The 72,089-nt window shown below is 31.1% G+C and overlaps 5 protein-coding genes, 1 non-coding gene and 1 pseudogene across 6 annotated transcripts; 3 read left to right on the forward strand and 4 right to left on the reverse strand.

Moving 5' to 3' along the window:
- The first annotated feature begins 10,670 nt into the window (after window positions 1-10,670).
- On the forward strand, window positions 10,671-11,389 carry LOC114190814 (nuclear transcription factor Y subunit B-5-like). The gene has a single exon (XM_028079861.1). The coding sequence runs from the start codon at window positions 10,731-10,733 to the stop codon at window positions 11,178-11,180; it is 450 nt and encodes a 149-aa protein (XP_027935662.1). The 5' UTR covers window positions 10,671-10,730; the 3' UTR covers window positions 11,181-11,389.
- A 6,310-nt stretch (window positions 11,390-17,699) lies between these two features.
- On the reverse strand, window positions 17,700-21,196 carry LOC114191293 (annotated as a pseudogene).
- Window positions 21,197-27,741: 6,545 nt separating this feature from the next.
- LOC114192472 (glutathione S-transferase F13) lies at window positions 27,742-29,133 on the forward strand. Its single transcript, XM_028082205.1, has 3 exons — window positions 27,742-27,952; window positions 28,027-28,075; window positions 28,487-29,133. Exons 1-3 carry the CDS (start codon window positions 27,806-27,808, stop codon window positions 28,948-28,950), a joined length of 660 nt encoding a protein of 219 aa, XP_027938006.1. The 5' UTR covers window positions 27,742-27,805; the 3' UTR covers window positions 28,951-29,133.
- A 2,287-nt stretch (window positions 29,134-31,420) lies between these two features.
- Window positions 31,421-32,312, forward strand: LOC114189734 (glutathione S-transferase-like). Its single transcript, XM_028078400.1, has 3 exons — window positions 31,421-31,567; window positions 31,661-31,709; window positions 31,855-32,312. Exons 1-3 carry the CDS (start codon window positions 31,421-31,423, stop codon window positions 32,310-32,312), a joined length of 654 nt encoding a protein of 217 aa, XP_027934201.1.
- Window positions 32,313-36,858: 4,546 nt separating this feature from the next.
- Window positions 36,859-36,929, reverse strand: TRNAG-CCC. Its single transcript has one exon. It is a non-coding gene; the product is annotated as a tRNA-Gly (tRNA).
- Window positions 36,930-53,413: 16,484 nt separating this feature from the next.
- LOC114191294 lies at window positions 53,414-54,919 on the reverse strand. Its single transcript, XM_028080464.1, has 2 exons — window positions 54,278-54,919; window positions 53,414-53,791 (listed from the first exon to the last, which is right to left on the reverse strand). Exons 1-2 carry the CDS (start codon window positions 54,917-54,919, stop codon window positions 53,414-53,416), a joined length of 1,020 nt encoding a protein of 339 aa, XP_027936265.1.
- An 11,964-nt stretch (window positions 54,920-66,883) lies between these two features.
- Window positions 66,884-67,951, reverse strand: LOC114192777 (probable indole-3-acetic acid-amido synthetase GH3.11). The gene has a single exon (XM_028082593.1). The coding sequence runs from the start codon at window positions 67,821-67,823 to the stop codon at window positions 67,455-67,457; it is 369 nt and encodes a 122-aa protein (XP_027938394.1). The 5' UTR covers window positions 67,824-67,951; the 3' UTR covers window positions 66,884-67,454.
- Between the last annotated feature and the right edge of the window lie 4,138 nt (window positions 67,952-72,089).

A 72,089-nucleotide genomic window follows, 5' to 3' on the forward strand; every position in this document is an offset into this window, starting at 1 on the left:
CGTTACCCGGTAGGATGAGGATGAGACAAAAGTTTGATACCCGTTAGGTTTGGATAGGGGGATATGGATGAATTTTTTTCTATGGAAATGTGTATGGATAGCGAAACCCGTCCCCGTCCCGCCCCATTGCCATTCCTACTCACCTTCCTCTTCCTTTTCTACATCAAAGAGGGAAACACTACAAATTCTGATAGAGCTTGATGGTTATGTGTATGCCTCTTTAGACACTGAAAAAAGAAGAAGAAGATGAAGAAGATAAAAACGTAAAGATGATAAACACATGCATATCTTCACATTTCTCTTCATGCATTGAGGGAAGCCTTTCTCCCATTTCTCTTCATATATATATATATATATATATATATATATATATATATATATATATATATATATGAATATTTTAAGTACAATTTTGCCTTTAAATTTTATAAGTATATTGTGGAAAATAATAATAATAATAATAATAATTAAATAATTAGAAAAACATTTATCGTCACAAGGCTCGCCTGACCCGTTTTGGTCGTTGGGCCCACCTGACCCGTTTGGATCATCGGGCCCACTTGATCCGTCTAGGTCGTCGGGCCTGCTCGACCTGTTTGTGTTGTCAGGTCGGTCCAATCCGTTCTGGATCGTCTGGCCAGCCCAACCTGTCATGGTTGTTAGGTTTGCCGAGTCCATTTGGGGTTGAGTCCAGAGTGTGAGGTTAAGTGAGAAGAATTTTAAATTCCACCTTTTTTGAATGTATTTGAATTTCTTCTAATTTAGCTAATTGAAATACTTCAAAAAAATGCATGTATTTTAAATGCTTTTTAATTTCTCTATCCAAACAAAGCATTTCATTGCAAAGAATTTTAAATTCTCTAAATAAGTGAATCACCCTCTTGAATTGCCTGGTCCAAACACACCACAAAAGAAATGATGACCGAAGACAAACTCTAAAAGCTTGAAAAAGAGATAACATAACATAATTTAAGAAAAACAATATTGTATAAATAAAAAGAATTAAAATGTTAAAAAATTGTAATAAACTTTGGGAAAAAAACTTTGATTGTGAATAGTAATTGAAATAGTCACTGTATAATATAGTTGTAAATTAGTGATCGAAATAGTCATTATACATTCATTTATATAATGACCACAAATTTTTGAACATTAAATGTAATGTTTTAGTTACTGAATTAGTAACCAAAATAATATTATGTTTGTTACCAAAATTTTTTTGGTTGCTAAAATATGTTGAATTTGGTAATTAGCTATCAAAAGTGTTTGATCGCTAAATGTTGTGTTTTAACCATCGATAGAGGCTGAATGGAATATTGTATTAGTCATAAAAATTATTTGATAACTAAAATTTGTTTAGACAAAAAAGTTTTAGTCGCTAAATATAACATTTTAACCACTATATCAACGATAAAAATGTTTGGTCGCTAAATGTAATGTTTAACCCACTAAATTAACAACAAAAAATGTTTTGTTGTTAAATGCACATAACATTTTTATTTTTATTTTTTATAAACATGTATTTATCATTATAGTTGATTATCTTCAATTTTTTCTTGACATATTTTTATTTAAATTATATGACTAATAATATTAAATGTTATTGACTTCTAACAAATTTAATAAAATTTTATTTAAAAAATAAAAAAAACTAATATTTAGTTAAATTGACAAAATAATAAATTTTAGATTAATATTTAATATAAATTATAATGAACTAAATTATTTATATTTATAATTCGTTGTTGGTTACTTGTTATTTAAAAAATAAAAACTATTTAATTAGCTTAAATTAATCGATGATAAATGTTAGATTAGTATTTACTAACAAGAGATAAAATTATCCACAACAATTCTAACAAAAGAAATAGATGATACATCACTATGGTATCGAGAAGATGACGATTGCTACACTATTCAAGACGCGTACAAGAAATTGAATGACAAAGATAATGGTGAAGAAACTATGATTTATAAAAAACTATGGGCCATAAAAGTAATACCATCAACTCAATGCCTAGCATGGAGGGTCATGCTAAATAAAATATTTGTTAAGGAACAACTAAAAAGAAGAGGATGCAGATTTGAGAATGAACTGCTCGTTGTGTGGGGAGAGTGAGGAAACAACCAAACATCTATTTTTTGGATGTAGGATAACAAGTATAGTAAATGTGTGATATTTGGATAGATGTTAGTAATGTACACCATAATGAGGTAAGTAAGAATTTCAATCATTTGGAGTATATGGAATCAAAGAAATAATGTTGTGTTTAGAAAAATAAAGGTAGATGAAGAAGAAATTCTATGTTTGGCCCGATTGAGGATTTGGGCATGGATAAGAAGCAAAAATAAAGTACTCTTATGGGTATTTATGTCATGTGCATTGCATTAAAATTTTGCAATAATACACATATACGTGCAGTTACATATAAATCATTATGGGACTTATATTCAATGACAATGGGACATTATGTAGCTAACAGAACTCAGACAGTATAGTCTAGAGAATATTTTTTCAGGGAAATGATTTGCAACAAAAGGTTGACAATGTGAAATATATGATAAATTATTATGAAACAAAAAGAGACCAATCTTAAAGGAAGAACACAAAATCACGGGAAGAAGATTTGTCCTTATGTGACAATTGAAGATTCCCAAGAGTTAGACTGAAATATGAATGGTGGTGTGAAGATATTAACGACTTTCAATGGACTAACAATATAGTACTAGATATGGGATGAAGCTTATGGCTAAGCACGTACAACGAACCCAACACATCATATTCACTTTAAATTAATTGTTGTGTTGTGGTGTCTCTATCTTTTTGTTGAAGGCACATATAGGCAATCAAATACTTGGTCCAAATTATTTGAAATGTTCACATACACGTACATTTGTAATAACAATCTTGTTATTGAAATGGAAAATAGAGAAGGACACAATAATAAGATGTAGAAATTAACTCCTAGTAAAATATCAATATAGCAGGGATAAAGTATTTCAGAAACAATGTACATAAATTGTGTATAAGGATTGAAGTATCCCAAGTACTCCTATTTAAATACATATTTATAATTGCAGATTAAAAAAAATAAAAATTAGTATTTAATATAAATTATAATTATTTAAATTAGTTAATATTACATGTTAGATTAGCATTTGATATTTATTGTTAACTAAAGGTTAAGCATGTAATCTTGGACATGTCCCCTAGCCACGCCTACTTAAGCAAGGGTGCCTTAATCATTAAATTGTTTTATGAAATTCAAATTCTGTGCCGGACATTAAGCGCCCTTTTGTTTTACCTTTTAACTCGTTTACAGCACATCTTTTTAATATAGTTTATTGCACTTTTTAACAATGAAACAAGAGAAAAAGTTGTTTGTTAAAAACGGTTTTAACTTTACTCCAATAAGTATACGAGACATTAACATTTATTAATGGCATGTAAAGAAGTGTTTTCTTTATTATGAGATTCCCTTAAGCTTATAAAGAAAAGCACAAAAATAACTTTGAAGATGACTCTATTCTCTTTGTTTTTCGTAATTTCTATTCTAGAAAAAAAAATGTAAAAATAAATTATTCAAATATATTTATTATTTTATTTAAAACTTTTTTTAATTAGAAACAAAGAAGACGAAAATGTATTTTAAAAGTATTAAACCTTAATAAAAATTATTAATCGTTTTATAAATCAGACAATAAATAAGATAACATTATTTTTAATAAATTGAGTTGTGAAAGTTCATAATAATATCATGAGTTTATTTGAATGGTTACAAACTTATAAACAATATTGAAGATAAAAAATATGTTTGAGATCGAAAGACATGTTCTAAATAGGATTTTAAAAAAATAATTTATATTAGTTTATCTCATTTTTATGTACATGTGTTCTTGTTTCTAGAAGTTTTTCTAAGTTTCATCTGTTTCTTTAAGTAAATGTTTTTAATATGCATACTCTGTTATAAACGCCAACATTTCACCTGGGTTACACCTCTGTGACACAATTATGTGCATATTAAAATTAAGGTTAAATTAATTTTTTTCCTTTATTTGTTAAGTAATATCAGTTTGGTTTTTAAATTTTTTGTTGTCTTAATTTGGTCTTCATTTCTTTAAAAATGATTCAATTTGGTCATTGCCGTTAGTTTTGACCTAACAGTATTAAAGTCAATGTCACGTGTCAATTTATGATTTTTTTGATTTTTTTTAATTTTTTTACACGTGTCACTCATAGCTGTGTCACGTGTCAAAATGACTCAATTTGGTCTCTATATTTGTTTTTAGTTTCAATTTAGTTCTATTTCTTGTAAAAATGAAACAATATTCACTACAAGAAAATGCTTATTACCAACGGTCAAAATTCGTCGGTAATGTCATAAATTTGTTGGTAATGATGTTTTACCGACGGACTTTCGACGGCAAAAAATTTGTTGTTAAACACATCGTCGATAATGTATTATCGATGGATTCTAAAAGTCTGCCGATAATTTCTGACGGACACATCCGTCGGTCATTACCAACGGACATCTCCGTCGAAAAATCATTCATTCATCCACTGCCATTACCGACGGATCCATCTGTCGGTAATGACAGCGGATGAACGAATAATTTTTTCGACGGATGTGACCGTTGATAATCCGTCGGTAAGTGCTTAAATTTTGTTTGAGTTTATTTGTTAGTTTAATATTCCACAATACCTGCATATAGAAATTTCCAACACAAACAATCCAGCATTCCAACACAGACAATCCAACATTTCATTGTATCAAATTTTGTATCATTATCAAACTCCATCACAATATATATCACATGACACATTTTTATAAAACATAGAAAATAATATGTAGCATAGGAATATGTTTGCCAAATATTACATAAGCACGATCAATACCAAGTAAGCATAATTGTACACAAGTTTATTAAGTACATACTGAAGAAAGTATTTCTTAAGGACATGAAGAGCTAATAATCTTCATAATCAGGAGAAGATTCTTCATTTACATGATCGTCCTCTTCATTATTTGGTTGCTGAGAATGGGGTTGAGGGATTTTAGAGTTCTGTTGAGTAGGGTTTGGTTGTGGTGGTTGTGGCTGTTGAAGACGAGCTTGAGCATCACAAGGGAGATAGTGCAGGACTAGTGATTGAAAGGATCGAAACTCGGACCTTAATTGTTCATTTTCCTCCAGGCTGCGTGAAAGTTGCTACCTAATATTATTGAGGTCCTCAGTATTAGAAGCGGAAGAAGCTGGTAGTTGGTTGCTTTCATTTGAACCCGTATATTTTGAAACAAGTTGACCAGCCCCATAAAGTCTTCCTTTCTTTTTTTCCTCCTATTGTCTCAATCCAACACCTAGTCCTGATATTCTCATCCTGTGTAGGATCAGTAGAGGACTAGTCTTGTGTTCCATCAGCACATGAGGAAACCTCATATCTAACTTGAGAAAGCCTAGTCTAAAATTCTTCCTGTAAGTAAAAAATGAACAATTATTATGTGGTGGGATACATATATAAGTTTAAGAGTAAATAATATTGAAAAGTAAAAGAGACTTACATTTGTCTTCCTAAATCTCTCATCCACATACTCGCCAGTACCCTTCCGTATATGTGTCTGCTGAAAGACTTCATCAAGAAACACATGTCGTCCCAACTCACATGCCTGCAACAAAATATGTTATAATGTTAGATTTGATCTGATTTCAAACTCTAAAAATGTAGTTCAAATGTGACAAATACAAAAAGTTAATGTGTATACCATACGAATGCAAATGGTTGTATGAGACATGAACACAACATCAATCAACTTAACAACTTAATGGAATCCAGAACAAAACGAAGTAATCAATTTGGGCTCAAACCTAGCAATCAATTCAGAAATAAAATGGTTTTAAAAGTACCTCCTGTTGATGAGTCTCTATAAACTCCAATTGCCACTCCAAATTGGATTGTGTCTCGACTACCTTTGCCACTTCAATCTAAATTATAACATTATAAATAAGCTAGAGTGGTAATTGCCAAAATTTAACTTTTTTGAAGGTAAAAAATACTCACCTAGCAATGAGCGTGGTATTTGGCAAACGCCCCACACCAAAACAGCGACAACACGAGAATCCAACGACTGCCCCTACCAATCACATAATCACAATGAGAAATTTAGTGGAAGGACAAACAATAATAGAACTAGAGTGACCATTGCCGGTGAGACTTACCTGATGTGACCCCAACAAGCCCAGGCTCAAGTGCATCAACAAGCCCAAGCCCACATCAAGGCCCAATCACTAGAAACATGATGAGAAAGATTCACATGGGCCTTTCACAAGATGATCAAGTCAATCATGGGTTTTTTACATTATTCACATGGGCTAAAGAAATCTCTAAAATATGAGATGGCTTTTTACATTATTCACATGGGCTAAAGAAATCTCTAAAATATGAGATGATGCATGAAGGAAGTAGTATAGATTTAAATTGGGCCATTGTTTAGGCCTTGTTTTTCTAGAATAATAAGTCAAACAATGTGTAGTTGAATTGATAAAATTGGGCTTGACTAAGCCCAATAGGAGATTTGGCCATGAGCTACCAAAGGTTAAAGGTGGACTAAGTGGAAGTCAACATTCCTTCCTACACCTCATGGATCATGCATCCCATGGAGCCAAGTCCACACTCCACCCATGTGCCTCCTTCATCCAAGGGCTAAGAGAGTGTCTTCTTTTCCAAGTCTTCATCCAAAGGCTAGGAAGATGTCTCCTTCTCCAAGCCACCATCCAAGGGTGATGATTAAAGCTTCTCCTCCAAGCTTGATCTAAGGGCCAAGAATTAGTCTAGCTTTTAGGCTCACATATAAAAGCCAAAAGTAGACCATTTGTACATTTTAACTCTTGAAATTTCTAATAGAATGTTTGTGTTGAGATCACTCCACTCTTCTATTATTTTGAGAGCATACATGGCTAACCTTCTCCTTCATCTCCTCTAGCCACCTTCCATACCATAGCTCTACTTCTACTCTTCATCTTCACCAAAAACCTCCATTTCCTAGAGCTCTTCTTGATTTTATCTTCATTTCCGCTGCATTTCATCTTCTTTTTGGTGTCTTCCATGGATCTCCTTCCTCTCCTACACCAAGGACGTCCATCATTACCACAACCACCGTGAGATGGTCGGAGAACGCACCCAAGACCTACACAGAGCACTGTGTTCCCTCAACCCACGAACACGACGACGGTGGACGACACAGTCGATGGCAACGACAACGTCAACGCACTGGCAAGGTGAAATTGTGGCAGGGTGGCCAACGATGTTGGATCGATTCAGGGTCACAAGGTTCGCGCTCGCGTTCGCGTTTTCGGGGTAAAATGAAATTAGGGGAGGAAGAAAGTGAAATTGGATTATGATATTAGTTATTTATTTACCGAAGGATTTGATCCGTCGGTAATGGCACACTATCCATCTGTAAATGACAGACCAATTTAATATGGACATTACCGACGGATTATTCTGTCGGTCCGTGCTTGTCAATTCTTTCCTTGGCATTACCGACATATATATCCGTCGATATGTCATCAATTCATTGTTCGTCGGTATTGATAATTTATCGACAGATCACAATCCGTCGAAACTTATTCGTCGATAATTCATATTTTTCTTGTAGTGATTGTCCCTCCTTAGACACTCAAATCAATTTTTGTATACAACTTATGATGATATTCTTAATAAAATTGACATTTTTATTAAATATTTGTAGAAATATTTTTAAACAAGTTTTTTTTTTTTTTACGTTTATTATTAAACAAAGTTAAATCTCAAACTTAATTTCAAAAATTAACAATTTTGTCATCATATATAAAGGCATTAAGTGTATTATATTATACAAATTTAATGAAGATTAAAAATTAAATAACTTGTCACACATAAGTTTAGGAATTAAATTTCAAATTCAAAACAACCAAAGTCTAATGTTTTGTATAGAATTTAAAGTTAATTTAAAATATTTAATAAAAACGTTAATTTTAGTAAGAATATCACCATAAGATTTATAAAAAAGTAAATTGAGTGTCAATTTAAGGAGGAACAATTACAAAATTGGAATTAAATTGAAACTAAAAACAAATATAGGAACCAAATTGAGTCGTTTTGACACATGATACAACGGTGAAGTGACACGTGTAAAAAATAAAATAAAAATTAAAAAAAAATTAAAAAAAAAAAACTAGAAATTGACACATTGAATTTAACATTGTTTGGTCAAACTAACAGTAAGGACTAAATTGAATATTTTTAAAAAAATGATGACCAAATTGAGACAACGAAAAATTTGAGGACCAAACTGATATTACTTGACAAATAAAGGGACTAAAAGAATAATTTAACCTAAAATTAACTGAAAGAAAAATAAAATACAAGCATCATAGAAGTACCATTCGAACTATTCAATGTGCTACAAATATGGGTGCACATAGTTTAAGTCCTAGTTCTTTAAATACACACAAAATTTAAAGTATATGGAGCACAAGATAACTATTATTACAGGATTTTACCCATTCTGTTTTGATCAAGCAGATGTATGGTATTTATACTTATACTTCGAAGTATCCGTTAACTACTTGTAGCGCCATATTCTTAGTCTGTTTTAGAGAAAAAAGTGTCTCCTAAAACATTAAATATCATAATAAATAAAGTCTTTCATAAAGTGGAATTGATAAAATTAAATATTTCTTACCAATCTAAAGATTGATGGTTAGACGTATATATATTAGTTTTGAGTGCACTTTCATATAAGTATTTTATAAAGATGATATAAAATAAGAAAAACTAAAATAACATTTATCATAAATTAAGTTAACTCATATAGTATAAGGAAATAAATTATCGGATAAAAGTTTGTCTTAACAAGTAAAAGTCGACACTCATTAACTGGTAGTAAAAGTCGACAATAATGAAATACTAATACATTTTACTTAAAAGAAAAAAATAATTTTAAATTCTAGAGCTTATTTTTTAAATAATTAACCTTTTTTTATTATAAGAAAATTGTGTATTACTGAAAAACATAAAATAATAAAAATAATGTCATTTATTTAAGTTTATAAGTGGTAAAAATTTCTTTGATAAAAATGGTCGTCGATAAATTTTATCGATAGATTACAAAATTCATCAATAATTACCGACGACTCAAATTTGTCAACGGATTCTTCTTCCTCCTTTTTCTTTTTTTTTTCTTTTTCATCCTCATTTTCTTCTTTCTCCTCCTCGTCATGTCTCCACCGATGTTGCCTCCGTTGTGTTCGCTATGTCGCCTTCTAGTCTCCTATCTTCCCTTAATGTATAAAAATATCTCATCAAACTTTGCAGAAAAATTCTCGCTCATTTTATCGTGACAAGAAAAATATGTTGGTAATAGAAATTATAAATTACTGACAAAATTGATCATTTGATACATTATTAACAAAAGTTTTTGAGGAAATTGACTGTAAAATACATTAGGAATGAAAATATTATTGGCAATATAATTTTTAATTTATTGACAGATATTAATAATGAATTTTACTGATAGATTTATTTTGTCTAGAATCTTTTGACAAAATTCATAAGGAAAATTTGTTGATAATTACAAAAGTTATTATAGTATGAATAACCGACTTTAATAGCATTACAAGTTGACTTATTCTAATATTTGGAAGTTAATTTTATATTTTCTTGTAATAGTGTGTTCAAGTTTGTAGAAATTTTCTTATCAAACTTTCCCAAATATTTTTAAAATTATACATAAATTAGTTTAAAAACTTACAAATAGTCCTAGTTTATTCTTTTCCAAGTAGTTAGTAAAAAATTATCTAAACATATCAAATTTATTGTTTCCTTATTAAATAAGCAATGATAATTATGGAGTGGATTGACCTGGACCTAGGCACATTGTGCAGACTAAACTCATTATAGTTAAAAAGAAAAAAAGTGATTCTTATATAAACCTAATAAGCAACAGGTACCCAACATGTTATTAGTTTAACTAGAAATAGATTTGATTTCTTCAAGGTCTTTTAAATTTTATGATAGGTGAGCGAGTAGTTAAATTTTTGAGTGAAGACTAATATACATAAAAGTTGTAGATATATGTGTACTGTGCAGAAGAAAAAAATAGTAAGTAATCCAAGAGAGTTGATTTTAAAATAATTAATTTTCTAGGTCTTAGTTTGGTAACAGATATACGTGTAATCGTGTCCAACAATACACAGCAACGTGCAGTGATATTGTCCACAAGTTCAAATAAATTAATTTACAGCATTATTTACTGTACTTGGTTCCAAATTATGGACAGCATTAGTAGAAGAAATTAGTTATATATAATAAGATATAAAAGGAAAGGGATGATGGCATTGAGTGAATTGATACTAAGATACAATAAGATATAAAAGGAAACGAAGGGGACCACTCTCTATAATTGCTACGAGTTTTGAGTCATTTTCTTCAAGGATCTCGGGAAGTTGAATTGCCCCACGAACACTTACAAATCCATAGGGTTAAACCATAAACCTAACTTATAAATAAAACTCATTCATCAGCTGCCACATGTCATACCCACATGGTGCGCATACACATAGACATGCACGTTTTTGAATATAATCATGACATGGATCTGCAACAATACATAGCTTGGTAGCTACATTATATATTGGGTACTGACCACAAGTGAGAGCAACGTGTCTGTGTTTGAGAGGACTAAAGTACACAGATGGGTGACAACATCAACATTGGCAAAGTCTTAGACAGAGAAGGCTTTAAGTATAACTTCACATCTTCAGCTTCAACTGCAAGTGATAGCTGTGCACAAGATGGGGTGATGAAGGAGCAGGATCGGTTGCTTCCAATAGCTAATGTTGGGAGAATCATGAAACAAACTCTTCCCCCGAATGCCAAGATCTCAAAAGAAGCAAAAGAAACCATGCAGGAATGTGTTTCTGAGTTCATCAGCTTTGTCACTGGGGAAGCTTCCGACAAGTGTCACAAGGAGAAGCGCAAAACGGTGAATGGTGATGATATTTGCTGGGCCTTGGCTACCCTAGGGTTTGATGACTACGCTGACCCTCTTAAAAGGTACTTGCATAAGTATAGGGAGTTGGAGGGGGAGAGAGCAAACCAAAATAAGAGTAACACTTACGAAAACAACATTGCAAACATATAATTAATTCATGTCTCTTCGGCCTTCAAATTTCTGGGTTTCACACTACATCACCAACAACTAGTTGCTTCAGAATCCTGTGAGTTATAACTCATCTTTGTATTTGTATGTCCAGTAATAAGCTTTAATCATTTCCAGAATTCACGAACAATACGCATCTTTACTTGTAAATGTGAATTTGAAGTTCTTAATCTGAGCATTGCTGGCTATGACTTTCTTGTGTGTCCTTGCTTCTTCACTCCATCTTAACTTGCAAATTGGGAATTTGAATATCTTCATTTGAACAATTGATGATGCCCTGCAGTGCTTAAGTTAATCTCTGTAAGAGAATGAAAAGAAAAGTTTGCAAGAACTCACCAGAGAGCCAAAAGGATATAAGTAATCATAGTATACATGCAGCTAACAGATAAATAATCTCTTCCTATGATTTTGATCTCATTAATCAGTATGCAATTGCCAGCTAATCCAGATTCAAGTAAGGATTTCTCCATTTTAGAAAAATGACTTATTTTTACCCTAACGAAGAGATATGATGGATGCATTCGACGAAAGTATTTCTTCTGCATATGAATATCAGATACAACTGCTATTGATGTTATTAAAGGTTTTCGTTTTGTGCTTTCATTTTTGCTTTTTTTGTTTTTGGATTTATAACCCTCAACGTTTACAACCTAGTTTTCTGATGTTCCAGTCATTTTTCTTTTCTCCAATTTGTTCCTCTTTTAAATATTCAGCTTTAATCATTTCTATTTAGAAGCAATTTTGAGCATCATCTTATGAATAGACTTGGTTAATAGCTGGAAAATATAAATTTAAAATTTTATATATTGAGTAAAAATAGAAATTTAAGTAATATATAAAAAAGAAAACAAGACTCAAACATTTTGCATTTAAAGTGGTGTCATAATTTTTTTTTTATATGGATAAAATCTCAACATCTTAATGATCATTATTTAGTGTTTAGCTCGAATTTCTTCGTAGTCCATGTTGAATTAATAATAATATATAGCAAAATTATTTAAAGAAATCATATGTTAATTCACTTCTTATTGCCGAAGAACTCTAGTTTATTTTATTTTATTTTAAATTGTGATTTGTATGTCAGAAAAATATTAGTTGAGATTGTTTATGGGATAAATTAGAAATATTCACCACCATTAAGATATAAATTGTTCGTGAAGAAGATTTTTGACATCATCTTTGACACAAAGTCTTAAGACTTAATTTTTATGAATATTTTTTATCATTTGTCATTTGACTTTCTCATTTCTATTTGATATCGAAGGAAAAAACTAAACTTAAAAGAGAAATATGAATTTAAAATACTTTTATTTTAAAAGCAATTGAAAGTTTTTTTTTTAGAAAATACAAAATCTTATTATAATTCAATAAAAATATGCTAATGCTAAAAAATATCTTAAATTTGTTACTAATTGTTTTAGTGACAAACTATTTTGTTAATAAAATTTTGTCGATAATTTTTTCTTGTAATGTCTTTCATTACTTCTTTCTGCTCATTTCATAGAGTTATGCAGTGATTCAGTGTACTAAGCAATTTTCACGGTTAATTTGAATCCTCGTAACATATTTTGTATCTCTTTTGGAACAATATGGATTGAATAAATGTTGTAGTACATAGAGACACTGGTCCCAATAAGAGAAGTTAGGGATTTGGTTAGTTAAGCATGCCCAATCTTTGAACTGTGTCAGAATAAAGATTTCCATCACATTAACCCTTTTCATTCCTAAAATTTTCCTTATTTCTTTTGTTCCATATAGTTAATATTATCTCTCAGTAAGGTGGGATAAATATGAAGAAGGTGATAATTTTGATGGAAGTGCAATTGAGGACCAATTATAACAAGTATTATTTGTTTCTTAAAAAAAGCTATAACAAGTATATGGAAGCCAGTTAAAGGTGTTCTCGATGGACGAGATTCACCTTGAAATCTCCATAAAAACAAAGCGTCACTACTTTTTATATTATTTTAAATTATGGATTAATTAAGTCATAAAATGAATTCAATAGTTTAAAAGTTTTTTTACACTTTGAATTCATCAAATTGTCATGTATGCACATATATTCAAATTTATAATGATTACTTCAAATTTTATTTATTAAGACAGATTCTTTTAGTTTAAGTTAATAATATAATAACCATGCATGAAAATTAAATTATATAAAAATTACAAGTAAGAAAAGTTTTACATAAAAATAATATATTGAATAATAAGGATTTACTTAACATGCTTAACAAGATTTTTCATTCCTATTTAATTATAAGTTTACATATTATAATAAATTTATTGACTTTGTATTAATTATCTTAACAATTATTCAACAACAAATTTTTAATTAACAGTGTAAAGCTAACTTATAAGTTTAGCCATCAATTTCAAAATGAGATTTCTATTTAAGAAAGTACTTAGTGAAGCCTTAGATTATCTGTTTATTGTTTTCTATTGTTCTTGACTGGTTATAATATTGTTCTAGCATTTAGTGTATTTTTTCTTCTTTTTTTCTCATTGTTGTTGTTACTCTTGTTTAAAAGATTAGTCTAATACAAATATTTCTTTTTAGTTATCTAGATTTGTATTCATTATTATTCTCCTTTAATATCATTAAAAATAATTTAAATGCTTTAACAATGATAGCCATAACACTGTACCTACAACATTTTTCTTACTTAGATATGCAATTAAATTAAAATGAAAACAAGAGCAAAGACTTTTGCTTGTTTTTATTCCTTGACTTTTGTCGGAATCTTCATGAGTTACTCATGTTGTCCAGCAGGATCTGTTCATAGAAAACGCAGTTAAAATTCAAAAACCCTAGCAAAATCCAGGGACCACATTTTCTGTCTCTACCTCCCATACCACACATGTTCTGTCGTATTGGATTTGAACTCCACCGATTGCTGGGTCTCGATGAACTTGACGTTTAATTTATTTGGTAGAATTTGGATCATTATCTTCTAACAATTGAAGATCATTTTTTTTTTGTGTCTACATTCATTTTCTTCGTAAACAGAGAAACCAAACAAATTTTGTGTCTTATATTGCTTCTTATAGTTGGCATGTGTTGAAAATGAACGAGAGGAGTAAAGCCAAAGATATTATATACCTCATATCTTAATTTAATTAACCACCGTTGTGGGGAAGAAGTTCTCAAAAGTTGAAGTATATATAAAACAAGTTAATCATTTTCTTTATAATAAACATAACTTAAACTGTTGTTGCAATTCATTCATCTAAAACCGCATGGAAATATCAGTAATTGAAAAAAAATATGAAGCTACAAGATATAATTCTCTCACAATATTAAAAAAAAAAAATGTATCAGGCCATATACAAGTAATATAATGACACTGTAAACAATTTCGAAAACAGTGTCGGCTTAACCGACTCCACTGTTAATTAAAATTAAATAAAAAATGTAAAATTATCTTTCAATTATATTAAATATAGAGCTGTCAAAATGGATTGGAACTTGTGAGTCAACTGACTCACCACAGGTTCGGGTCAGGTTGGGTTAAATTTTTTTTACAAATTTTAATACGGGTTGATTTTTGACCCGGTTCATTTAGAACCCGGCTCATTCGGGTCGAACTCATGGTGAGCCAGGTTCACTCACAAACCCGCAGATTGTTTTTTTATCCAACACAAAAATAATTTGTATTTTTTTTATTTTGGTGTGTATTTGGATTGTATTAAAGTTTATTTAGATTTTAATTAGAATCACAATTTAGTTTTGACCGAAAAAAATAAAAAAATAATATTTTTTTTAATTAAGTGAACTCGTGAGGCAACGCGTTTAACCTGCCAACCCGTGGTGGATCGGGCCAAGTTCGAATTTTTTTGGCTCGCTAAAAAGTGAGCCGGATTGGGTTGGCTCACTAAATCATCAACCCGTGATGGGTCGAGCCGGGTCGGGCCGAGTTACCCATTTTGACAGCTCTAATTAAATATATATATTTGTGTTGGTACCGACTTATGACACCTAATTAAAATAAATATTAAAAATAAATAAGATTAATATTAACTTAATAGATACTAACTTTATTTATTTTTATTGTTTATATATATTTAAATTATTATTAGTGTTGGTTAAATAAACATTTAAATAAAAAACTAACACCATAACAAAATTACTAATTTACGAGAAAAATTAAAAAGGAATATTTTTCATTAGTTTTTCGTTTTTTAACATGACAAAAAAATGGTCTCAAATTTTGTCCAAAATGGTCTCCTTTTTTGTTAAAACGTCTCAAGTTTCCTTTCTGTTAAGTTTGGATTGATGCCGTTAAATGGGGTGTCACGTGTCAATTACTCGATTTTTTTATTTTTTATTTTTGAATTTTTTATTTTTTATTTTTTATTTTTGAATTTTTAAAAAAATAAAAAATTTGCCATGTGTCAAGTTGTCGTCATGCCACGTGACAGTGACAGAGTGATGTGGCAATGATAATGCCAAGTGTAGAAATCTGAGTTCATCTTCCACTTTATCTCCAGGAATACTAACATCATAAAGTTCATCTTCACTCAAAACTTCCCCTTCAGAGCCATTCCAACTACTGAGATCAAAGTCATCATCACCTTAACTCCCTGCTTCATCCGCCCCCTCCACAACAACCTCTACCTCACCCTCACTCCCACCCTTCACAACAACTTCATCCTCACCCTCCTCCTCCACAGCAACCTCATGAACACTGTCCAACATGTTTGAACTTCATCAACACCCTCCCCCTCACAATATCCTCACATTCATCTTCACCCCTAACCTCATTCATACAATCACCTTTATTTCCATCAACCTTAGGACCATAAAATTCCAACATATGTATTATTTGAGGTTCGGACACCAAGTGACAACATACAAGTGCACTTGACCATTCAGTGTGGCAATGTTGACCATTCAGTGTGGCAATGTTGACCATATGACATGAACCTTTGCCATTAATCAACAACTCCAACCTTCCTTCCAACATAGAATTTCCACCTATTGAATACCACATCTCATTCACATTCACATAACTCATCTCCTTCAAAATTGACATTATCTCAAAGTAGCTCCATCTGTCTGGGTCACATGATAAAGTACTGCTCTCTTCCATGTATTTCACTGACCTATAATTCAAAAACTTACCCCATGGTGGAACACCACTTCAAAAACTGGTTCATATTCATCTCAACTGATATCTCTCTCTCTCTCTATATCCCTGTGAAATATGAAAATGCCCAAAGAATAAATTAGAGTTTATATTCCATACCACCAACACACCAACAAACCAATTTAAAATGGGGGACTAGAACCTCAATACTGCCACTGCACACATAATGGTAGACTACCATTGTCAACCAATTCAATAAACTAATACTCACTCAACCACATTACATAAAGAATTTACAAAAAGCACAACATTAAAACTCGAAACACATAAAATACACTAACCCTAAACCAAAAAATCATTAGAACGCCAAAACAGATCAACCCCTAAAATCACCACACAAATAATATATATTCAACACATATGCACATTTGATCAACAATCCAACCCACGTTGCTGTCAATGAAAATTTCAGACTTTACTTGCACTTCCGAATCGCACTGAAACCCCAAATCGTTTTCTCTTTGTCTTATTTTTGTCATCTTCTGTCAATTATAGAAAGCCCATTCTCGAATTGGATATTACATTTCATTATTTTTCTTATTTTCTTTATGTTATCAGGCCAAATTTCCACGTCACAAATAACTTAACTTCCACGTGTGTCAAAATTGCATCATAAACTATGCTTAATCTATCAATGTTAACGATTAAAACAACGTAAATAAAAAATGACTTGATTGATGAAAGTATTTGGATACCAAATTGCACTTTTTAAAAGTAAGGATGAATTTGACACATTACTTTTAAAGTGAGAACTATTCGAGTAATTAAGTCAAAATAATATGTAATTTAAAAGAAGAAGAAAAATAACTATGAATAAAATATTTAAACATTTAATTAATAATTCTTTGTTAAATGAAAGTGGAGAAACTTTGTTAAAGTATATACTTGACTCAAAATCTTTAAACAAGAATAAAAAAAATTAAATGAAAAAATCGAGTAAACCGGCCTTTCTAATTTCTTTGTTATTTGTTGAAAAATTATAATGTTGTACCCTAACCATTCACTTGGGCGGTTTATCCAAATAGATATATCAATTAAGATTTGTGTTCATACTTAGAAAAGACAAACCTTTCAATTTATAAAGTTTTTATTTAGTTAACTATTTATTATTTAAAAAAATAAGAAAGAAATTGATTAGATTTAAAAACAAATAAAACCTTATCTTCTGATGTTTTGATGGAGAATAAGAGAATATTAATACAATGGAAGAATGATTAAGAGGATTTAATAACATTTTCTGAAATTTATTTATACCATCCATAAACATTTAGAAAGAGAGAAATCAGAAGAAGACAGAGTTCACAACATTGAAATCTAGATCTTCATCTGGTTCCTTTCTGGGTGATCATTGTCAAAGTTCATAAGTCATGCCCACTTTAACCATACGCTTATGAGGAATATCAAACACTTTATCACTTTGCCTCAAGTTCTTTTTCAAGAAATTGTAAGCATAGTTTATCAGAATCTTTTTCCTTATGCTAGCTCATTTGCTTGCAACCACCTCACTCTCACCAATCAAATGAATCACACCTCCTCGCACTGCTCTTTCAATAGCTTCTACCTCTTTTCCAACACCCTTAAACTTACCACTATTCACTATTTCTTCACTTTTATCTTCAAGCACAACTCTTCAGCCTCTTAACCAACAAATGCTCAAAAGCCTCTTCCTCGTTCTGCACATCAGTGTATCCGTATCTGGACACACATCGAAACACACTCAGTTCTTCATGTTCGACTTGCCGAAACAGAAACTGCTCTTCAACAGAAACTTTGCTAATAGGCAATGATTTGATCGACACAAACACAACCACAGAGTGCATTGCAGGAATGTTTGTCACATAATGCTCGAAAATGGGTGGAATGCCTTGAACAAGTTCAGAATAGAATATAGCAAGTACATGCATTCGAGCTAAGTTTTTTCCAGTAGTAATCCCCTTAAGCTTCTCTAGAGAAATCTTATGATCCAATTCATAATAGTACTTTCTTCTGTACACGCCATGCCAAATGCACATGATGCTCATTAGCACCACTGCAAATGCAAGAGGAAGATACCCTCCTTCTCTGAATTTATATAGCACCGAGCTTAAATAGATAAGCTCAACATAACCAATAATAAGCACGTAACTAATAACCAAAAGTATACGATTCTTCCATATCATGATCATGGTTAACACCACCAAAGTATATGTAAGTGTCATTACGAACACCACAGCTATCCCTGCAACAACAAATTTAGTGAGATGATTTCTAAGACTAAAATTTAAGACTTTTAGAGTGACTTACCATAAAATTTAAGAAATGAGGGTTGTCCAGTGTAGGCAAGTATGAGAGCAGGGTATGTCACAGAGCACATGCTTATTTGTATGGAGCGGACTGTGAAATGTCCAACATCAGCAAATAGTGCTTTAGTTCTTGCCAAAAAAGAAAAGAAAAATTCCTTATGGCAAATAAAAGATTAAGAATGACAAGGTGTTACACATGCAAAAAACAAAATGTACCTATTACGGACAACATAACACCACCAAGAGAAATCCAAGCATCTTTCTTGTTTCTTCTAAACTAATCTACGATGTATTTCTTCTAAATCCAAGAGAGGATTTAGAGAAGCTGCTGTAAGCATAAACGCAGAATATGATCCTAATATTGATTCTAATAATCAATCATAAACTCATAAACAATATCTCATACCCATATTGATAATCATGTTGTAAAAAGTAAACGGAAGCGTACCTGAATTGGCCATAATGATAATATTATAGTAGAGTACTAACGATACAATGATCTTCCTCCTGTAGAGCACATTTATTTCCCTTTGGTTTTCTTTCTCGATGGGGATAGGGAGAAAGAAACAGGAAGAGTATGTTATGACTCTGTGTGTGCTCTCAGAAGGGGACCACGACCATTTATAAACTGAATTACTTAAGTTTTAATATTTCTAATTTGGCCCCTCATCATATTAGAAATTACTAACTGGTCTCTACACAATATTTATTTTCATGACATATGCCTTTAGCCAAATCTTTAATTTAGTCAGATCACTTTATTATTTGGCTTTATAAATAATGACCCTAACACATTTAATTATGTATCATATATATGCATGACCCAAAATTACTAACAATCTCCCACTGGTCACAAATATATATGTCCTTACAACCTTATAAATGTGTTAGACTTTATGAGCTCAAAATTGCCATTATATTACTCGAGCATACTCCAAAAGTCCCGTCTATTGATTATATCAGTATGTAGAACCAAACCAGTTTTTCATTGCATCAATCGCAACTAAAACCAACAATGATCACTAATCCTGACACAACCAAATGACATGGATTCATCATGAAATGTGTAGCATGAAAAATTATGTGAAGGTGATCTGTATATACACATCTATTTTCAACTGGTCCAAACTTTAACTTAATGAGATCAATATAAAAACTTAATGTACAAAGTGTAAAATTAAAACCACATATATAAATAACCAAATATGTTTGAAAGTTTAATGTATGCATATAAGAAATTAAACATAGAACATAAAACATATAAAAATGACTATCTCCTAGTAAACCTCAGATTTCTCAAATTGTAAAACACCCATGTGAGCAACATGCTCATGAAAGACCTTGGGTGGAAGTCCTTTAGTTAGAGGATCTGCAATCATGGAGGTTGTCCCTAAATGTTCTCTTTAAATATCTCATGACCCTCTTTGCTGCTTTCCAATGGTCCATTCCTGGGTTGCTTAAGTATCTGCCTAGAACCCCAACTATGTATGCTATGTCTAGACGCGTACATACTTGGGCATACATCAAACTCCCTACAGCTGACGCATAAGGAATCTTCTTCATTTCCTCAATTTCCAAATTTTCCTTTGAGCACTGATTGAGACTGAACTTGTCTCCCTTAGCAACTGGAGTATCCCCGGATTTACATTCATGCATGCTAGACCTTTTAAGAACTTTATCGATATAGCTCCTTTGTGATAATCCTAGAATACCCTGAGATCGATCTCGGTGTATCTGAATTCCTAATACAAAGGAGGCGTCACCAAGATCTTTCATTTCAAAATTCTTTGACAGAAATTTCTTAGTTTCGTGCAATATGCCTATATCATTAGTGGCAAGCAGAATGTCATCAACATACAAGATCAGGAAAATAAACTTGCTCCCCTTAAACTTGTGATACACAATCATCAACAAGATTCATCTCGAAGCCAAATGAGAGAATTACTTTATGAAATTTATGATACCATTGACGGGATGCTTGTTTTAGTCCATAAATGGATTTAGTCAATTTGCAAACCATATTCTTTGGATCTCCCGACACAAAATTTTCTGGTTGCACCATATAGATCGTCTCGTCAATGTCACCATTGAGAAACGCCGTTTTGACATCCATTTAATGAAACTCCAAATCATAATGTGCAACAAGAGCCATAATTGTCCTAAAAGAGTCTTTTGATGAAACTGGAGAAAAAGTCTCTTTAAAGTCAATCCATTCTTTTTGAGTAAATTCCTTAGCTACAAGACGAGCCTTATACCTCTCCACATTACCGTTAGAATCCCGTTTGGTCTTAAATAACCATTTACAACCAATGGGTTTCACACCTTATGGTAATGGGACAAGTTCCCAAACCTTATTGTCTTGCATGGATTTATACTCTTCCCTCATTGCTTCAATCCATTTTTCTGAATTAGGATCCTTTATGGCTTGACGGACGGCGATTGGATCATCTTCCATCACACCATTGTTAGGATCTTCATTTTCTTGGAGAAATACAACATAATCATCTGAAATGACACTTCTCCTTTCTCTCATGGATCTCCGCAAAGGTGCTGGCTCATGAAGCATAGGTTGTTGAGGATCTTGAGTTTGTTCTTCACGAACAACCAAATCATCTTGAGTATGGGGTTCATCAACAATGTTTTATGGAGGTTCCGAACTTACTTCATCAAAAGTAATTGTTTGAATCGGTTCTGGAATTATTACCGATTCTTCCTCCAAAACAAATTTCCTAATCTGATTCTTTCCCCCAAACTCAATATCCTCAAAAAATGTAGCAGTCCCTGTCTCAAAAATTGTCTTTAATATGGGATCATAAAATTTATATCCCCTGGATCTCTCAGAATAACCAATAAAGTAAATACTTACTGTTCGGGAGTCCAATTTCTTTTCATTTGGCTTATAAGACCTTGCCTCAGCTGGACAACCCCACACATGGAAATGCTTTAGACTAGGTTTTTGCCCAATTCAAAGCTCATAAGGTGTTTTGGTAGCTGCTTTAGTTGGTACTCTGTTCAGAATATAAGCTGTCGTCTTTAGTGCCTCTCCCCAGAGTGACTCTGATACCACATGTAAGCATAAACGCAAAATATGATCCTAATATTGATTATAATAATTAATCATAAACTCGTAAACAATATCTCATACCCATACTGATAATCATGTTGTAAATGTTGTAAATAGTAAACGGAAGTGTACCTGAATTGGCCATAATAATAATATTAGAGTAGAGTACTAACTATACAGTGATCTTCCTCCTGTAGAGCACCTTTATTTCCCTTTGGTTTTCTCTCTCTTGATGGGGATAGGGAGAAAGGAACAGGAAGAGTATATTATGACTCTGTGTGTGCTCTCAGAAGGGGACCACGACCATTTATAAACTGAATTACTTAAGTTTTAGTATTTCTAATTTGGTCCCTCATCATATTAGAAATTAATAACTGGTCTCTACAAAATATTTATTTTCATGACATATGCCTTTAGCCAAATCTTTAATTTAGTCATATCACTTTATTATTTGGCTTTATAAATAATAGGCCTAACACATTTAATTATGTATCATATATATGCATGACCCAAAATCACTAACAGTTGCGTGAAAGCATAAGGATGATTAGAAACTTGTTTAACATGATGGTTCTTTTGTATTTCCATTGTTTCCATTGCTCTCCATACCCTCTGCCACTACTTCAGAAGACATGTTGATGCTTTCGCTTCCTAACTCAACCTTCTATAATCACTGAATATTATGCCACTCAAATTACACATGCATGCACAGTAAGTGTATTCATGACAACATCAAAATATATACTTATCACCCACCACAGGACAAGAAGGTTTAAATAAAATCTCTATATTCATATTAAACAAATTATATGAAATTATGATCTTTGTATTTCGTTGAATTTTATAGAACTAGATTAATAATTGAAATAGTTGAATGTTGAGCATTCAGTTCACATCTCACTCCTGTTATTAGAAATACAATTCCTTTACTGAGCATCACAATTGTTACTTTCATCTTAAAATCAATTAATATTATGTTCAATTAACATTACTCTCAATTTTGAAATATAAACACATTTAATAGGGGGATTTTTTTTTTGTTTTTGTATTCAAAATAATTTTGTAATTTTATTAATTATCTTTTTTTTCAAATTAAATAATTTTTTTTACTTTTTAAATGACCATTTATTTAAATTTAATTATTTTTTAAATTAAAATAATTTTATCTTAAATAAATTTTTATTTATATTTAACATTTGTTTAAATTAAATTAATTATGTATAATAAAAAAATAAAATACAAATATGTGTAAAGTATTTATTTCTACTAATATAATATTATTCTTTTAAAAGTTTCATTATATATTTTTTATGAATAGTTTAAATGTTAATTGTTTTAAACTATATCTTTTTTTTTTTATGTGTGTGTAGTAACAGAAATAGAAATTAATACCTTTTTCATTGTAACTTGTCTTTTTTTATTTTTCTATTACCTGTGTGATGTTTCAAACTTTTTGTTCATATTTATAAGCTCAAATAGTTAGTTAAATTATAATTTTATATTTATTATACATAGATAATTCAATAAAAATATATAAATAAATGTGTTTTTGAAATGTATTATAAGTCAGCATTTAATTGATTATTTATACAGAAACACTAAAAAAGTATGAAGGATGGATTTTAGAAGTAACAAACATGCATTTAACCCTCTCCGTGTTTCTCCAATCATGCGAGAAAGGGAAAGGTTTTTTGTTGCCATCTATGGTGTCTGCATTTCATCTGAATCTGTATGACGGTTCAGATATCAATGTTAATAATGTTCCGTTTTTGTTTGTTCATTAATCATGGCAATAAATAATAACAACGCATTTTGGAACTAAATAGGGTAATTAGTTTGAAACTTATTGAGGAGGTAGTTTTGTCAACAACTAAGCAACGTTATTCACAGATTCTGCGTGTTGCAGTTGCCTTCCTTGCTCTGCAATGGCATGAGGATGAGAATATTCTAAGTGGTTATGGAAAAATTTTACGTAGCTGAACACTTCCACTTCAAATTTGTCTCCTTTCATTAAATGTTGTCCAAATGAATCTTGTGATTATTGGATTCAACTTTCATGACCGGCATCAAAACTTTCAGCTTTCACAAATTTTTTTTCTTTAATTGTGATAATATTGTCAATTTTTTCAAGCAAAGGGTAAAATACTAAGACTTAGATTAGATATATTTTCAAGCAAAGGCCTCTCGTCAATTATGGTTATGGCAATTGATCACATATTAACTAACATGGTTGAGTCTAATGTTACTCAATGTCATTTGGAGAAAAGTAATTAAAAGATGCACTACAATAAGGAAGGAGTACAATAAGCGCTCATAAGAAGGAAGAAAACAGTAAGGGTTAAATATGTTTTTAGTCCCTTAACTTTCAATGAATTTTGGAATTAGTCTATTTCGAAACTTTGAACCAATTTAGTCCTTCATCTTTCGAAATACATAGATTTAGTCATTTTAATCAAATTTTGTTAAGTTTATTTGACATTTCAAGCACATTTCATAATAGTATTTGACTTAACATAAAAAAAAAAAGATGTGTTAAACAGTATAAACAATTCAAATACAATCATGAAATGCATACAAAACATCAAATAGACCTAACAAAATTTGATTAAAATGACTAAATCCATGTATTTCGAAAGATGAAGGACTAAATTAGTCCAAAGTTTTGAAATGGACTAATTCTAAAATTCACTAAAAGTTAAGGGACCAAAAATATATTTAACCCAAAAAATAAAGTTGATTACCTACTACCAAAATTTATAGGTAATAATAAAATCTATACGTTAAATTTAGTGAAAAATTATGTACGAGATTAATCTTCTTTATTATTGATTGCACATTTTAAAATATTTTTTATGAAAAAAATGTCTTCAATTTGGTAGAATTTAGAATGTTATCCAAAAGTTAAAATTATATTCTAAATTACATAATTATATTTTATTTCAAAATTACACATATTCAAAGTCACAATTATCACTACAAGAAAATCCTTAATTAAAAATCAATTTTAAAAAACAAAAAATAGTTAGTCACCTTAGTGACTAATTTAGATTTCGATTTACAAAATTAAAAATTAGTTGTTACTAAAATAGTTACTATTATAAATAAAAAATTATAATTGGTCACTAATTAATTAAAAACTAATTTAGAGACTAATTCATTTTGGTAGTCAAAACCTAGATAACTAATCCTTAGTGACCAACTTTCTTTAGTAGTTAAAATTACGGTAGTTAATTTTAAAGACCAATTAAATGACCAATTATAATATTTTATTTATAATAAGGACTATTTTATAGTAACCAATAACATTTAATTTTGTAAATTGATATTTAAATTGGTCACTATAGTTGCTAATAATTATTGATCACAATTTACAAGTTTTCTTGTAGCATATAGTCTAAGTTATATAATTTTAAATGTCAAATTATCATTGTGATAATATTATATGAAAAAAAAAAATCACTTTTCACTCATAAAATACACAATTTATACACAATTTAAAGAACTTTGATAATACAATAAAAGAAACTTCAAATAAAAAATTCAGAACCGCTCCAAAATATAGTTTTGTACTCCTCTAAAAAATCTCAAGACAAAAACATTAACCACCAACATGTGTGCCTACATGAACCTTCATCACCATTTAATAGAAGAAGAAAAAAGTGAGAACTTTCAAATTCATGGAGTCCAGGAGAAAATCAAGGGGGTGCAAAAAACAATCCTGTACTCTTTGTTATAGACTAATATTGGGCCAAGTCATATTTTTGGAACAAAGCTCACACTCTTTTATTTTCTTGTTAGTTAAGTAAAAAAAGAAAAAGAAAAAACGCACAAGGGACTACTTTTTTGTATTGAAGTATTTCCCAGGAAAAGACTACAGTAAAATTACAACATTATATGTTTTACTACAATTTTAGACCAATAATACTATTTGAGTCTCGTGAAACTGTTAACCTGTTTCTTTTCCTTTCATTACTCAGTTCTGAAATCAATCATGCATGATTTATTGATAATTAAATTGAGCCTTTTAAAATTTTAATTGAATAACGGTGGAAATTATATGTTGAAATGCAATGGCGTATACATAAAAGATTTATCAATAAAAATTTATTAAAAATTAATTCTCTGATGTTGTATTTAGCCAACACTGTATGATGAGTGATTTGACATTGTGCAGAAGGGGTCATTTCATGAAGGGAATTCAAAGTCTGTTGATGTTACCTTACATTATTTTATTTTGTTTAAATATTATTGAATAGCAGTGCAGAGTATGCTAAATTTAGCATACTTTTATTCACCAATACCCTATGTGTTGCACTGAATCTCATGTCTCTGTACAAATTAGACAAGTTCCTTCTGTTGCCTAATTCAATGTGTTTCCTTTTAGGTTTTGCATTCAAAGTGCTTGCTTGCACTTAACACCGTGTTATTACGAAGGTAAAAAAAAATAACATAAATATCACCTTCTATAATCAATCTAAATCAATTTTTTTCTCTTTTTCAAATCATCACTGCACTAAGAATACACCCTAAGTGAACCTCAATGTTAACTATATATGTATCTAATGTATCTAATGGATCTAATGGGAGTGAATTAAAAATAATGTGTATTTTTTTATATAGGTTTTACTTTTTATAAATTACAAATGCACATTTACTGATGTTATTATATTACAAAAATTATGTTATTCATAACTTAATTTTAACTTAAAAGAATTTCTTTTCTTTTTATTTTGTTCGTTTTTTAAGACTATATTCAAGTAAATGCAACAAACTTGAAGTAAAATAATAACTATACATTTAGTCTCAGGAAACAGTAAACACATATGCCATTTTTGTTTTAACTATAAGTAAAATTATAGAGATAAATAACTACATCGATCGTATATAAATTCTGATAAATCCTTTTTCATGTATACGATTTTACTATATTAATATTTCAAAAGCAACAGAAGTGGTGTACACACTTTTTATATTAAATACCATGTTGACATATTTAATTTCTATAATGCATACAATTCTATAATAACTGTACGTACCAGATAATTAATATTAAAATTTTATTTGCAGCATTTGAGTTTAAAATTCTACAATTTCCTCTGAAACATGCACTGAAAGTTGTGTTTGACTGAGAACATCACAAATTTTTTATTGGATTTCTTCCTCTCTGCAGGTGAAACTCGTATTTTATTTGTTCTCTGCATTTATAAAATACCGAATCTATTTCTCCAATGCCATAAAATATGATGGATCCGATTAGTCTACCTTTTCGATGCATGATTGAAGAGAAATTGGCGGGAACAAGAAATCCACTGACATCATAACAAATTATAATTTCATTTCTATATGTTTAATTTCTGGTTTCGATCATGAACAGAAACAAATGCTAATCCCTTGTATAAAATACTTATATAACGAAAAAGAAAAAGAAAATCTCAAGGTTTAAGTATTATTTTCACACAACTTGTATAATTTACTCGTCCCCTTCAATTAAAATAAAGTCAGTGGTTTCATTTACATGATTATCTCAGCTTTTATGGTTTTTTTGTCTGAAAACTTTCGTAGTTAGTTTCTTGTTCATTTAACTTAAAGAACAAACTCATGTATACTTCTGAAGTTGTACTGGTAATAAACATGCATCCTGAGAGTTGAAGCAAAAACACACTGTATTGTTTGATTTTCTAACCGCTATAATATCTCTCACACGTCTTTCTCTTTTACCATGTATAGGTAGGGAATAACTTTTTTTCTTGGTTCTAGCAGTGAATATAAAAGGAGAAAGTAAGTAAGTAAGTAAGACTATTTATTTGGTGGTATGAGTAAGTAACAGTATTGTATTGCAATGTCAGTGAAAACAGATTTTGGGACCGCACGCACCTGACAGCAACATGTCCAAATCTGAGACTCCAGTTTTCACCTTGTTTTCACGCATACGTTAGAGCTTTAGATCTAATAAAATACACTTTCCCATGACATGTCAATACGACAAATCTAACCTTCCCCACACTCAAATCGCGCGCAGGCTTCGTCTCCAACCTCTTCATAAATGGACCTTTCTTTCATATCATACATCTCTCTGTCCACAGCCGTAGTAGTAGTAAGTAACCATAATCAATGGCGCTCAAGCTTTATGGTCTACCTATGTCCACAAACACCACCCGTGTCATGATTTGTCTCCATGAGAAAGAGGTCGATTTTGAACTTGTTCCGGTCAATGTTTTCACTGCAGAGCATAAACAGCCTCCTTTTCTCTCCAAGAACGTAAGCCCTTCAACTTTTTTCTTCTCTTATAACCTACCCCCCACCCGCTAACTTTTCTAGTGTTGCACATGCAGCCCTTTGGTTTGATTCCAGTACTCCAAGACGGTGAACTCATTCTTTTTGGTATACTTTCATTCTTCTTCTTCTTCTTCTTCTTCAGTCGGGATAATATTTTTACAATTTTTGTTTTTTTTTTTAAACTTTGCATGAACCCCTTTTGTCCATAAAATCTTACCCAGAATGCAAGCTTTTATCAGATTTATGTATCAAGCATGTCTTTGTTCCAACAAAATTATCATATGTGTTGTCAAGATATGTCAAGAACATGAATCCTTAGCAGTTCAAATCACGTGGAGGTTCTGGACAACATGATGGTCGCTAAATTCCAAATGCATGTCTTATAAAGTGCATCTGTTTAGTGAACAGTCCTATTTCATAGATTCTCCAACTTTTTCTGAAGCAGTGGCCCAAAATGTGTCAATCTTTTTTTCTGAATGTTCAAATAATGTATCTTTTTGAGGTTATGCATGACAGAGTCCAGGGCCATTACTGCATACGTAGCTGAAAAGTTCAAGGAAACGGGACCTGATCTGATAAGGCACAAGGACGCAAAAGAAGGTGCAGTGGTGAAGGTGTGGACGGAGGTAGAGGCTCACTACTACGAGCCAGCAGTTTCACCTATTATCTACGAGCACTTCGTGGCCCCTTTCCAGGGCAAAGAACCGGACAAGTCAGTGATTGACACCAACGTTGAGAAGCTTAAGAAGGTGCTGGATGTGTACGAGGAAAAGCTGAGCAGCACTAAGTACCTTGCTGGGGAGTTTTATAGCCTGGCTGATCTTTGCCATGTCTCTGAAACTCACTACTTAATGCAGACCCCTTGTGCTTCCATGATCAATGAGCGTCCCCATGTAAAAGCTTGGTGGGAAGATATCTCTTCTAGGCCTGCTTTCAGTAAGGTTGAGCCAGGAATGACTTTTGGTAAGAATCAAGAATGAGTGTTTCCGTGTTCTTTCAGCTTCTACCTGCTTAGTTTGTTGTACTATGTTGTCTAGTGTAGCAACTATGATTCAACTCTTGCTTTTTTCATTTCAAGTGTCTTTAAGAAGGACTATGAGTCCCGTTATCTTCATTTCATTAATTTAAAAAACTAATTAAGTTGTAGTGTTTGAACGTAAGCTGAATCCTTTTATATAATTAATTTCATGTTAGTTTTACTTACCATGTATACTTTTACTTTTGTCAACTTTAACTTAGTTTTTCACATGTCAACAAATAAAACAAATTATGTCAGTACAATACATCGAAAGCTTTTATCAAAACTACTGAACATACATACAGTCATATAACGATGACTCCTCAAGTTACACGCAAAAAGGAGACTAGATCTCTTTTTGCAGAAATCTGAAGATTTTCAATCCTGGTTCACTAAACAAATAAGGAAAAACCTATTGGCTGGATAATACAAATTTTTAAAATATCTGAACTTTAATTTTAACATTTACATTTTCTCGTCAAAATTTCCACTCGTCGAAGATTAATAAGGCATCAATATAGTTTTAGTCAAGAAATTACACAAGGATAATAGCATATTCTTTTGAATGTATTATTTGTTACTGACAACAATTTATTAAAAATAACGATTTTTCTATTAAGTTTCACTTTATAGTTAATGTTGTATAAAATTGAATCAATCGTGTGTTAAAAATGTATGTTACTATTGCTTATTTTCTAACATTAAGTATTTATTAATTGATTAACAATATAAAAGTCTCTATTATGAGAGTATAGTCATTAAACTCTTAATGAGATTCCAGAAACCCTGTAATAATTTCCAAGATTGATGCAATTTTTTCTTTTACAAATTAAATAACAAGTTCTCATCTCGGTAAGACCACGTTTGTAGTAAGTAATTGAATTTAGACTAGGAATATTATAACAATGATTAAATATATTTTTGATATCTTAACTTTAAGCGAAATTTGGAATTAGTATTTTTTCAAAATTTTGTTTTAATTTAGTTCCTAAATGTTGGAACTGTATGAATTTAGTTTTTTTAATTGAATTTTGTTTAGTTGATTTAACGTTTTAAATGTGTTTCATAAAGTTGAAGCGAAAATGTGTTAAATTGTGTAAACAACTTGAATGTTATCATCAAATTAATCTGTTTGAAACATGAAATAAACTTAACAAAAATTTGGTTAAAATGACTAAATCTATGCGGTTCTAATAAAGTTGGAGACTAATTATTGAACCAAAGTTTCAAAAATAACTAATTCCAATTTTCAAATAAAGTTAAAGGACTAAAAACATATTTAACTCTTGTAATAACACAAAAAACTTCGTATTTCTAGAAAATATTATCACAATCTTATAAGTTTTTTACTTAGTAAAATGTGATTCTTAAAACTTAATTACTATTTTCACCCCCAAAATGCCTTCTAATCTACTTTTTTCTTCTTCCTATATAATCACATTTATCTTTATTCCCAAGAAGAAGAAAACACACCCTTCTTGTTGGGAATAGTCCAAGTCTGAGTCAAACATTATATAAGAATAAAGACTCATAACATCATTGTCTTAAGGTTTTGGTGTAAAAGTGGTGTCAAATATCTTTTATTTGTAAGACCAATGACATATATATATAGAACTACAATCTCTCAATGACTATGATCATATATGAGAAAATATATAAACCCTTCAATGATATCAGAGCCAATGGTTCAGAGTGATTGACTGCATAACCATAACCAAAAAGGGATCACTCATACATCTGGAGGGAAATATATCATATGAAAAAAAAAACAAGGGACTCACCCTTGAGGAGAGATTGTTTGGAATAGTCCAAGTGTGAGTCAAAGTTTCACATTAGATAAGATAGACAAAATTAAACACTATATAAGAATAAAGACCCATAACACCATTTCTTAAGATTTTGGTGTAAAAGTGATGTCAAATATCTTATTTGTACATGACCAATGCAATCGTTATTTACTTATCTCAACAACGAAAAATGCTCTTCTGTGATAAGGTAATTATCTTTTTCAAAAGGTTAGTATTATTGTGACACCTAATAAATTATTATACAATGTGTGTACATTCATTATTTTAACATTCAATCTTTCTCTTTCTTTTAAATATAAAAAATAAATTTTTTTAATAGCCAAAATACCTTAGTTATCAATGTATCTGTTGTGAAAAAACATTTTTCGTTTCAAAATACTTTCAGTACAGCACTGTGTACACGTGAATGTTATTTTATTTACTGGCTCGTCTTTTTCAAGAAAAATGACGGAAGAATAGTTCCCTCTACTTATCTGGCTTGTTTGTCTGACCTACAAATATTTCTTTCATTGAAAAATTCCTGGAAAGTAATTTTCTATCAATGTTATATACTAATCTGATCACAAACCGCACTCCCTTCCGTATCTCCAAATTCACTGAAAAAAATAATTTTCAGATTCAATCATGACAATAAAACTTCATGGAAGCCCCTTCTCCACAGCCACCATGCGAGCTACTGCTTCCCTGTACGAGAAGGAGGTTGAATTTGAGTTTGTTCACGTTGACATGAAAAATGGTGAACACAAAAAGGAACCCTTCATTTTGCTCAATGTAAGCATTTAGTAAAATTTTCTTATGGCTCCACTGGTATTAACCCTTGTTTAGCTAATTTTTAATTCTGCTATTCACCTCGTTCTGATGCAGCCATTTGGGCAAGTTCCAGCGTTTGAAGATGGAGATTTGAAGCTCTTTGGTATGATATATATGATTAAATATATACACTCACCAAATTTTCTGATTTTTAAGAAATTTCAGTATATGAAAAAAGTGTTCATATTCTTTGTCTAAATGTACATTAGTAGTAGACAGGAACATGGAACTAACAATTTGAAACACAGAATCAAGGGCAATAACTCAATATATTGTTCATGAGTATGCTGAAAAGGGGACCCAACTGATATGCAACGAGTCGAAGAAGATGGCAATGGTGAGAATGTGGATGGAAATAGAGAGCCAAAAGTACGATCAAGCAGCTTCAAAACTTGTATGGGAGCTTGCAGTAAAGCCTATGTATGGGATTCCAACAGATCAAGCAGCTGTAGAAGAGACAGAAGGGAAACTAGGTAGTATTCTTGATTTCTACGAGAAAACACTGTCTCAAAACAAATACTTGGCAGGTGAGTGCTTCACCTTGGCGGATCTGCATCACCTTCCCACCATTCATTACTTGATGAACACACCGAGCAAGAAGTTGTTTGAATCACGACCACATGTTACTGCATGGATTGCTGATATTACTGCAAGACCAGCTTGGTCTAAGGTTCTTGCCATGCAGCCAAATCTAAGCAGTAAATAGAGACCAACGCATTTCACCACATGTCGTGTACTCTCAAAACTTCAAAAGATGCTTCGCCACCATAAGTTCATCAAATTCGTTGCCCCGTTTCCCATATTCATCTTTCATCTTTTATGTAATGCAAATTTTGCTGTTGTTATCGTTTTCTCTTGAACAAATTGCACTTGCATATGTTATATCTCCAAGTTCACACGATTCTTTTATTTTCTCCTTTAATAACCTTGAAATACATTACATATTTCGGTACTTTTATTTTAACACCCAACAAATTTTTGCACATACTTTATAATCACTTTTTTATTCTCTTTCTTTACAAATACAAAAAATTAACATTTTTAATAACCAAAATACTCCATAAAAATAAATTTTGATTCGGCGTATTGTTCAATAAACATTTTTCTACATATTTGTACCAACAATAATGCCATTGCATAGGTCCCGACAAAATAACACTACAAGAATTTATTAAATTAGCTTCCATAAAAAAAGAGTTGGTGGGATATTAGACGCTTAAAAAGTATTCTAACTTTAATTACATACTCTATAGAATGGGCTAAACCCACTCTAAGCTCACTCTAATGTAGTCTTAACAATTTTTTAAATAAAAAATAAAATAAATTACAAAATAAAGAGATAGGGATGAAATGAAAATCAAAGAGAAGATCCAAGCACTCTTCCAAGTTTTTAGGCAACTGCTTCATACTCCAATTGTGTCTCTCTTTCGTGTCTCCATCTTCAATTCGTAACACATCTTCCTCTCCAATCCTAAAACGCGGGAAAACCACCATGCATGGAGGAGAAGACCCAAGGAGGAGCAGGAGAGATTCCCAACGCTCCTAGCAACCTCCAAGAGGCTCTCCAAGCACCCAAAAGTGTTTATTTATCATAAAAAAAATTAGGAATTGTCAAAACCCAAACAAGATTAAAAACCCAACTTTTGACATGTCAGCGACATCACCGCTCAACCTTATCTCAGCAGTGCTCAACGCCAGGTTTTACGAATTGAATGGCGTTCAGCCCCAATTTCCATCGCTAAGCCTTCTAGCGCTCAGCCTCAGTTCGCCACCGCTCAGCCTTGTGGCTCTCAGCTCTAGATTTCCACCGCTCAACCTTGGGCAATTTGACAACATTATGTATTTAAAGCACTAGGCGTGATTCCAGTGGCGCTCGACGCAGGTATTTTCTTCAAAATCAATATTTTCTTGTTGAATCATGCTCCCTTGAGTTCTTGCTTGTTTTCCTCCACCGCAAATATTTCCTATTAACTTATTTAACACATTTAAAAGAGATATTAGAGGAAAAACAAGCATAAAACAACTGAAACACAAAACAAAACAAACCACACTAAACTTGAGGATATAACAAGATAAAAGCTAGGAAAGAGTTTATTTATTCATGACAATAAACACACAAAAGAGGTAAAAATGGACATTATCAAGCTTGTGGCAGCAAGAGTCATCTTAAGGATATCATCAGAGTGTGTAGAATTAGGATAAGCACAGTGGTGGTTGTGATTGCTAGTGTCTAAGGATGGTAATGCTCAGAACGATCGTTGATCGGGAGTTGGGTTACATTATATGGTTTATTATTTCTCTTATTTTGAGCTCACTCTATTTGTTTGTGTGTGGTAATGATCGTGTAACTTGTTACACGAGAGCATGTGTTGTTGCAAGTTAAGATGTGGATGCTTAGCGCTAGAGAGAGGGCTAGTGGGATTTGATTAAAGACTATGGTTTATTTACTATGTATTTCCTTTTTCAGTGTTTACGAACTTTGAATTGTAATGGATTTGGAACTTGGTTTCGGTAATTATGTAAGAGTGAGATATGACTCATTTCGGCACGACAAATAAAGTTTTGAATTTCCTGTGTATTGCCTTTTTCGGTATTTACGAACTTTGAATTGTAATGGTTTTGGAATATGGTTTTGGTAATTATGTAAGAGTGAGACATGACTCATTTCGATGCGATAAATAAAGTTTTGAATTTCTCACGTTTTGGTGAAAGAGAATTATATGAATGATGAGTTTTATTTTATGTTAATTATTTATATTTATTTAAATTGGTAATATCTAGTTAAGATATTACACTATAAATATTGTTAATTCATATGTATTGGTCAAACTTTTGTTGGAATTTGTTTTTCATCAAAATTGTTTATGTATGGTGTTGTGACCCAATTGATGGTTTGTAAATTTGTCCAGTAAGTGCACTAGATCAATTGTAGCACAAGAATGTCTTATCCACATGATTTGATAAAACAATAATATATAATCTATTCAAGTTTGTAATAACATAATAATAAAGGCACTACTAGAAAAATGTAATTTAGCCACCAAAATTAGCCACCAAAATAATTTAGTTGCAAATTCTGATTGAAATAGCCACCAAATAGTATTAGTCGCAAATTAGCCACCGAATTCGGAACCGAATCAATGTACAGTAAAATTAATTGTTATAGTGACCAAATTTGTGATCAAATTTTTTTTGTCTCTAAATGTAATGTTTTAGTCACTGATTTAGTGACTGAAATAAATATTATTTTATGAAATATATTTAATATGATAATTAGCCATTGAATATTTTGGTCGCTAACATATTTAATATGTATTGTTGTAGTCACTGATTTTGCGACCGAAATAAATATTATTTTATAAAATATATTTAATATGATAATTAGCCTCCAAATGTTTTGGTCGCTAAAACATTATTTAATATGTATTATTTTAGTCACTGATTTTGTGACCGAAATAAATATTATCTTATAAAATATATTTAATATGATAATTAGTCACCAAATATTTTCGGCCGCTAAAATATCATTTAATATGTAATATTTTAGCCACCGATTTTGCAACCAAAATAAATATTATTTATTAAATATATTTAATATGATAATTAGACATTGAAAATTTTATGTAGTAAAAAATTATTTATTTAATATAAATTATAATTATTTAAAATATTTATTTTATAATTTGCTGTAGTTTAAAGAAACAATATCATGCTTAAAAAAATAACTTAAGATTTCACGATCTGCATTATTTCATATTTTCTGATCGAAAGTTGAATAAGACTCAATTAAAAAATTCTAAGCTCTCTAAGTATTTATAAAAAAAAAAATGTAATTGTGACTCAATTTATCTATGTCAACATATTTAATATATTTGATCTTTTCTTCACCTAAACACTACGTACAATATATGAGAGGATATGTAACTTGACTATAGGAAGTGATGCAATTTTTATTAGTTGAAGAGTTAACTAGATTGTATAAAATAGAATAGAAAAAAAAAGTAGAAGTTGAGGTTTTGTTCAGGAAAGAAGAAAGTCTTAATTATGTTGAATCATGAATAAAATTATTTTTAACTATATGTTTTTGAGTTTATTTTTATTTAGTAAAATTAAATATGCAACACTTATTGGTAAGTAGAAAATTTAATATAAATAAATTAATTTAGTCACCGGATTTAATTACTAATTTAGTCACTGATTTAGACATTATTTTATTTATTAATTTAGCCACTAATATTATTTTAATAAATTAATAAAATTTATTTATTTGTGACTAAATTAACGACTGAAAAAAAATTTCATGAAATTAAAATTCATTCATATAAATAAGAAATTGTTATTAATTTCTTTATAAAATATTTTGTATAAAACATTTTTCACATAATATTGTTAAAAAAACACATTCCTACCATTTTTTTTATTTTTGTAGTAAATACTTACAAATTTTGTTATGAAAAATAATTTGCAAGAAATTGATACTAATGTTTTTGCAAAATATTTTGTAAAAACATTTTTTGCATAATACTACTAAAAAAACACATACTTCCTACCAATTTTTTTTTTTAATTTCTTTAGTAAATACATACAAATTTTGTTATGAAAAATAATTTGTAAGAAATTGTTATCAATGTTTTTGCAAAATATTTTGTACAAAACATTTTTCGCATAACACTACTAAAAAACACATACTTCCTACTATTTTTTTTATTTTGTAGTAAATACTTACAAATTTTGTTATAAAAAATAATTTGCAAGAAATTATTACCAATTGTTTTGCAAAATATTTTGCACAAAACATATTTTTTCACAAATCTTTTTGTGAAAAATACTTGCAAATTTCATAATTCTATAGGAAATAATTATCTGTAAAAGAATTAATTACCGATTAAAATTTTTAACAAAAATTACAAAACACCTGCCTATTAAAACTCTAAGAAAAAATAACAAAAAAGGTTTTTTCCTTACAAAATTTTAGAACAAATTTATAAGAAAATTTTTATAAAATATAATTTTTTAATATATATATATATATATAATGAAATTATCCTATGTTTAAATAGAATTCTCAATATATTATTAAAATTAAGTTATTGTGGAAGTGTTTTCTTATAAGGGCATTAAAATATAATTTTCCTAGATTTAATCAACACCATATCTACGAAGACAGAGCAAAATTTAAGTGCTGAATGTAAAAATACAGCACTTTTCCAAAAAAAAAAAAATATTTTAATGAAAAAAAAAATTAATACCAATGCGCATCCGGGGAATCGAACCCCGGTCAGTACCGTGGGAGGGTACTATGATACCACTACACCAGATGCGCTTGTTGAGGTCTTGGTGGAAATACTTTTTTATTATTCAATTTATATGTTTCTTTACGTGTTATTAATTTGTAATAATACCAACTTAATATTTACATAATTCTTTTATCCAAAATTCAAATAAATTATTTAATTCGAAATCATATATTTAAGTTTTTTCTTTAATTTTTTTTCACCTTTAAGTAATTTTATAATGCTTAAGGTCTAATTATTGCAGGTTGCATAATTATCTTATAACGAAGATTAGGTGGGTCAAGTTATAACTCAAGTGAGATTCATAGTAAGATAATTGTTAAGAGGAAGATTGTTGTAGGAGGCATTAATTGTCTCGTAGCAAAGGCACAGTGGATCGGGTCACAATCGAATTGTGGCGCTTGGACTATTACCTTTTTAAGTAAAAAGAGTTGTGCCCCAACTATTGGCTGTAATTTTTGGCCTAGTAATAAATGTTCGATACTAATAATTGGTATCAGAGCCAAGGAATCTAATTGTTGAGAGGGAGATTGTTGGAGGTGACATCAACTCTCCCGTGACAAAGGCAAAGTGGGTCGGATCACAACCGAATCATGACACTTAGATTGGGTTGTTACACTCTTAAGTAAAAAGAAATGTGCCCTAACTATTAGCTATAACTTTTAGTCTAGTGGTAAGCATTCAATTTTCAATAGTACCTAATTCTTTAAGAGATGATTATCGTAGGTGATATAAATTATTTTGTGACATACTCACAATCTAATTGTGCGACCAACCAATTTTATGAAAAAATATTTATCTGTATTAGATATATTTAGCTTTAAAAATGATTGATTTTAAAAAATGCAAAGGTAGATTCATCCGCTTTGTGGATTGTAACAGCAAACGGGCAGTGATAAAACCTTAAAGTTGCTCTAAAAAACTCTCTCAATATTATACATTATTATGTCACTATTTTTTAATCATGTGTAACTTGAATTATTTTCAGCTAAAAGATTAAAATTTATTATCAATTTTAACATACAGGTATTGAATCTTTAAAATTATTTAAGTATAGAGTATTGAACATTCCTCAGTTTAACCTCTAAAGTGTTATTTATTTAAAATGACATAATTTGTCCTTTCTAGAAAGTCTTCTTTTTCAGTTAGAAAGAAAAAAAAAACATTTATGACTTATGATTGTATTTACTACCTTATGTTATTTCTTCATTGCTGTTAATATTATAAAAAAAGTGAAATGTCAGAAAATGTTATTATTCATGTGTCAGTGCTCAGAGTTTCTGGCACTGTATTTTTATTGTTAGGGAAGTGTTGTTAGAGAGAAAACAATAAATTTATTAAATAAAAGCTGATTTAGAGATAAAAGTTATTTACTTTATTTAAAAATAAAAATTATTTACTTATAATATAAAATGGTTTAGAAATTAAAATTTATTATTGATGTAGAAAATTTGAAAAATGTTTAAGTTAAACCTTCTATGTATCTCGTTGATGAGAAGTAATATTTATAGATTAGAAACGGTTATTATTTACCCTATTATTAAAGATAGTGTTATAGCAGGTACTGTGAAGAAAGTGAACAAATTTTAAGATTTCGTCTCCTTATTTTACTTCAGAATGACTTTACTCATGTTCATAATATCTTTCTTTTTTATCTTTTTATTTCCCTTTTTTTTGCTCAAATATTATTATTAGGATTACAATGATGTAATTTTTTTTGTCTACCTTCATCATTCTTGTTAGATTGCCATGGATGAAGTTTTAATTTAAGTTTTTATTCTTTGATTAAATTACAAGAATGGTTATTAACACATTTTAATAAAATACTTTTACATTTTCTAGGATAAAGATGTCAAAAAATTATTTTAAAATTATTGTAAGAAAATATAAATTTAGCAGTTTAAATATTAGTGTCGATCAAGTTGTAATGTTATTAGAGTTGATTTAGCTACTTTAGCACAATGTAACAGATTATTTTAAAAAAAAAACTTAAAATGTGTAAAGTAACTTTTAACTTTTTCTAGTAAATAAAGATGTATTAGTTATTATAAAAAAAGAAAAAGATGGACATCTTCCTTTAATAAGGAGTTTTGATGATTAATGATAATGATGACTTATGAAGAAATATAGAAGACGTAATGATGACGTATGAAAAATTGTTGAAGACTTAAAAGAATGTTTCGACTCAAGAGCTATTAAGACTTACGGGTTTAATTGTTTAGGTTTTGTAATCTGTGTATGTTATTTAAAATAGTTAAATTAGTATGTTAAAAGTCAAAAACCCAAAACACAAGCATTAGAGCACCAAGAGAATTTTATTTATTTACAAAACTCATTGGAGTAATCTATTATTCTTAATAATAATCTATTATTTTTGAGAAAAGTCTATGTGATAATTGATTATCACTGTTGATAATCGATTATCACTTGCTGATAATAGATTATTTTGGCTAATAATAGATTATCACATCAAAAAAAAAATGTTTTTATAAAAGTTTCTCTGATAATTTATTATCACTTATGATAAACGATTATCTATGATAGTTATGACTTAACTTATAATTTTTAAATATGCTTCTATAAATAAAGTGGTAGGCTTTCATTTGGAATATATAGGAGTTAGAGAAGTCAGAGTACTTGAGAACTCTCTGTGGAAAGGCTTTAAAAAATCTAGCGTGGGTAGAGTCATAACTTTCATAAAATGAATCTTGAGTGTTGCTACTGTTACTAAGAGAAGTCAGTCATCTTTTGTGTGATTCAAAGGAGGTGTTCATTCTTGTGTGATTCAAAGAAGGTGTTTTCATCCCTTATGGATTTCAAGGGATTCATTTCTCGTATGATTCAAGAGAGGTTTTCTAAACCTAATTTTTCTTATCATTGATTGTAACTTTGGTTTATTTTAATGATTGAGTTAATCTCAGTTTTGAGAGATTAACAACTAAACTTAGGATTTTTTTATCCGAACTAGTATAAATATTTTGTGGAATTTTCTCTTACCTACTCTCTTTATTTTATTGTGTTTATTAAAATAAATAAAAGAATTTTAATTAAACTTTGATATTAAAAGGGAAACATTTTAAAACCACAATTTTTATTAAGAACACAATTCATTCCCTCTTTAATTTTTCTCCATTAACAAATTATTCCATAGCTTAATTACAACATTAGTGACAACTTAATCAATAATATCTTTATGTGTTCCTTTTTGTATATTTATTATTTGTAAGAGAATAAGTGAGAATGATATGTTTGTTCCTTTCAAAACAATTTCTAGGTAAATGAGGGAGCATATTTGAGAAAGAGGTGAAATTCTATCTCTCATAAGGTGGGGTCATTTGAGGAGATGAAATTACCAAATGATCCTTGATCTAAGATAACTAATAATCATAATAACAATAGGTTTAATAATAATAATAATAATAATAATAATGAAATATAAATTATTTAAAAATAATATTAATGGAGAAATAATGCAAAATCTAAATAAAATACTAATAAAATTTATAATGACAAAAGTAATTAATTAATAATAGTTGTACTTTTTTATAATTCAATATCTAATTAAAATTATGTTTAACCAATCACATTTTATTTTAAATTAATTACATCTATTAATATTTTTTTTATAAAATAATCATCGATGTTTTATTTTAAAATAATTTTAATTAATCACATTTCATTTTCTATTAATTTTAATCATAAAGACAAATATGTAATCTTACCGCTAAATCTATTAAAATATTTTTTTATGTCACATTTATCAAATCATTCATAAATTTTTATAAATTTTATCTCTAAGTATTTTCATTTTCACCTCCAAATTTCTTAAAAGGAACAACACCACTTTATCATTTGTCCTCTCTAAAAAATTCATTCACTCGTTTTCTATGAAATCATCTCCCCAAAAAGAACGAGTCCAATTCTAATAGTCAGATACACTATATTTCTCGTCCAAAAATTGAAACTCATTATTTCATACAGACCATTTTTTTTTAAATTTTATTCTATTATTAATAAATAAATTTATGAATTATTCAATCAAAAAGAAAAGTGTCACTAGCAAAGTTAAAACACACAAAATACAAACTTAAATCCTAAATTTTGTTGAAGGCAAGAACTAAACTAAGTAAAAGAAGGTAAAGAAATTTCGCTTCTAAACAAACTCATCTTCCCTAAACAATTCCCCATTTTCAGTAGGGTTTAGAGGTTGATCACCCTATGAATGATTTTTAATTTTTAGATTTTTCACTACAATGATTATATTACTAAGCTTATTTCTTTTTTCATTCATGCAATTTATTCGATCAATATGAATTTTCTTGATTTTTTAAAGGAATTTGACTGTAGAAACATAAAAATAAAAGTTTTTAAACTTGTAATAATAATTTTAAAAACTACAAAATAAATAACAACCAGAAATTCTAAACTAAACACTTTTGGCAATACAAAATATAAAATTTGGAAGCACCGATCCTCTATTTTGGGGAAATTTTGAAATTATAGCATTGAAAAATTTTCTCCATTCATTATTCGAACAAAAGAAAAATTTTGTTATAAAATTGGCTAGAACAATGGTTATTTTTCTTGAGCTTCCGGAATTTCAACATTCTTTCATTTCTTCCTCTTTATAAATATGCTTTTTATTTAATTTGTAGAATTGTTATCTTAAATTATTGTATCTTCTTTACGATTGGTTATGGATGAAAATGTTTCTCTATTTATATCTTATTTTAGATTAAAGAAAAATGAATTCTATTGATAATACTTTCACTCAACATCATCGTCATTTCTCTATTAAACCATTTAAGTGTAATCATGAAATTTTAGAATTTGGATTCTCTTTTGATTTTTTTATTTTAATGAACCTTCAAAATACACCGATAACTATTAATCTAAAAAATTTAAAATATATTAAAATTATCTTTAAAATATCAAAACAACATATTTTTAATGCTTGACAAAGAACAAAACAAAAAAATACTCAACAAATAAATCAGACTCGAAATTTTATAATACATGTGTATATTTTTCCTTTGCCACAACTTTGTTGTTATTTTTATTTTACTCATTTTGTGTACTATATGTTTTTCTTTGTCGCATATTTTAGATGAAAGGAAAAAACAAAAATTGGCATTTTTATTTTCGATAAAGTTGATAAGATTTGGAATATATAATGAACATGTCCGACACAATATCTTTTTCTACAAAGCATATATTCACTGAATTTAGCTTTTTGCTTTTCCCCCAATTTCTGTGTACATGTGAGCATAAACCTGAGATTTTAACTAACGTGTGGAGCAGATATTTATGTTCTTGACATTTGGCAGCTTATATATAGAAATTATATGTGGTTTTGTTCTGATTCCACATGTCAAAAGGAGACATCCTCCACAACCTGATTTTACCCTTTTGTTTAGGGCATCTTAATCTTAGTTGGCATCCTCAAAACACGGTTATAAAGGTGTTTATCTTACGAATCAAATCTCATCCCAAATATACCAATTTCAGCACAAATGTGGTTAGCATCTTCTTTACAAAAAAAAAAAAGAAAGAAAGAAAAACAACACTACTCTCTGAAAATTGTACTTCATCAATTTTCTGTGCATATTTACATTTTTCATTCATATATTTATAATTTACATTAACTAAAATAAAATTAATTTATAATATATAAATAGAATAATTCCTATCTTATTAGTTAAATTTTTTGTCAAAATTTGTTTAAATAATACTTTTCCCTACTTCTTTTCTTTTGGAATATGCAAATATATATCAGTAAAAATATAATGGGCTTAAGCATTAAATTGATTAATTATTTTCTAAAGATTGTTAAAATAGATTGTCTTAAAATTAATTATAGCGATAACACTTCAAAACGAAAAAAAAAAAACATATTTTAAAACATAACTTTTGCTTTTAATTTCATTTCAATTTTTGAAGTGTCTATTATCATGTGATTTTGATTGTCTTTTATTATTTTCTAAATTGCAAGTCACATATACAATGTAAAACCCTAGGAAACGATGTTTTAGAAGTAAATAGAGCTATCAAAACAGATAACCTGTTCCAGTCAGGTTCGATTCACCACGAATTGATCACTTAGTAAGTTAATCCAACTCGGCTCACTTATTAGCAAGTCAAAAAAATTCAAACCCGACCTGGCCCACCATGAATTGATGGATTAAATGGGTTGGCTCACTGACTCAGAAAAAAAAATTATTTTTTTTCTAACGTCTCAGAAAAACTAAATTATAATTATGATTAAAATCTAAATAAACTTCAATAGAATCCAAATACAAACCAAAATCACAAAAATACAAATTACCAATATGTTGGCTAAAAAAATAACCTAACCCGACCCAAATGCAAAGTCCAATATAATAAAAAAACACTTGTGTGACCATTTATTTGCAGGTTGGTGAGCCAACTCGGCTCACCACGGGTGAGTCAGGTTCTAGGTGGGCTGGGTCAAAAATTAACCCATATTAAAATTTGTAAAAAAATTTCAACCTAACCAGGCGCAAACTCGTGGTGGACCGGGTTGGCTCGCGGGATCCAATTTATTTTGACAGTTCTAGAAGAGATAATGGTTTAAAAATAGTGAAACTCGATTATTTTAATATTAAATTTTTTTAATATAAATAGTTTTGTTATAAACGAGTTTCATTATTTTTAAAACACACAATTTCTCTAAAAACCACTTTTATAAAGTTCTCAGACTTTTCTCTAGAAATTCTTATTCTCTATTTGCTTGATTGAATATCTAAGACCGTAGGAGTGATCCTCGCAGCGAAGTCTTCAATTTGGATCAATCAGTTTCTTCAATCATGTAAGTCGAGTTTTTTGTCTTTCTCTACTGCCCAATTTATTTCATCTTGCATGTGGGCTTTTCATACTTGTATGTACTCTTTAAATCATCAGTTTGAGTCTCTATTGGTCAGTGATCATAACGATTTATCCTGATCGTTCTTCTGTTGTTCCTAGGTATAGATAGAGAATCTTTGGAGCTAAAGGTGTTTTGGGAATATTAGAGCTTATTGAGCAGTTTTAATAGGGAAGGGAAGCTAGGTTTTCTATTTAATTTAGTGTGAATTGATCATCTTAGTAGTGAATGTGATATTGTATGTTGAAGTTGATGAAAATATATGTTGGGTTGCTTGTTATTTGATTGTGTTGGTCTTGATTTGGGGAAAAACTTAAATCTGCGTTTTGAGTAATTGGGTATCATCCTGAATCTTCAAAACCATTTGTAATAAAAAATACTAAAGGAAAGGTACCTAATTAATCAATTAACCAAGTTCAACTTTTCCCCAAATTGTTGTTCTATACACCATCAAGCGTCGTTACGGTGTCATCGAGCGTTAGGCCATTGACTTGGTGTCGTCAGGTCCCACTTTTGGACCGTCGGGCGCTAAAAGATAGTGGGTTCCAGGGGTTGGGCGTTGGGCACCACTTTTCCAGCATTGGGCCCCATCCCATTTTTTGGTCTGCGTCCTCTTGGGAAAAATGAGATTCCCGCTTCGTTAACCATTGAATTAGCTAAATTTTTGGTAACTGACCTTAGACACATGATACTTCACTTTGACCGGTGGAATCTTTGATTTGAGGTATGTAGTTAGACTAGTTAATTTCTTATGTTTGCACTATACTTTAGGTTTCTCTTTTATGAAGGGTATTCCTATTTGATGAGTTAGTAGGTTCTTATGTAGTGTTGTGGTCTTGGATTGTTAATATTGATATTAAAGTACGTGGTTTAAGAATGATAAATATATATGATATGCAAAATAAAATAAGATATGCTAAGGTGATGAAATGACTTTATTTATAATTTATGAAATCTTGATATGGTATTCATAAACTGATTTAGGAAAGTAGTGTATGAAGTGAACATAGTGAACAACAATAAAAAAATTATTTCAATTTCTTTTCTAATTGTTACAATTACAGTAGCACGAGGAGGAGAAACTTCATGAATAAAATAAACATGTTAAATTTGTCCAAATATATGTGTTTTGTAATTCTTAAATTGTCTCAAAGATAATACATTTATTTTCTTAATTTAGTGAATTTCTTAAAATTTATCTTAAGAAAAAACTTAAATAATTATCAAATTTAATGACAAAAAATAATTAGTCATTATAGTGATTAATTTATATACTAAATTATAAATTAAAAATTATAATTAGTCTTTAAATTGTTATTAAAACTAGTTTATATTATGAATTATTCTCTATATTAATCACTAGCATTAACTATCAAAGTTTTAGAGACCAAAGAAATTGATCTCTAAGTTGGTCACTATCATTACCTCTTAAAGTGGTCACTAATATCAATTAATAAAAATCAATTTGGAAACTAATTTCTTTGATAATTAAAATCTTGATAACTACTGTTATTAATCAATTTAAAAATTAAATTATAATAAAAATTATTTTAGTTATTAAAGATTAATTATAATTTTTTAAAACTATATTAATTATTAATAACTTTTAAATTATAAATTAATATTTAAATTGATCAAACTAAATCTAATAATTATTTAAAAAATTTCTTGTATTAACACAAAACCAAAAATAAGATTTCTCCTTAATTTCAGTATGATGTGTAGCTTTGTTCAGCATATTTGTTCTTTTTATCTTAAACTCTGTTTTCTTTTTGTGTAAAAACGTATAAGATTTACCAAATTTAAAAGTTTATTTGATGGTCTATATTTTTATTTGGGTTAATTGTGTTTTTGGTCCTTAAATTATTAAGCGATTTTGATTTTAATCCTTCTTCTAAAATTTGCTCTAAATAATTCTTGTCCTTTCAAAACTCATGGGATTAGTCATCGATATCTAATGCTGTTAATATTTTTTTTAACGTGGCAAACGGTATTCTATATCATCAATTCTATTTAAACATGTGGCAAATTATTCAATTAAAAAGTAAAATTGATTTTCCACCTTCAGTGGGGCAGCTCCACCTAGATCTCCAATGTTGCTTCCCCTTCCTCCAAAACATCACCTCCATCTCATTCCACTTCCATCCTTCGTCTCCATCACCCAACACAACCACATATTCTTCCATCAATGGCAATAAACACAAAAACATACTACATTGTTTTCATCTTCACAAAACCAACACAGATAATCTTCATCCTCAAATACGCACACTCATGAGTTACATCCCAAAGTGCACATTTTCATCATCAATAAAAACAACCCAAAATCAAGAAGAATAACTAATCATAAAAAAACAAAAACAATTAAATGGGGAATTGGTGCCTCCGATTGCGAACGCCATTGTGCTAACAGTAATGGATCCCGTGTGGCCCGCGGAAGGAAGAAGCCATGGAAGCTTGAAGATGAACACGTGTGAGCGAATAGAAGGGTTTCGCACAGTGGCTAACGTGGTTGACACAGGCAAGCACTTCGACCCCAAGCGGCATCACCAGCGGCACCTTTGAACGGACGAAACAGCTCTAATGAAGATTTGGGAGAGAAACCTAGCCTAACAAAGGAGAAAAAGATTAGCTGGAAAATCAATTTTATTTTTAATTACAAAATTTGCCACATTTTAAATAGATTTATTGACGTAGAATATCGTTTGCCACGTTAAAAAAAATATTAACAGCGTTAGACATCGAAGACTAATTCCATGACTTTTGAAAGAATAGAGATTATTTAGAGTAAATTCTAGAAGATGGACTAAAACCAAAATCGCTTAATAACTCAGGGACAAAAATATAATTAACCCTTTTTATTTTTATCCATTTATTTTCTTCAACAGTTGAAAATAGTATTTCATATTAATTATTTACCGTTAAAAAACATTATTATATTAAAAACAACTAAAAAGCTATAACATAAATTGTAACTGTGTAGTTAAACAAATGTCATCGTAAATGGTGAAATAATCCTTCTAAATGCCTAAATTATAATTAATTTAGTTGATAAAGTCTTTTAAAATAATTTATTTGTCATACATATTGTGAGACAAAGACAGCACATATATTAGGTGAGATATTGTGATAAGTCCCTTGAACCTATCAATGCCTCAACATACATACAGAGTGGAGCTGTAACTGTTTATCAATTATCTCAACCTTTTTATTTAACTTTTTATTTATTGGCCAGGAAGGATTTGTGCTTATCAATAATCTCACTCTTTTTGTTCAACCTTTTTAATTGGTAAAGAAAGTTTTTTTAATTAAAATTAAAATAAATATTTAAATGGTAGTAATGAACCATATATCTTTTTTATTCCTATTCTGGACTGCATTATTTTAATTTTTTTCTCTTATAATTTTAATATTTAAATATTTTTGTGGATAATTGTCCCTGTGCTATCCAAAACACAAGGAATCTTGAGACTAATGAACGAGACAACAGACACGTAGCCCACAAGCACTCTGGCTGGAGTCCACTGGGGAGCAAAGCAACACTCAATCAACTTTTCTCACAATGACGTCATTTTGGTGTAGAATTTGGAAATAAAATCAATTTAAAATGCATATTTATTATGTTTTTTGATTTATGGTTTTATTTAATTTTTGGAGAATATATAGAGAAGGGTTTTTATTTGTATATAAAGCCCCACTATGTTCTCCTAAGCTTCTAATATCTTATCCCTCTGATAAAGAGTAGGATGAAAACTCACACCTCCGGCGAAAGCTGTGTGGCAAATGAGTTGAGGAGATCCGCCGGCGAGAAGCTTCATCAAGTTGATGAGGCGGCGGCCACGGTGGCAATTGCCGGTGACGGTGCCAAGCAAGGTAGGTTTGTAATGTATAATCAAGCCGAGAGACGACGGAGGAGGAGCCACCGTGTAGAAGAGCCCATAAGAACCTTGATGTTCTTGGGGTCTATGAATCACACATGAGAACTTAGACTCACGAGGTATTTGGACCCATGCTGTTCAAAAATGAATACCAAAATTCATTTCAGTGTACATATGTATAGCTCCTATGTTAATAAAGCAGTGATGTAAAAACATCTCAACCTTAATGTCTACAACTACAATAACTATCTTACTTCAGATTCTTCTTTTATCTACTTTTTTTCAACGTAAATGCTACAATAAAGTGAATTTCTTTTACACCTATCAACATGCATATCATTCTCCCTTCTCTGACAATAAACGCCATTGTTGGATTTAAAAGAATAAAAGGCATTTTCGACTACTATTTTCAAAATCAACTTTACTAATATAATTGGTTTGATATTAATTTTAAAATGACATTTTAAAAAAACATGGGTCAACATAATTATATATTTTTTCTAAGAATATTGTTTAGAATGAAGATCGGTATAAATATTCGGTATTTCATAAATATTCAATTAATTAAAAGTCTAAAAAATAAACCATTTTTTTATATTAATATGTGTCTTCTATATGAAGGGAAGAATACTATTAATTGCATGTCCATAATAAACCATTTACTGTTTATCTAACCATTAATAACTATTAAGAAATTAAATATATTATATTTTAATTACTTTCATTTTAAAATGTCTATTTTCCTTAAAATATTTTATTTGAATAAAAAAATTGAATTTATTAAATTATAATTTTTTTATTTAAATTACTACTAAATAATATTAGTGATTGATAAAAAAAATCTGTAAACACCCATAAAAAAATAACTATTACAAATTTCAATTAACAAAATTTAACTAACATCCACCTGTATTAGTTGAGAAAACGCTAACAAGCATCAATCGAAAAAATATAACTTTTTACTACATTAATGGTAAATAATCCCAAAAATGTCACTTAAAAAATAACCCTGTATTGTTGACTAGAGAAAAGTATCACTTACATTAATCAAAAGATAGTCTCATGAGTGATGATAAAAAACAAATCCAACTAACATCAGCTTCAACATAACATGGTCAGTAAAAAATCTTTATTAACGTTGATCAACAAATAACTTTCATTAAAGTTATGATGGACGTTATTAAAAAACAATCCCAATAGATACTAATAAGAAATATTCTCAATTGACGTAAACTACAAAAAAAAGGGGTATGTTTCATATTAACTGAAAAATAATGTTAATGTTAACAAATAAAACCTTGACTAACACCAATTAAGAAATAACTTTTTTTATGATGTGCAACCAAAAAATAACTATGATTGACTTTAACTTAAAAGAAACTATGTCAAATTTGTAAAAAAAAAATAATATTTAGTCAACAATGTCTCGATTTAGATTGAGTTGATGGAGAAAATATAAAATTAAATAACATATATTTAATAGAGTATAAAATATTTCATTCTCGCTTGATTTAAGGAACCATTTTCTAATTAATAAAAATAGTACAATTTCCTTGTATATACATACACTTTAGAATATCGTTGTATTTCCTTGAATTTCCTTACATTCACCTTTTTTTCAAGTACCACAAATATCTGTTGTAGTCACACGTTTTCCTTGCTAAAAGATTCAATTGGAACCGTGCTTTATATATGCTTAGCCCATTAAATTGGTTTATCAAGCATAAATCATCTTTTTTAGCCCTTAAAAATATAAAGCGTTACAAGTTTTTGAAACTAAATCAATTCAAACACATATTTAATTTTTAAATTCTTTTACAGAAAATATACATTTTTTTAAAATTTTTAAGTAATGATAACAATATACACTTTAATGTCTAAATGAGGTTAACCATTTATAATTATAATCTTAGTATTAAAAAATTTATAATCTTTGGCTAAATAGGGTGAAGTCGTGCCTACGGCATTAGTATATTATGATATAATTATGGGTTTAATTTCTTGTTTATTATTATTATTTTTTATTTTTCATAAACGAAGTCATGAAACTGCAGTACAATTTGAGTAGAGATTGATTTTAGTACCAAGATGCCATTTTCTTTCATTTATGGGGTGGCAGAAAAACTTAAGTTTTTCTCAAAGCAAGTTCAAAAGAAAGACAAGAACCTTTAATAAAACACATGCATTGAACAACTATGTTAAAAGTAGAGTTCGAAGCTCGTACGTCAACATGGTGCTAGAAGAAATGGCTGCGGTGGCCAAAGAAGTCTAACGAGTAGGGAAAAAGGTAATTAGTCTTTTTTTTCTTCTTTTCTAGGTAGTGAGTGGCTGTAGAGAAAGAGAGAGAAGTGAGCCACCCTAGGTGGAAACTAACCGAAAAAGAGAGAAAACAATGATACAAAATATATATATTGAGGTCGCTCGATAGGGTTTTCCAGATTCTCCATGGAGCGCGAGCACTGAGCAGAGGAATGGAACCGTGATGCAGGGATAGCAGAGAGGAAAAGAGGATCCAGCATAACAACGCAGGTAAGATGAGAAAAACTGAAACTTTTATTTCTTCTGTAAAATGTGTGATACAAAGGGAAAATGAAACCTATGTTTAAATAGGTTTTGGGGGAAGGGAAAACAACCCTAATAACTGATCTGAATCAGTTATTAGGTAACAAACATTTGAAACAGAAACCCTAAGGGTTAAAACATCTGTAACCGAAAACCCTAAGGGTTTAATACCCTCCCCTCAAGCTGGATGGTGGATGCTCATCATTCCAAGCTTGGAGACGTTGATTTTGAAGTTAGTGCGATGAAGAGCTTTGGTAAAAACGTCTACGAGTTGATCGTTCGAGCTGATTGGAAGAAGACGAAACAAGTTGTGTTGAAGTCTCTCCCGAACAACATGACAGTCAATGTCTATGTGCTTGGTGCGTTCGTGGAAGGTGGGGTTGTTCGCGATGTGCCTTGCGGACTGATTATCACAGTAAAGAATAGCAGGAAGATCGGTCTGAATTTGTAGATCGCGTAGGATGTAGCTGATCCATTGTATCTCGCATGTAGTGGTGGCGAGTGCTCTATACTCTGCCTCTAAAGAGGATCTGGAGACAGTGTTCTGTTTCTTAGTTTTCCAGGAAACTAGGGAATTTCCAAGGAATATACAAAATCCAGTAACACTCTTTCTGGTTTCTGGACAAGCAGCCCAATCAGAATCACTGAAACCTTTGATTTGGATATCAGTCTCGGCTGGGAAGAAAAGACTACGGCCTGGATCTGCTTTGATGTATCTAAGAATATGTTAGGCAGCTTGGTGATGATGTATAGTTGGTCCCTGCACAAATTGACTGAGTAAATGAACAAAGAAACTAATGTAAGGCCTAGAATTAGTGAGATATAGAAGCTTCCCTATTAATCTTCGATAAGAATCTGTGTTGTGAACAGTTTTGTTGGTGTCAAAGAGGTCCTTAGTATTACTCATGAGAGGACTTTGACAGGGCTTGTTGTTAAGCATCCCAGTTTCTTCCAAGATGTCTAGAGCATACTTCCTTTGACATAAATGGATTCCCTTTGTTGTCCTAGCCACCTCAAAGCCTAAGAAAAATTTCAATTTTCCAAGATCCTTAGTTCTGAAAGCTTGGTGTAGCAGAGTTTTGGTTCTATTGATAACCTCCATAGGATTTCCAGTTAGTATCACATCATCTACATAAACAAGTAAAGCAGTAAAATTATTAGTATTATTCTGAACAAATAAGGAATAATCAGCCTTTGATTGAACAAAACCAAGACTTATAAGGAATGAAGACAGTTTAGCAAACCACTGTCGACTTGCTCGCTTGAGCCCATATAGAGATTTAGTCAAGCGACAAACTTGTCCTTGTTTTGAGACACTTAGTCCTGGTGGGGGTGACATATAGACCTCCTCATTCAGCTCTCCATGAAGGAAAGCATTATCTACATCAAGTTGATGTAGGTGCCATTTTTTAGCAGCTGCAAGAGCTAGGAGAATTTTAACAGTGGTTAGTTTAGCAACAGGAGAAAAAGTGTCAAAATAGTCAACCCCTTCTAGTTGAGAATACCCCTTAGCCACTAGTCTAGCTTTATATCTTTCTATAGTACCATCTGCATTATATTTGATTTTAAACACCCATTTACACCCTATAGGTTTCTTTCCTTTAAGGAGATCAGTTAGGTACCAGGTTTTGTTTTGTTCTAAAGCATTTATTTCTTTATTTATGGCAGTCATCCATTCAGTATTTTTACTGGCTTCAGCATAAGTTTGAGGTTCTTTATTAGTCGAAATTGCTAGGGTGTAATTGAAGTGATCTTTGGACAGGGATTTATAGGAAACAACAAAGCTAATGGGATAGGCAGATTTATGAGTATGATCTATGCATTCAGGAAGAATAGAGTTGTTGACAGTAAAAGAACCATTGACCTGATAATTCTTTAGGTAGCCAGGAAGTTTTCTACTCCTCTTTGATCGCCTTAGGTCTTGATCTTCAGTGCTAATGAGATCTTGTTGAGTATTATCAGTACTTTGCTGGTTTTCTTGATCATGTTCAGGCTGGACATAAGTCTGATCATGATTTTCAGTGGTATCTTCTCTTCTGTCACTCTCACTGCTGGAATCTGTAGTGTTATTATCAATATTGCTATTTTCATCGTCACTGTCTATGATGTTGTGATCCTTGATATAATTGTTGGGAACATCATTATGTAGACTGCTTGGTTCTAAGAATTCAATATTTTGTTCCTGTTCACAATTGTTAGAGAAATTGCAGGGAAAAATATTTTCATAAAACATGACATTTCTACTAACAAAAATTTCTCTACTTTTAATGTCCAGAAGGACATAGCCTTTCATTCTAGGTTTAAAACCAATAAAAACGCATTTTCTAGCCCTAGGATCAAGCTTATTTCTGTTAACATCACTGGTGGAAGCAAAGCATAGACAACCAAAAGTCTTTAAGCTAAGATAAGTGGGAGGTTTTTGATTAAGAATTTCATAGGGAGATTTATTCTTTAGAATAGCAGAAGGCATTTTATTTATTAAGTGTACATCATGATTAACAACATAATACCAATAGCATTTATGCAATTTAGACTGAAATAAAAGACTTCTAGCAACATTAAGAATGTGTTGATGCTTCCTTTCCACAACAGAATTTTGTTATGGAGTTTCAACACAGCTTTTTTGATGCTCAATGCCATAACTGTTGTATAAATCAGTGTAATCAAACTCAGGTCCATTGTCAGACCTTATGATTTTAATGTTCTTTTCAAACTGATTTTTGATGTAAATGACAAAATTTAGCAAAAGTTTTCTGGTTTCACTCTTAGAATGCATATGGAAGATCCAAGTATGCCTAGAACAATCATCAACCACAGTAAGGAAATATCTATGACCATGTATAGAAAGGACAGAAATAGGACCCCATATATCAGTATGTATCATGTCAAAGCAATTTAAAGAAGATGTAGTGCTATGTTGGAAAGGAAGTTTATGTTGCTTAGAATAGTGGCAGATATCACAAATATTTTTACAAGAATCATTCACATAAGGAAAAACTTTACATATCTGTTTCATAACACTGTCACATGGATGTCCTAATCTGAGATGCCAAACATTTACACTAGTTTTAGAAGAATTGAGAGCTATATTCATAGGCAGATAATCTTCAGAGATGGAGGGACAGTTATCAAGGTAGTATAAACCCTTTAGCATGCTAGCACGCCCAATCGTCTTGTATGAAGTATTGTGCTAGATCTGACAATTCTCATTAGAAAAAATTAGTCTGCAGTTTAGGTCTTTGATAAGGGACTGCACAGAAATCAAATTGAAAGAAAAATCTGGAATATAAAGAACATTGTAGATTATGAAATCATTAGTGGAGTATTTTGTTCCAGCATATTCAGCAATGACAGTAGAATTATTAGGAAGTCTTACAGTTACAGGCTTGATTTTATAAAATGTTGAAAACTGATTCAAATCATGTGTTACATGATCAGTAGCTCCTGTATCTAAGATCCAGAGTTTACCTTGTTGATCTTTGTGAGTAGAGATATTATTGCTAGACCTTTGAATGTGGCTGACAGCATGATTGGATTCACCCTTGTCTTCCAAAAGCCTCAGTAGTTTCTGTATTTGTTCAGTACTTAAGGAAGTACTTGTGTTAGCTTCTTTGATGGAAGTCTGATTAGTGGAGTCTTGTGCATCAGTCTTGACAGTTAGGTTGCATGTCTACTGTGTGTTGCCATTTTGGTCACTATTGTAACTTCTTTCTTGATCTCCTTTCTGTTTATACCATGGGGGATAACCATGCTTTGAATAGCATTCATCAACTGTATGGTTCATTTTATGGCAGTAAGTGCATTGTTTCCCTTGATTGGGATTTCTTCCTCTACCCCTTCCTTGGCCACGAAAGTTGTTTCCTCTGCCTTGACCTTTCCAAGAACCCTGTTCTTAAGCTTTGTAGTTGGTTTTCTCAGCAGTATTCAAAAGAACCTTATTTTCAGCACCACTTAAAGTTCTAGTACCGTTATATTTTCTTTCTTGTTGTATTATTAAAGAAAACACTTTGTTTATACTAGGCAAGGGATCCATTAACAAAACTTGAGTCTTTACATTGTTGTAACAATCATTTAGGCCCTTTAAAAAGCAAATAGAATGTTCAACATCTCTCTGTTTCAAGAAGACTTTAGTAAGATCACACTCATAGGGTTTTCCACATGTGCAAGTTGGTAAGGGACGTAAGAAGTCCAGCTCCTCCCATAGTTTCTTCAATTCTGTAAAGTATTGGGTTATGGTCCTTTCTCCTTGCTTGATGGAGTGAATTTCCTGGAGAAGATCAGAGATATGAAAATAGTCTCCTTGAGAGAACCTTTCTTTAAGTTCTTCCCACAAATCTTTAGCATAATCAATGTATAGGACACTCTCAGCAATATCAGGAGAAAGAACACTCATAATCCATGACAAGATCATAACATTGCATCTTTCCCATGCCTTGTATGTGGGATCATTAGGAAGAGGAGTCTTGATGCTCCCATTGACAAACTTCAGCTTATTTTTGGACAGTAGTGCACGCTGCATATTCCTGCTCCAAGAGGAGTAATTAGAATCATTCAAATTAGTGGAAACTAATGCCAAACCTGGGTTTTCTCTAGGATGTAGGTAATAAGGGCTGGTGGGTATGAGAGCTTGATCAAGATTAATGTTCTGCATTCCATAGTTGGTGCTCTCAGTCTTGACCACGTCTTTATTGTCCATTTTCAAGAAAGGCGCCAAGAAACCTTGAGCCTGGTGTGTAACAGAGTGCAGCGGAGGCAGAGCAGGTTAAAAACTTGCTCTGATACCATATTGAGATCGCTGGATAGGGTTTTCCAGATTCTCCATGGAGCGCGAGCACTGAGCAGAGGAATGGAACCGTGATGCAGGGATAGCATAGAGGAAAAGAGGATCCAGCATAACAACGCAGGTAAGATGAGAAAAACTGAAACTTTTTTTCTTCTGTAAAATGTGTGATACAAAGGGAAAACGAAACCTATGTTTAAATAGGTTTCGGGGGAAGGGAAAACAACCCTAATAACTGATCTGAACCAGTTATTAGGTAACAAACATCTGAAACAGAAACCCTAAGGGTTCAATAATATATATATATATATAGCGAAGAGACAGATGAAGGACAAAATCCAAAGGAGAAAGATGACTTGTATTACATTGCTTTCAAACGCACATTTGTGTAAAAAAGAAAACAGGATATAACAAATTGAAAGTTGTACACCCCTCCCACACCTTCACTTGAGAAAAAAAAAATCAATTAAAGATCATAATAGCCAAAGTCGTGCTGTATTGGCACGATTACACCCTGATTATCAAAAGTTGTGCTTAATTGGTACAACTCCAAATTTGTAATACTTAAAAAAGTTACCTATTTTTTGTAATAACGTATTTGAATTACATCATTTGAGTAAAATGTACACTATTACAAATTGAATTCACTATGAGAAAACAAAAAATTAGACTTGACAAAAATGGGACTCTACACATTAAAATTGACCATATTGCATCGTCCTAGTGCCACAACTCGTTCTGACATAAAACCTATTGAAGCTATGAAAACTAGAGTAGCAGTCGATTAAGCCCTCTCTAAAGTTAACTTTAATAAAATAAAATATAAAATTAAAGCAATGGCGTCGTCATGATCATCGCTAATGATTCGATTTTTTTACCGCAGTAGCATGGTTTTGCTTTTTAATTTCCCAGACAGCACATTGTTCCCAATATTTACCTCAATGGCATGTTTTTATTTGTAGGTGAGAATTCGGTCTCCTGGTACACGAATTCTACCCTACAAAATGTAATTTTTTTTTGTATCCCAGTCAGAATTCAGGTCCCTACCGAATTCTGAACTGGGTTTTTTATTTTTTTTTCATTTTTTTTAAATAAATAAGAATTATGATTTTTTATTTTTTTGAATAAAATATTTTTAAGAGTTAATTTTTCTTTTGTGAAAAATGTTACATTAGAGGTTAAAATTATTTAAAAAAAATAGATTTAATGATGTGTTTTTAGTTATTTTAGGTATTATTTGAAACAATGAAAAATAAAATAATTTTTTTTGTCTTTTTGAAATTTGTTGATTTTAAAATAGATTTTGTATTGTGTAGTAAGTTATTTTATGTGTAATTTGAAAATATTAAAGTAAATTTAATTTAATTTTTTTTATAATTTGTGTAGTATTAATTATTTTTAATTGATGTTTATAAATATTGAAATTATAGTTATCTTTTAGTTTTGGATAATTTTTAAAATTTGTATATTATAAACATTGAAAATTTGTAAAAAATAATTTAAAAATGAAGGAAATAACTAAAATAATTTAAAATCATTTCATTATTGTATTTTAAATAATTTTGTTACTTGTATTTGGTTTATGTAAAATAAGTAACAATAAAAGATAATAAGAAAAGATGTAGCATTGAATTGAATCAAGTATAAATTTATTGAACACAATTAAAAGTACAACATAAACTAAGTGGTTGATGTGGATTATCTAAGTGCAGGGTTATTAGGACAATGATTTCTTATGTGTCCTTCAGTTCTACAATAGGAACACTTTCTAGATTGTCTTCCTTCCTTAATGTCCATCTCAGTCCTAATTCTACTTGATTTAGGACGACCCCTCTCGCTTCTTTTTGTGGCAGGATGAGGCCAAACCTGTGGCCCTTGGTATGGTGGCCAATATTCTTCATGTCTTAACTTGCCAAATAAATTTTCATATACTTTCATGACGACATCCAGCCTATAATGGAGACTTATGTACATGCTGAAATCGTGACGTGCATGCTTGCAAGCTGCAATAACATGTGAACATGGTAGATGTATTTTTTGAAACTTTTCACAATCGCACCACCTTTCATCTAATCTGACTACAAATTTTCCTACAGGACGTATTTCTCTAGGATTCACCATCTCCTCCACTCTAAATCTTGTGGTATTTCTATCAAATTCAACGACGTGGTGCGTGTTTGACTTAGAGTCCGCATCTTGTAGGAAGTTGGTCGCATATTCAGAGTACACATGACCAGCATTGACTATTGCAGTTATTTGCCTACCTCTTTTCGTGAAGTATGTGTTGCACCTGGTGTACGTGGCCAATACTATGGATGAAATTGGCAAATTTCTTGTCTTCTTCAGGACGGAATTTATTGCTTCCGCCAGATTTGTTGTTATGTGACCCCACCTTCTTTCTTGATCATATGCAAGACACCACTACTCCCTTGGTATTTGGTCTACCCAAGCTGCTGCTTCTGGGTTGTCTTCTCTAATGATGTTGTAATAGTAGTTACAGCATGGCTTCGTCAATGCGTACGCTAAAAGTATAATTATAAGAAGAATTTATTTTCTAATAATGGGTGTGAATAAGTAACAGCCAAAGAAATGAAAAAGAAAAATTTACATGTAATAACTTACCCATGTTGACGAGGTTCTTTTTCAGAGTTGTATTCTTGAATCTTTTTGTAAAATTTTGTGCAATGTGTCGAATACAAAACACCTATACGTAGTTCCCTTCAGTCCAGCCACTACTAGGTCTGTTGATTGCTGCACTGATTGAATTGTGGCGGTCTGACATTAATCATAAATTTTGTTGAGGCGTAACATGTGTCCTTAGGTTTTTAAGGAAAGAAAACCAAGCTTCGACGGTTTCACCCTCTACTATAGCAAATGCAATGGGGAAAATGTTATTTCTCCCATCTTGTGCAACAGCTACTAGAAGGGTGCCCATATACCTTCCGTAAAGGAAGGTTCTGTCCACTTGCACTATTGGTTTGCAAAATGGGAAGCCATCAATGCATGGTTTGAATGTCCAGAACACTCTTCGAAAGTGTTGTTGGTTTTGTAGGACCTCCTCCCCATTTATAATTGGACTAGTTTTCAACCTGTATACAAACCCAGGCAAATAAGTTTGCATGGCTTGTATTAGGCACGAAAATCGGTTGTAAGACTGTTCCTAGTTTCCGTACACATCTTCAATTGCTTGTTGTTTCGCCAACCATGCCTTTCTGTAGGTTGTGTTATATCCCATAGAGGTCTGGATGGAAGAAATTATTGTTGCAATTGGTGTGGATGGGTCTGACTCCACCATTTGTCTTACATGTTGAGATATTATTCTTGAGCCCAGGTGTTTGTGATCTTGCGTTATGAGGTGTGTGGCACATGTGTGCACACCTTCAACCTTTCTAATTTCACACACGTGGTCTCTTGTACGTAATATTGCCTGACATTTCCAAGGACACACATGTTGCACACATTGCACCCTCAACCTTATTGTGTTTGAGTGTGTGGTTTTATAGGTGCAATGGTTTGTTATTCCTTGACTCACCAACATATACTCCCCATTGGTAATGAAGAGAGTGAAGATTGAAATAAGTTTTGTACATCATTTCACACATGTTCAAAATGTATACCATAGGTTAGCACTTATGTAGCCATGGATAAGCAAAAATACTGCACAGTGATTTCACACATCCTTTCACACTTTTTGCTTTTTTTCTTCCAATTTTCATTTCCACCTTTTGTTTTTTCCCTTTTCGTTTGCTTCCAAAGAAAACCAGCGTGAAAATTGAAAAAAAAAAAAAAATAGAAAGTGACAATAAAATGTCAAGTTGTGAGTGAAGTTCTCAATAAATGGATGTTAATATATCATTTTCCTTAAACTTAATACCTACTATAAATTCTAACAATAATTTTTACATTATTTATTTTTGTGTAAAAATAAATATTTTATCAATAAAATTCTTATAAACAAATCAAAATATAAATATATAAATAAAAAATAATTTGTACTTCAAACAAATTTTTTAATTTAAAATATTTAATAAACATTAAAAAATAAATAATACAACACCATATTAAACATTATATATTAATTATTTTTACTTTAGTTACCTCTATTATAATTCATATTTTTTTTTCCAAAATCACTATTATAAAAAGAAAATTAATCAACAAAGTAAAACAAATTAAATTAAATTGACTTTTATATTTTCACATTGCACTAAAATAACTTACTACACAATACAAAATCTATTTTAAAATCAACAAATTCAAAAAGACAATTTTTTTTTATTTTTCATTCTTTCAAATAATACCTAAAATAACTAAAAACACATTATTCGATCTATTTTTTTTTTAAATAATTTTAACCTCTAATATAACATTTTTCACAAAAGAAAAATAAACTCTTAAAAATATTTTATTCAAAAAATTCAAAAATCTTAATTGTTATTTATTTAAAAAAATGGAAAAAAAAACCCAGTTCAAAATTCGGTTCGACCGAATTCTAACTAGGATACAAAAAAAAATTACATTTTATAGGGTAGAATTCGTGTTTCAGGGAACCGAATTCTCACTTACAAATAAAACCATGTTATTGAGGTAAATATTGGGAACATTGTGCTGTCTGGTCTGGGAAATTAAAAGGCAAAACCGTGCTGCTGCGGTAAAAAAATCCTAATGATTCTTTGGTTTGAGTCGGCTTAATCGATGTCAAGGCTAGCGATACCTATAGACATTTTTAAGACAAGATGAATTATGCAAAAAGTGCTTAGCATGATACCTGGTAATAGAAGCTTCCGAAGGGATCCAACAAAACTTTCTTCTTGCTTATCTAATTCATCTTCGGATGGAATTAAAGGACGCCTCACAGACTTAACCAAATGGTGTTGTTGAGACATTGCATAGTAGAAGAAAGAGCATGAAAGTGAAATGCAGAGCCAAGTGGAGCTTGCTGATTTCTTATGGAGAAGGTGGGAAATGTAGAGCCTGAGAAAGGAGGAAAACCCTGAATCATGGAGGTGAGAGAGATGGTAGCAGATAGTGAAAGATTGGGTTTTGTGAGAGTTGAGTGTAGTGTGGAGAAGAAGAGAATGGAAAAGGGAAGGGGAAAGTTAAAATAGATAAGAAAAAGGAAATGGAAAAAGGAAGAGGGAGTGGAGTTAGATTACAACAATCGTGCACAAAAATGGCCATGCCAACCAATGTCCTAGCCTTCTCAATATTGTCTTCCAACCCTCTCAATCTCTCCTTCCACCAAGCTTCTCAATGATGTCTCAAGTGAAAGATTGGGTTTTGAGAAATAAATATAATATTATGATTTATCAATACTAAAATGCTAAAAGTAACACATGAACACATAGGTGGTGATAAGAAAACCGATCATCATGTTTGGAACAAGAAGCCAGATACCAAACATTTTATACATATCACTTGGTGAAATGTCAATATTCGTCGAATTTTTATTTAATAAGATTATTATATTATATTAGAAAAATAAATTTTAAATTTAATTCATTTATATAAAATTGATTTTTAATGTTTTTATAAAATAAAAAATAAAAAAGTTGTGTATACAAAGCCTATGTAAAAATATAAAAAAAAATGTTTCTTTTTTATAAAATTAACTAATATTTTATTGCTGCTACTGTTGTTTTCGTTTCAATAACTTACATATATTAAAAGGAATGTTGATTTAATTAAAAATGAATATGATATGGTGTGTAAATCTTGTAATTTGTGTTGGAAAAGTTAGAAGCGTGGGTGAAAAGTATAGAAGATAAGCAAAGGGAATTAGTTATATAGTGGATCACATGTCATGCAAAGAAATATTGCAACATGCTTTGTCATAAAGAAAAACATCCACATTCCGTAATATCAAATTCTATCGCAACCACTTCAAAATATGAATTATTAAGAGTAGCTTTGTACCTTTAGCAAAACATAAACTACACAACTTTCTATCATACGTAATATTTGAAATATTTTATAATAAAATATGTTATTTAAATAGATTTGTTTTTAAAAGAAATTGAATTATAAGAGTAAGATAGTTAAAATTAGATTATATCAATTTTAAATTTACCTAGTAACAAATTTAAAATTTGTCATATCTCTTTCAAATTTATGTTTCTTTTTTTATATTCTCTATCTGCATCAATCTCAATCGAAACATTATTGACATAACTTTGAAAAAAAAAATCTGTATTTTCTATTTGGTTTATTTAAATTAGAACACAATTGACTTGATTTTGATTGGGATTGCCACCTTGATCAAACCGGGGCATTGTTGATATGATATGTTTTTTTTACTAATATTGATAATGTTACTTTCAAGTTAAACTTGAAGTTTTCTTTGTTAACATTTATGTTTTTTTTTTATTGATATCATATACAGTTTTTTAGTTGATTGTAAATTATGATAATTTTTAGTTGGTAAGTCGATATTATATTGTGATCAACGTTTACGATATTTTTTAACTAACATTGACATAGTTATTTTTTGGTCTATGTCAATTAAAGTTTTTCATCTATAATGAAACTATTTTTTAATCGATATTAATATTAATTATTATTTAATTATCATTTATAAAATTGTGTATTAACTAAATTGTCAGTTGACTTTTCTCATAAATTTTCCAGTTATATTTATGAGGCTATTTTTCTTATGAATCTCCATATAACATCTTTTATGTTAAAGTGATTTATTGATATTCATTCGTTTAGATTCTTTTCTCCTTCTTAACAATAAATAAGATTAAGATAGAACTCAAAAAATCAAGAACAAAATTGAAATTGTTTATTTGTAATGATTATTAATTTGGACTCACATTAGAAAAGAATTATTGATATATTATTTGGTGGTGAATTTTATATTTAGTATATTTAGTGGTAATTAGAATACTTTATTTAAATAAGAAAATTAAATTTTCATAAATTCAAATTGTTTTATTTGAATAAAAAAATTTAAAATTAAAGTACTTAAAAAACCAATTCAAATGCAATGGATTTGATTTTTTTAATTATAAAATTCTTGTGACAACACTGTGTGTTTTAATTTGTTCCATTAAGTGCAAATCATTGAGTCAATTTCTCCACATTTTTGTGCTAATTGTTTACCTAGTTAACTCCAAAAGAATCATTGTACGTGCAACTATCAACAAGAGTGAGTAAAGGAAAAGTTAACGCATGTTTCTTTATTTTTATCTTTAAATTTAGATAGTTTCATTTTGTTTGAATCCAAGCATCATTAAATCAAAATTCAAAATATTCAGGATAAAATTAAGGTCATCTAACTTTTAGAATGTATAATTTTAATATAATATATAGTTAAATTCTAGAATAAAAATGTAGTGTATATGTTTTTGAAAACTATTGTTGACATCGCTTTCTGGCCCCCATGAACTTTGGCTTTAATCATTTTGAAGGAGAATTGAAAGGTTGTCCCCGCTGGAAAGTTGGTTAAAAGGATGATACTTTAGGTTTCCAAAATTAACAATTTGTTGAAAGGAACAAAGCATTTGAAACCAAAAACTTAATCAAGTAGCCTATGGATTAGTATGTATCCATGATAACCCTACCATATCATTTTGTTTTCTGTTATTTTGGCAAATGCAAATTATTGGTACGGAAAGTTGGTGTATAACATTGTATAGCACTCTAAGTGGTCAGGGAAAGATCAAAACGGTGAGTGTAAATATTTGAAGAGCACACCATCCAACAAAACAACAAAACCTTAATCAAACTTATGGGGGACCATCAATAAAACAACAAAATAGTTGTAAGGTACGGTGTTTGTTGGGTGATTTTAATTCAGTAAGGAAACCAGAAGAGAGGAGAAATATAGGTATGGATGGGACAAACAGGTGTGAGATTCAGGAATTCAACAATTTCATATATAAATCTAATGTTAATGATTTATATATGTGATTGGGCAAAAATACACTTGGTATAGACCAAATGGAATGGCAAAAAGTCGCCTTGATAGAATCTTAGTAACAAACGAGAGGTTAGAGAAGTGGCAAAGAAGTAAACAACATATCCTGGATAGAGTGATATCTTATCACCATGCTTTAGTATTAAATCGAGAACATATTGACTAGGGTTTTCCCAAAACCTTTAAGAAGCTTAGATGCTTGGATTAGTGTTAGTGGTTTCAACAAATATGTGAAAATGAAATGGGGGTAGTTATAATGTATATGGAGATGGGTTAGTTAAGCTAAAAGAGAAGTTAAATAAATTGAAAATGAATCTCAAGGTATGGAATAAAGAAGCGTTTGGATATGTAAGTCTACAAAACCAATATATTATAAATAGAATAAGTGAGTTGGACAAGTTGAACGATGAGATCACTTTAGAGATGACCATTAAGTAGAGAGAAGGGAGTTGTTTAGTAAACTTAATTTAGTAAGCTATAGACAAGAAGTAGTGTGGCAACAAAAGTCAAGAGCTAAATGGAATAAATTTGGTTTAACCATGTCCTTGGTCCCCATTTTGGAGGCAAAATCTCAATTTAGTACCCGTTTTTTTAAAAGTCTCAATTTGGTCCCCTTTTTTATTAAAACGTCTCAAATTTGCCATTTCTGTTAAGTTTAGCTAAACACAGTTTGTGGTTGCTGAGGTGGATTTTTGTTACTGAAACGTGTCAATAACACGTGGAATGGCGTGCAAAAATATTTTTATTTAAGGCACAAAAGTGTGTGGTAGTAAATCCCTAAATTTCTTTTCCTCTTCTCCCATCTTCCCTCATGAATCCAGCCAATTGTGGTTCCTGTTTAAGTTCAAATGTTGGAGGAAAGCACAAGAGTAGCATCAATTTTTGTAGTGGTGGTGGGTATAGAAGCATCAATGTAACGTCCAGTTGCTATTGTGGTGATAAGGTTGTGTTGAGAACTGCGAAAACAGCTAAGAACAAAGGGAAAAGATTTTGGGGTTGTGTTTGCTGAGTATGGGATCGGAGAAGGGGGTTCTGCAAGCACGGTTGTGATTTAAGATAAATGTTGTGGGGATGTAAAGAATGAAGAAAAGGTTGGTGGCAATGTGAAGATTGAAGAAAATACTATTAGCAGTGGCACGAATGAAACGTCAGTTGGTGGCAATTTAAAACTGATTCATCCCGTTAGAAGGATTGGGTGAGTCAGCAATACTCGGTGGCAACTCCCCGGTGAAACCGTTCTCATAGAGGTTAAGACTCTCGAGAGGCAAATGACACATCTCATCGGGAATGCTCCCGCTCAAATGGTTCATGGAAACATCAAAGAGCCTCAACAAAGTGAAGTTAGAGATTCCTCTGGGCAATTCACTGGAGAGCGAGTTGTTGTACAACTCAATCTGCTTGAGAGTGGTGATGCGAGTGAGCGAGCTAGGGATGGGTCCATAGAGGTTATTGAAGGCCAAATCCAAGACGCGAAGGTTTTTTAGGTTGAGAGTGATGAATGGGGTGAGCCAGAGCGTCTCCATATTGGTGAGGTTGCCGAGGGAATGAGGAATGGGGGAAGGTTGGAAGGGGTTGTAAAAGAGGTTGAGAGTTTTAAGGGAGGTGATGTTGAAGAGAGAAGGCAGAACGACCTCGTCAAGGAGGTTGAATATGAGGGAGAAGGTCTGGAGGTTCTGGAAGGTTCCAAAGGAGGGGGGAACGAGGCTAGAGAAGTTGTTCTCGGCGAGGTCAAGGTAACAGAGGCTGGGAAGGAGGGGGAGTGTTTCGGTGAGGAGGTTCTGGGAGAGGTCGAGGTGGAAGAGAGAGGTGCATAGGGACAGTTGGAAAGGGAGGGTTTGATTGATGGAGTTGTTGAAGAGGATGATGGAGGTGAGGTTATGGAGGGGGCAGAGGAAGGTGGCAGAGAATGGGCCTGCAACGTTGAAGTTGGAGAAGAAGCACGGTGAAGAGGAAGAACAGAGGACCATTTTGGCTACCTAATTTAAAAACCCTAAACCTAAATTAACTTATCTATTATTTAAAAAAAAATTCCCCTTCCACGTCACTGTTCTCCCTGCCTCGTCATTGTTCCAGTACTGGTCAACCTTGCCTTGTCACTATTCATCTAACGCCGTCTAGCCAGACTTAACAGAAAGGGCAAATTTGAGACTTTTTAACACAAAAGGGGACCAATTTGAGACTTTTAAAAAAATGAGTACCAAATTGAGATTTTGCCTCCAAAATGGGAACCAAGGGCATGATTAAACCAATAAATTTTCATGTAGACCAGGAGAAATTTTCACTTTAGCTCAAGTGAGAGTACGGGCATGGGTAAAACATAAAAATGAAAACGTCAACTTTTCTTTTTCTGATTGGTGCCTCTCCCCCATACTTTGTTTAAGATCCATAGGTTACTAATCTGACACTTGTTGAGCGGTGGTGAGCTTGGAAGAATTTTTGGTAGTTGTATCTCTAATCTATAACCTAGACTTTGTGGCCTAGAGTGGCTTATCTTTTGGTTGCAGGTTTGATCTACATCTTACTACCCATGACTATACAAGCCAAACTCAAACAACATTATACTCTCACTTAGTTCTAATGTATATTAATGTTCTCGATTCCTATATCAATATTGACACTTGATGCAGAGACTAGTTGTTAGGGACTCTCACATGCAAAACCCAGTTTTATAATTAAAGGAGGAAGGAAATTGTATCCCAACGACGTGGAGGAGAAAAAAAGAAAATTGTGTTCAAATCTATCTACATGTACTAGCATTTGTGGCAATCACTTTGTTCCTATTCTGGTCATGAACTAATGAGCATTGGGATTGTCTGGCCAAGACAACATGAGTAGCTTGAGCAAGGTATGTAGAATGTGAAGGGGTCATCGAATGTGCTCGCTAGCTTAATAGAATAATCAAGAACGAAGTAATAACTACTTTAGTGGAGGAGTATTCATTCTAGTGATCTACGAAAGAATGATGATATATAATATTTTTTTAAATGAGGAAATGAAATATAATGTGATATTGTTACTTTTGAAATAGTAAAAAAGCATAATACCTATAAGAAAGATTAATCTCTTTCTCCCTGGATAATGCATTACTTGTGATTTGTATTCCGTAAGCAATGCTCTTTTTGGAGCTCTCACAATCCATCATTTCTTTTGAAAAGTTGCCATGCGCATGCTGGGCATTATTATTACAATAGAAAAAGTCTAGGACTGCACAAAAAATTTCAAACAAGTGGAACATTTATGCAAAAGCTTCTGTGAATTTGTCAAAATTCATTGTCTCTAGGGTTTAACATTAATACCAATATATATAAGTACATTTTGGACTGCTTTCAAGAACGACATGAGTAATATATCGATTTCAGGACCAATGATTGATCATATGAAACGTTGCCTAAAATTTGGGTGTAAACCAAAATATTTTTATCCTCACAATGATTTGTAGGATTTAATATTTCTCCATCGGTAGTCAAGTAAAAGCGAAATATTAGGTAAAAGAATTATAAGTATAAAATGTATTGAATATTACAAATTTATTATTAAATGTAAGTACTATACCACTTAAAGTATTGATATACTATTGGATGATACTTGTTTGTTTTTTAAAAATATGCGAGATCTTTGTTTTTGGTTAACTATACTTTTCAAATTCTAAAACAACATTAATTTCTCATTGTTCAGCTATTTATTTGTGTGTGGATGGACATTGTTCAAATTATAATCGTAGAACTTTATAAGTATTGGATGAAGGAAGAATTAGATATGGTTTTGAGTATATTTAAAGAAATGGAAAAGAAGAAACGAGAGAGATTTTAATGGTGAAGAATATTATTAAGCTTTTCATTGTTTAGTTTGAAAAAAAAAATTATTATTATATATGCATTTATGCTTCTCCTTCACAATAGTTATGTAAATAAAATGAAAGTATAAAATAAAGAAATGCATAATGCTTAAAAGTTTAATTGAAACATGAAACATAAATATAAAACCAAGGAAAGATTAATAATGAATGATACATACAAGAATTTATATATGGAATTAAAAGATAGGTGAATCAACATATTCAAATAATGTCTTTAGTAGTTGAATTGCGTAGAAGTTTTCCTTTTACTGTGAAATTAAGAGTTGATATACGATATTTATTGCATAATAAAACTATGATTTTGGTTGCACTAAGAGGTAGTGTTCACTTATATATTACAAGTAGAAATAGGTAAAAGTGATGGAAATTGGTTAAGACATTCGATCTATATACTTTCACTAAAAGAATTTTTTTAATTAATGACAGCAACAAATTTGTCGGTAAATTCAAATTTATTAATAAATTTTTTGTGCAGTGAGTATCTGAGAATTACTTACTCACAAAAGACAATTTTAGCATGGTAGCCAGTTGTGGTATAAAGGAGATGTAAAAGTTGTAACAATGTTAGTCACTCCCCTATTTCCTAATCACAATGGAACAAAGAAAAAGCTATAAAGTTGAGTAGCGTTGATTATTGATAACAAAGCCACAACAAAGCAAAAAGCATAATGGATTCAACACATCTTGGGCACCCATTTGGGATCTCTGGGGCTGAAGAAGGAAGCGGTAACTTTAGAATTGAGTAATTTGAGTGCCTTCTTAGATTTGATGCACCTGGGAGTCTTGTACTGATTGATGGAAGCTCCTTGGCTGATAAACAAGTCCATCAATGAATCAAAGCTTCCTGGCTCCACCACACGTATCTCCAATGGCCCCACCGACTTGTCATGGCTCCGGCACCGTTTGTATATGTAGTCCAGTTGCTCTTCCACCGCAATGCAACATTCCTCAAGAACACTTCCATCAACCACCACTGTGTTCTCATTCTCAGCTTCTCTCTTCACTGCTTCCTCACCCTTGTACTCTAATTTCTTTCCGTCCATGGTCACAGAAAGGAACACAAGAACTAACACAAGAGTATAGAGTATAAAACTTAATATTCACTTGGTGTGAAATGCATTTAGTGTGTTTAATTATTTATAGATAAGTATGTATATTATTGCATAAAGTTTTTTTGGCGCTTATTGTTGTGTTATTTTTCAATAAAAACGTTTTATATTATTTTTTATCACTTTATCCAAAATTTAGGTAAAAAAAATAAGTACTGTTTTTTATTAGTGTATGATACCTGAAGTACCTTGAAACTTTTTTTTTTGCAAGTTTTGTCCTATTATTTATATGGCCAGATACAGCTCTTCTTAAAAAATTCTTCTCTTTTCTTTATTTATTATTTCTTAATTTATCTTTACAACAGTGCAACCCCATTGGAAACAATTAATGTCGATGCCATTCATGATGTGGTCCCCATAGCTACATTTACTTGGTTTCAGCATAATGATTTCAGAACTGAGGTTCTACCAAAATAAATTTTTGGGTACATTCTACGGAAACAATCATGGAAAATGTTGCATAATAGATAGCACAGCTTCCAAAAGCTTAGTTGTGCTAAGAAACAATGAGAATTAGACAGAGCAACACATGAGCTGAAAAATTTATGGTTTTATGATTATGATGGTCCCCTCATCACTCAATTCCATTGGTGTGTGAAAAAAAAAACATCTTACTCATTGTACTGTTGTTATCCTTCAAGATGTTGTTCCATGTTAGTTAGATAAGATTAAACATGTTAGCTTGTTGAATGGAATAATTTGATCGGTACAGTATCAGAAGGGATACCCACAACTATGTTAGGGACTTTTTTAACTTTGCATATTTTGAGTGAAAGATAAATACAATAGAAAGAATAATAAGCTAAAGCACAAGGAAGCAGTATTCTCGTTCCTGAATAATCCATAGGACAAGGATGCGAGGTTCGATTCTATAGATACTACATTGGTGGTTAAATAAGGAAGTTATTATGTCTATTCCTCAGATTTTCTGGTAGGAACATCAGACACTGAAGATGGTGGTATGTATGTGTAATAAAGTATTTGGTTCTAGTTTGTGATTGGACATGTATATATTCTTCTCTGCACTTTTATATTTCATATATTCATGTTCTCTCCGTGTTTTGGAATTGAACTGCTTGCTCTTTCTACCAGAAATTGCAGCCATTACGTAATTTCTTTCCATAACTAAGGTAGTATTTAACCGGAAGCTAGTTCTAAAAATATGGTTTAGGCAAAATTAGTTGCAAGCATCAAGAGATCATTGATAGCGTCCATTGGTTAAAGAAATAAAAAAAAAGTTATATATTCTTGATAGCTTACAAAGATGAAACATGAGAAAGAAAAAATGTAGTAGCAGGCACATATCCTTATCTAGAAAAAGGAGAGAAGAAGTAGTGTCACTGTCGAAGATGTGATGAAGGAAAAGTGTGACAACGTTAACCCAGTTTGAATATCAAATCAATGTCTTTACTGAGGTTGGTTAATGAATGTGAAGGTGGTGTGGCCCTTGTTATCCACATGAAAATTGAGTGGTGAGGTGGTAAAACTTGTTTGCTATTTCTAGGAAGTAGTGATGGTGAAAGGGAAAAGTGATGGTTTTTGCATGAGTGACTAGGTGAGCACATAGGTATGTTAGGAATAATATTGTATTTGAAGTGGTCTTGGTGGAATTCATTATTTGCAGTGAACTCAACTCAAAATACATCTCTACCCTTCAACAATAAATGCGGCGAATGAAGACCGTCACTCCTATACAACTTCTACATCTGGGGTTTTTTTTACACCCCCCCCACAACACACTTCGCTAAATATTAAGAGAGATGAGAGAGGGGTGGATTCAAATCTATGAGCTAAACCGGCCTATTATCAGTATAATGGAAAACAAGTATATTGAATAGTATAAATCACAAAAAATAAAGATGCATTACTGTCACAATATCATGGTATATGAAAACATACTCCAATTCAATACTCAAGAGTGTATTTTAGAATGACTTGCTTTTATTCTGCAGCACCCTTTTCTTAAATAGGCACCGTAGAATATATTTACATTAATATTCAATAAAGGGGGAGGGATTATAGGAGATTTCCTATTTACATGGAGTAATTGAGAATCCCTAACAACTATATATTAAAAGTATAGAATAATCTATTAAAGACAGAATAAATTATATTTATACACACTAACATCCCCCTTCAAATTGATGTTGGTAAATCAACCAGCAACAATTTGCCAACAAGAAATTGATGGCGCTGTCGAGGCATAGCTTTGGTAAAGATATATGTAACTTGAAGATCCGTAGAGATGTAAGGAAAAGTGATAAAGAGGAGTAGGTGTAGGTTGGGAAAACCCAAGCTGGTCCAAAAGACTACGTAACCACACAACTTCAGCACAAGCAGCTGACATTGAACGATATTCAGCCTTTAGTAGAAGATTTAGAAACACGATCTTGCTTCTTACATTTCCAAGAAATTAAGGCATCACCTAGAAACATACACCAACCGGTAGTAGACCTACGAGTATCCGGACATCCTGGCCAATTAGCATCACGATATGCCATAAGTTGTAAAGATAGGGCTTTGGGAAAGAATAACTCATGTGTAGATAAACCTTTAAGATATCGGATAATACGATGAACCACAGCAAAATGAAGATGACGAGGAGAAGACATAAATTGGCTGACTTGGTGAACAGCATACGAAATGTTAGGTCTAGTAGTGGTGAGATAAATAAGACTTCCTACCAAACGCCGATAGAGAGTGGGATCATGCAAGAGATATCCTTCATCTTTCCTATACTTGACATTTACTTCCATAGGAGTATCAACTAAAGTAGTTCCAGCTAAACCCGCCAATTTGATTAAATCTTGAATATACTTTTGTTGGTTTAAAAAGATGCCATTGGATCGATGATGAACCTCCAATCCCAAAAAATATGTGAGTTGTCCAAGATCTTTCATGTGAAATGTTGCATGGAGCTCAGTTTTCAACTTAGTAATTAACTCATGATCAATTCCCGTAATAATGAGATCATCCACATAAACCAACAGGAGAACGATATCGGCAGTAGACTTGTGAAAGAAGAGAGAATAGTCATATTGACTCGGCGTAAAGGAGAACTTAAGTAGAGTAGTACGAAACTTCTCAAACCAAGCCCGAGGAGCCTGTTTAAGCCCATACAAGGAACATCGAAGTTTACAAACATCAGAAGAGGAAGAAGGAAGCATACCAGAAGGAAGTTTCATGTAGATTTCTTCTTTGAGATCACCTTGAAGAAAAGCATTCTTCACATCCATTTGATGCAATGGCCAAGATTGAGAAGCAGCAATAGCAAGGATAGTCCAAATTGTAGTCATCTTAGCAACTGGAGCAAATGTCTCCTCATAATCAATCCCATACTATTGTCTATTACCAAGAGCGACCAGTCGAGCTTTATAGCGATCTAATGAGCCATCAGATCGAAGTTTGATAGAGAACACCCATTTACTTCCAATAGGTTTTACCGTGGGAGGACAAAACACAATATCCCATGTGTGATTTTCTTGAAGTACTTGTAGTTCTTCTTGCATTACCTTTTTCCAACAGTCATGTTCCATAGCCTGGGTATAACTAGAAGGAATAGAAATAGACGACAATGTAGTGGATAAAGAAATAAGTGTAAAGAAGCCATACCAATCAGGAGGTTTTGATGATCGAGTGGACCGACGAAGAGGTAGAACAGATGTGACAAGATCAAGTGCCGGCGGAGGGACAAAATCAAGTGTCGGAGCAGAATCAGGAAAGGTACCAGAAGGAAGACGACGTCTTGTATACACCAAACCAGCTTTGAACCGTTCCACAGTGTGAGAAGAGTCTAAAAATTGTGGCATAAAGGAAAAAGATGAAGATGATGGTGAAACATAGGATGGAAAGAAAAACTGATTTTCAAAGAATGCCACATTCCTAGAAACTCTAATGCGACGAAGTTGCAGATCATAGCAAACATAACCTTTTTGATTAATAGCATAACCTAGAAAAGCACACTTAACGGATTGATTAGTGAGTTTATGACATTCATGAGGAGCAAGATGTACAAAACAAACACAACCAAAAGTACGGAGATTAAAGTAAGAAGGAGAATACCCAAACAACTTATAGAAAGGAGGAACATTATGGAGAGTAGGAGAAGGTGACCGATTTATTAAATGAACAGTAGTAGAGAGAGCTTCACACCAAAAATGAAGAGGAACATAGGATTCTAGCAAAAGAGTGCGAACAACA

The sequence above is a fragment of the Vigna unguiculata genome, chromosome 7, assembly GCF_004118075.2.
Source record: "Vigna unguiculata cultivar IT97K-499-35 chromosome 7, ASM411807v1, whole genome shotgun sequence".
Lineage (NCBI taxonomy): Eukaryota > Viridiplantae > Streptophyta > Magnoliopsida > Fabales > Fabaceae > Vigna > Vigna unguiculata.

Excerpts from the sequence above, each read along its gene's own strand:
- LOC114191294 (XM_028080464.1), bottom strand. The coding sequence starts at position 54,919 with ATGGACAATAAAGACGTGGTCAAGACTGAGAGCACCAACTATGGAATG. Across the intron at positions 53,792-54,277 it reads TAAATGATTGTTACAACAAT|AAACTACTGAGGCTTTTGGA; the intron begins GTAAAGACTCAA and ends GAACAAATACAG.
- LOC114190814 (XM_028079861.1), top strand. The coding sequence starts at position 10,731 with ATGGGTGACAACATCAACATTGGCAAAGTCTTAGACAGAGAAGGCTTT.
- LOC114192472 (XM_028082205.1), top strand. The coding sequence starts at position 27,806 with ATGGCGCTCAAGCTTTATGGTCTACCTATGTCCACAAACACCACCCGT. Across the intron at positions 27,953-28,026 it reads CTCCTTTTCTCTCCAAGAAC|CCCTTTGGTTTGATTCCAGT; the intron begins GTAAGCCCTTCA and ends TTGCACATGCAG. Across the intron at positions 28,076-28,486 it reads CGGTGAACTCATTCTTTTTG|AGTCCAGGGCCATTACTGCA; the intron begins GTATACTTTCAT and ends TATGCATGACAG.
- LOC114192777 (XM_028082593.1), bottom strand. The coding sequence starts at position 67,823 with ATGGACGGAAAGAAATTAGAGTACAAGGGTGAGGAAGCAGTGAAGAGA.
- LOC114189734 (XM_028078400.1), top strand. The coding sequence starts at position 31,421 with ATGACAATAAAACTTCATGGAAGCCCCTTCTCCACAGCCACCATGCGA. Across the intron at positions 31,568-31,660 it reads AACCCTTCATTTTGCTCAAT|CCATTTGGGCAAGTTCCAGC; the intron begins GTAAGCATTTAG and ends GTTCTGATGCAG. Across the intron at positions 31,710-31,854 it reads TGGAGATTTGAAGCTCTTTG|AATCAAGGGCAATAACTCAA; the intron begins GTATGATATATA and ends TTTGAAACACAG.